Genomic DNA, 72,089 nt, shown 5'->3' on the forward strand with positions numbered 1-72,089 from the left:
CTTTCTGTTGTTGAATAGTTCATCTTTGTTTCAGTGAGCTGCCTACTTGCAAAACTCACTGGGTAGTCTAAGTTATGCTCACCAGGTTGGCACAGCACCGCCCCCACGGCGAACTTAGAAGCGTCGATGTGTACGTGGAATGACATGGTCCAATCTGGGGGTCGTAGGATAGGTGCTGTTGTTAGGGCTTTTTTCAGTTCTTCGTAGGCTCGCTGGCAGGCTTCGGTCCACTCGAAGGCAATTAGCAGCTTGTATAATGGCCTAGCGATCAGCGCGTAGTTTAGTACAAACCGCCGGTAGTATCCTGTGTGACCTAAGAAGCATTGAACCCCCCTATAATTACTTGGGGGTGGGAGGTCTACGATAACCTTGACCTTTGAGAACTCCGTGGCAATGCCGTTCTTGGACACCACGTGTCCCAGGATGCAACCGTGCTTTACCCAAAACTGACATTTCAGGGGGTTGAGAGAGAGGATGATATAAACGGCACTGTTCAAAAACCGCGTGGAGTTTTTCGAGATGCTGGTTCCAAGCCGAATGGACACATAGGTCATCGACGAAGACCTCCAATTCCTTGCGAAACATATCCTTGAATATGGTGCACATGAGGCATTGAAAGGTGGCGGGGGACATTGGTTAGCCCGAATGGCATGACTACATAGGCAAAGACGCCCCACTCAGTGGCGAAAGCGGTCTTGTGCCTATCTGCAGGGTGCACTTGCACCTGATTGTATCTCGAGAAGCCATCCAGGAAACTGTAGGCTTCCTCACCTGCCACCCTCTCAAGCATGTGCTCGGTGTACGGCAAGGAGTAGTTGTCTCTCTTTGTCGCTGCATTTACTTTCTTGTAATTGACGCACACTCGAATCTTGCCGTTTTTCTTCATCACAATGACTATGGGTGATACCCAGTCCGTGTGCTCAATTTCGTAAATGAACCCGGCTCGCATCAACTTGTCAATTTCCTCCTTGACAGCATGGGCGTGCTTGGGATTCATGGGGTATGGTCGCTGCTTGACCGGCATTGCATCCGTCGTCATGGGTATGTTGTGAGTCACAACACTCGGATCTACCCCTCGTAGCTTGTCTAGGGACCAAGAGAGTGATGAGGGTGGATTCTTCCTCCGTGGTCAGGTCCTCGACAATGAACACCAGTCGGGGTGTTTCCCATTCCAGGGCTAGGTCTATCTCCTTGACCTTGGCTGGCCCTTCGATGGGTTCGCGGATTTGCCCTTGGCGTTTGGCACTTAGCAGAACCACCACCCTATCCCCTTTTTTGAATTTTGAAAAGCGCTTGGGGAGGTCTCGCTGCTTTCGTTGTTCTTCCGATCGCACGTCGTCGGGCGCTCTGTTTTATTTTGTCGTAGTCGTCGGCGCCTCAGGTGGATGGGTAGATCTCCCCTGGTGCGTCTGGCCGTGGGTGGCCTAGGCATTTCTGGGTCATCCTCCGAAGTAACTTCAGATTCAGAGTCGAATTCCTCATTTTCACTAGGGGAGGTGGTCTCTCCTGGCGGCCGCAGTTCGGAGGGCGACTCGGTTCTAAGCAGGGCTGCCACTTTTGGTTGGGTCAGGCCGGCTTGCTTAAAATCCACAGCCCCCATTTGTTCCAACCACGCACGATCGCATTTCGCACACATGACCCCTGGGTCCATCCAAAGGGCCGGCCTCGGCTGTGGTTTTGCATCCGCTCGGATTTGCTCAATCTCTCGCCCTTCGGTATCATATTCTACCGTGTCCATCTCACCCTCACTTTCTTCATCGAAGGGTTGGCAATCTTCGTATTCGTCGCCGGAATCCGCCTCGCTGGACTGCTCATCGTTCTCCAAGGCCTGATCTGCCTCATTTTGTTGGTCGGGGACCAATGCCCAGTTGTATCTGAGATTTAGTTCGTGCACTCTGGTCCACTTCCATTCGGGTTGTTCCAAGAGGTCTTGGAGCGGCTTGAGGTTGGCGGCTGCGTTGCGCTCCAGTCGGTCCGTTAGATGCCCCAGTATTCCTTGAAGTTCTCTCCTATTGGTTGGTACTTGAAAAGCGACAGGTTTAGGTCCGTCATGGAGGCTTGCTGCCATCATGTAGACAGGTGTGGGCTGTGTTTCTCTTGGCTTGCCAACTGTTTTGACAGCCTGCTCGTATGCTTCATGATCTGAGAACGGCAAATCAAGCGTAGCGAGAACATGCATCCAATCCCGCTCGTCCTCCGGGCAAGGGATATACTTCGTCAAGGACCCGCAGGGTTCCTTGTTCTGGTCGGTTCCTTTGAGTAGAGTGGAGATGGTATCCAGGTCGACTGGTGAGGTCTTCCAAGTGTCCATCTCTATCCTCACAGTATCAGCTCGGTTGCCCAAGAAGATCAGGTTGTTACCCGAGTCTTCGATAACCCTGGCATTGCGCATCCAGGGTCGACCCAATAAGATGTCATAGTCCACTCCCTTCATGACGATGAAGTCGACAAAGAACTGGATTCCTGCAATCTTCACTGGCCAATTCTTCAAGACCCCAAATGGTCTTACTCGCATGCCATTTGCTAGTGTGACGTTAAACCGGGCGGTTTCGACGGGCGGGTTTCCCCACTTCTGTAGCACTGCATAGTTGAGCACACTAACCCCCGCTCCTGTGTCCACGATCCCCCTTCTCGTTATGTCCCCTAGGGCTAGGACTGGCAGGACTGCGTGCATTTCTGAGCCCTCCTAGAAGGCGTTGATGTGCAAGGACTTGGGGCTTGAGTGTAGCGTCAAACTTGGCAAGTGCGTTTCTGCATCCTGGTCTTGAGCATTTCCTGGGGCTGGCTCGTGTGGTCTGTCGATCCACCGTTTGAGGTCTTGCCACAGGGTGGAGTGTTGCCTGAGCAGCTCTCCCAACGCAACCATTACAAGGGTGGTCACTAGTGTGGTTAGGAGATTGCTAAACACCTGTCCTGCTCTATGTTCAGACTGTCCGGGCCAATGACCAGGGCTGTCCTGTGGTTCTGTTACGTCTAGGCCTGGCCTAGTCCTTGTCGGTACTGTTTGTGGCGTAGGCGCCTCGGCAGACTTAGGGTGGGGTAGCAATGACGGCGCACTCATGCTGGAGAGGTCCTCAAGCTCATCCTCCGTGATGGGCTCGACATCCTTGAGGTGCTGTTGAGCCTTCCTCACCCATTTCTTTACCTTTTCTATGGCTTCCAATTGCCGCCTGGGATGTGGGTATTCCCCCACCTTAGCGCTCTCTAGTTGCGCAGTTCTAGGGGCTGAAGTTTCTGCCTCTGCGTCTGAGACTTTCTTGCCATGGGGCATCATTGTGATGCTGTCGGTTTTTAGTGCGACCTTAGCCTCTGACCTCTTCTTTTTCCGCCTACTGCTTTTCTTTCCTACAGAGGCAGCGTCGAGGTTGCTAGGTCCTGGCAGAGAGACGCCGGCCTGCTTCGTTTGTGCTCGGGTCATCACTCGTAGGGGGATAGGTGTGGCCTCCCCATCGGGGTTTTCAACACCAAACAGTCCCAGCGGGACGGATGGAAAATTAGCCGTACCAGAAGGCGGCTTCCGCTTTGGGCAATCTATGAAAAGATGAGTGATTCCGCACTCTGCACACCTTTGGTCGGCTTTGTCCCTATTTTGCTGCTCTCTTTCTGGGCACCGTGATGAGACATGACCGGGATGTCCACATGTCCAACAAGTGACTGGATCCGGTGGCTGCCCTCCCAGGCCTCTACCCCGTCCTCGTCCTAGTGCCAATACCGGTACTGGTCGATAATCCATGATGATTGCATTGCCCTCATCGTCATGCGAGACGTACGGGTATATGTAGGTTTCTTCGTCACTGGGCTCCTCTACGTAATGCATAGGAGCATCGCTCGGTGGGTGGGTCACATAGGGACTAGGCGGCCTAGGGATACCGGTAGGGTTTATGTCCAGCCTAGGGACCGCTGGCTTCATGTCGTTAGGTGCTGGTAGGGCAAGAGGAGCTCCCCTTCCATAGAATGGCTGGGGCCTGCTAGCCGGGTAGAGTTGGCCGTAGGGCTGCGTGTACGGCAGTCTTCGTGGTAGTCTGCAGTGCGCGACATCATGGCCGAACCTTCCGCAGTTGGTGCAGGGTCTTGACCTAGGGTCCTGACATTCTGCCGGCAGGTGGTTTCCTCCGCAGTACATGCACTGGGTGTGCGGACGCGTAGGTCACCTTAACATGTCCTGTATTTTTGCCAGTTCCGTCTTGACCTCGGCCAAGCCATGGTCTGCCTCGGCGGCCTTCCCCTTATCGTGGGATGACGTGTTGGATCGCTCGCTAGTGGTTGGCGTTCGTTCTAAACTTCGTGGGTTGATTTCTCTCGGGTTCGAGCTCCTGGAGCTTCGCTCCCTCAGCTGGTCATCGACCCTAATGGCCTCCTCAAAAACCCTAGCCACCACGTCCCTTTGCAAGCTCGAGTTGCCCGCTAGTGCTTTGTATAATTCTTCATCCCGAATCCCGCTGATGAACACGGTTGACACTGCCCTGTCGGTCGGTCTTTCGCCCAAGGGGATTCTCTTAAGGAGACTTCTAACGTGGGTCACGTAGTCGCGGATGCCCTCCTTCTCCTTCTGCTTGACGTTCATCAGACGCACTAGCAAGTTGTCAGAGTATCCGGGTTCGGCAAATCTCTTGACGAAGAGGTCCTTGAGGTTATTGAAGTTGGCTCGTTCTACATCATCTAGACTTGTATACCACGTCCTACCCTTATCACTTAAGCAAAGTCCGAATGCTTGCGAACGCTGGGTCTGGTCGTTGAGGCCATTGGCTTTGCAGACCTGCTCGAACTGCTCGACAAAGCTGTACGGGTCGTCTGATGGTTGGTACTTGTCGAGTTGCTTAGCGACAATAGGTATTTTGGCTTGGCTCTTTGAACCCTGGGTTGCCCCTAGTCCTGCAAGTAGCGAGGTTGCTAGTGCTGCGGCATTTTGTTCCGCCGCGGTGTTATCGAGCAGCCGTTTCATGAGGAGCTCGCCCAACGTCAGGTCTCCCTCGAGTGCTCTTTCCTGGTCTATTCGGTTTCGGCCAGCCAAGTTCAACACTCGCTGCACCTCATGCAGCTCCATGCTTTGCCTTAGGCTCCTGGCTTGTTGGTCGCTATTATAGTCTGCTATGCCCTACAACGCCTTGCGGGCTAGCCTCCTCTCCTCCTCTAGGTCTGCAATAATTGCCTCCGCTGTCCTGCCATGGTGTTCGTACCGGGCGTGTGCATCGTAACTGCTTATCATTTGCTGTATGGCTTCCGGAAACGTGCTAACATCTAGCTCCCCCGCAAACCGATGATCTGAAACTCCCTCTGTCATGGTGAAATCCTCACGCCTGGTTGTCAGTCAAATCCTTGTCATTGTTGCTCCTTGCTTGATCCTGCCCTGCGCTCTGTGCGTTTGTCACACTTGGGTTTTCTCCTAGTGGTGGGTTTTTTTTTGGCAATTTATCTGAGTGAGTTCTTTTTAATTTTTGAATGTAGTGCTCAACTTAGGGCCACTCGTAATTGTGTTATCCTCGTGCACTCGTGCTCAAACAGGCTTTCGACTTTCCTAAGTGTTCTTCAAGTGCCGAAATTCAATCAAAGTGTTGTGGGTGCTTTCCCTGCGTCTTGCTCACTCTTGTTCGTTTTGGGCCTGACAGGCTTTGCTACTCTATTCCTGGCCGCCTTATGGGTCACAGGGCCCTATGCTGCTTCCTGTTGCGCACGGGGGGTGGGCCACTGGGGGAGTGCCCCAGTGTGCTCCTAGATGGGTCAGGTTTTGTTTTGGTTTGACTCTGGGAATCGGACGTCCGATTTACCAGTGGTCCGATTTACCAGTGGTCCGATTGTGGGGATCGGACCAGGTATGTTAGGGCAAAGTGGGGGTCTTAGGGTCCGCGTGTCCGATTCTCAAGAATCGGACGGGCGAGTGTGCGAGGAATCGGTCCGATTCTAGGAGGTCCGATTCTAGGAGGTCCGATTGGACATGGTCCGACTGGTGACGTGTATTACTCCGTCCGATCGGACCGGGTGGGTCCGAGTCAGGGCGTCAGAGTGGTCCGAGTAGTTGAGTCGGACGAGTTGGTCCGAGCATCCAATTTTAACAAAAGGGACTGGTCGGTCCGAGTGCCATGTGGCATATCCGATCGGACCAGTTAGTCCGAGTTTAGTGATTGAACGGGTGGTTCCGATCGGAGGATTGTCCGAGTGTCTGATTCTGGGAATCGGACACTGGGCCGACCGTCCAATTCCGCCGGTCCGATGGGTCGCGCACACCGATTTGCTTGATTTTCACTAGGTGTATTATCCTATTGGTCGTGCAATTACCCTGCGACAGAGTTGGAGTGGGGCGGACAAGATCGATTACCTGAAGTGGCCGAATGCGATGTCCTCCTAGCCCTAGTCGATCGGACAGTTGCCCAGCTCGCTCACTCTCTCACTCTCTGTCTCTTTCGCTCTCCGTTGGTTGGAAATGGGATCCTCCTGCCCCCCAGAGTTTTATACTCTGCTAGTTCTGCCCTACACCCTCCAGGTTCCTTCCCTGGTGTTTCTTATGCCGTTACCTTGCATCTACTCCATTTTTTCCCTTTGTTCCTGTGATTTCTCCCTTGTTTCACAGCAGCAGCCCTCTGCCTTTTCGTGTGTGATTTCCTACTGCTAATCTATCCTAAACACATCCTGAATCGAAAACAAAACACTGAACCAATTTCTCTACGTTTTCTAGTCATTAATAACCAGATTGTTCCAAAACACTTACCTGTTTTGAAGATCAAAAACACCAGACTTCCTACCTATCTCAAGCTCCGTTTCAGGGTGAATGCCCTACTTCGATGCTCGATATGGGGTGCGCGAGTGCTCGAGCTTGAATCCGTGGTCCCGACAACGAAACCAAAATGTGGGAGCTTTCGCTCAACCGCCAAGACCCACGGACCGCTTATTGTTCAAGCGTTCCAAGCGAGCTCTCATGGCTATCTCTCACCTAGCCGACGCGCCGTCGATCCTACGAATGTAGTGAACTTACCTTGATGCTTGATCGAGTGCCCTCCTCTCTCTCACACTTCGGTAGCTCCACGATTCTTGATGCTAGCTCAAGCATCCTCAAGCCTCCTCCTTCTCCAAGCCTCATCCTCCATAGCCGCGCGCACAAGAGAAGAGAAGAAAGGAGAAGAGGAGAAGGGGGGAGGAGATGGTGGAGAGCTTCACCCTCTTGATTCCTCACTCTCTCAAATGCTCACTCCCTCACACTCTCCCACTCCCTCTCTCAAGAGCACACACAAGCAAGAAGAAGGAGAGAAGAAGAGAGGAAGAAGAAGACTAGTTTTGCCACACCAAAGAATGAGCTCTTCATTCACTTTTCAGCTTTATATACAAAACCCTACTTCCCTTTTGGGCGGTCATTCCCTTTTTCCCTTTTTTACATGGCCGGTCATAGCCCAGGCCCTGTTTTCATTGTTCTTTTCTCTTCCTTGCTTTCTTTTCACTACCCTTTTCTCTTTACAAATAGCACGGGTGAGAGCCCAACACTCTTTTACAAGATTTTAGGGTGCGCTTTTTATGCGCCTTTCCCTTTTTGTGGTTGCCTTGGTCTTTAACGGTTGTCCTTGCGCTTTTGGGCTTTTCTCCTTCTTTTCCTTCCGTTGGGCTACCTTCTTTTCGCCTTTGCCCGCGTCTTCTCTGCTTTCTTTCGTTCTCGTCGTGTTGGGGTTAACACCAAAGCACTATGTCAAAGTAAGAGATGGGAGGACTAAAAATTTCAAAGAGATCTTCACGACCTCTAAATTTTGTCTTCTCCAAGAAGGCCATGAAGTTCCTTAGTTGGGAGTCCATGCTTACGCACACAATGGATTGGAAGGGATTCAGGGTAGGAAGTGCTTGGATGGGAGGAAGGCAAAAAGTACGCTATGAAAAGTGAGAATCAGATCCCAACAAACTCATATATATAGGGTCATAGATAAGACCATTAAAAATTTAGAATTTTTTTAAAAAATAGGAGAATTAATAATTAAAATCTAGAGAAGAGCAAGATTTACAACTAAAGCAAAATCAATTTAACAAATAAGAATAATATATAGTTATTCATTTTCATTTCCATTATCAACTTATACATGGATCTCAACTCCATTCAAAGTTCTAGATGTAAAAATGACACGGCGCAACGAATAGAATTTGAGAAAGAGATAGAGAGTACACAACAAATAAGAGGAGAATAACAAAATTTCTTTATCTCCAAATAACTAATACAAAGATGGCTCTATCCACCCGTGTGCTTCCACTATGAAGCTTAGATGGCGATCTAGACAGAAGATAGGTGAAGAGCAACTCTGACTGGGTGAAAGATGGATAATTGATGGCTGTGAAGGGGTTTAGCTTTTATAGCTTGTGAAGGGGATCATGATGGATGACCTTCCATATGCACCTGTGTATGTTGACCTTCCATGTGCCCATGTGTTTGTTGACCTTCTATATGCAAATGTGTCTGTTGACCTTCCATGTGCACCTCCACTAGTTGGCCAGGGAATATTCCCTTTACCATTGGCTAGGGCCCCTAATAACTCTCTTACCTCGCAACTCGATGCAATGTGCCTCGAGTTGCTACCAGCTTAACTACTCTATCTAACCCAAATATTAGACCCACAACGGTCACCTTTTTGCCATCCGGTCACATAGACCTCATATGACATACAAGTCAGGACTCAACCAATGTCTGGGCTCACATATGGCTTCTCCTCATAATGGGGTCCTTACAACTTTGAGCACCATGGATCATTGGTGGCACCTTATGAGAGTGGGGCATTGAGCATATCTAACATCCCCCCTCAATGTCCACCCGTAGGTGAACTATATCCTTGGCCCAATGCCAAGTCTCTGAAGATGAACTTGAAGCAGATCCTTCGTAAGTTCTTTGGTGAAGATATCCACTCCATTCTCCTCTGTTGGAGAGTAGACTAGTTCCACTATCCTATCCTCGATCAAATCATGCACATAGTGATATTGGATCTCTATATGTTTGGTGCACGCATGAAACACTTGATTTTTGGCAATGGCGATGCAACTCTGATTGTCACATCTCAGCACAGTTGGTTCTTCATCCTACACTCCCATATGCCATAGGATCCTTCCCAACCATACTGCTTCACATGCAGCAAAATGAGCTGCATTGTACTCTACTTCAGTAGAAGACAATGCCAGTGTTGGATGCTTCTTACTAATCCAAGAGAAAATTCTTGAACCTAAAGAGAAACAATAACCAGAAACAGACTTCCTAGAATCACTATCTCCTACCCAATCTGAGTCACAATTCCCCACAAGAGAAGTTCCGAAACTCTATGTGATACCATAGTCAAGAGTTTCCTTCAAGTATCTGAGCACCCGCATCCCAGGTTTCCAATGACTCTCATGAGGTTTGTTTGAGAACCTGCTCAAAACACCAACAACCAAACTGATATCTGGTCTGGTGTTACACAAGTAAGGGTGCCTCCTTTTGTTTGTGCTTAGGAGGTATTTTATACTAATCTATGTGTAGGGACTCCCTCTAAGGAGTGTGGGGCTTAATCCTTGGATTACAATTCAAAACAAACACAAGATTCATGATAGCAGTTAGGGCAGTGTGTCCCTTATATGCTCCTAGCTGCGAGACCGAGGGGATGTGGGTTCTTGAGTATAGAGAGGCATGGCAACAACTAGTGCTCATAGCTAGTGTCAGGGCCATTTCAGGTCATGACAGATGTGGATACTGATCATTTTAGTGCTCATAGCTAGTGTCGGGGCCATTTTAGGTCATGGCAGATGTGGATACTGATTGTTTTAGCTTTTGAGTTGGATGTAGGAATGTATGTTTGTTCGAGTTTATCTATGATGTTCTATGTTTTGATGCATGCATAACAGTTTTAATTTTTTTGCAAGTGGAAGAAAATAGAAAAATCTTTCATGTTATCTAGTGTTAGATATGCTCAATGACCCACCCTCATAAGGTGCCACCAATGATCCATGGTGCTTAAAGTTGTAAGGCCCCCATTATGAGGAGAAGCCATATGTGAGCCCAGACATTGGTTGAGTCTTGACTTGTATGTCAGATGAGGTCTATGTGACCGGATGGCAAAAAGGTGACCGTTGTGGGTCTAATCTTTGGGTTAGACAGAGTAATTAAGCTAGTAGTAACTCGAGGCACATTGCATCGAGTTGCAGGGTAAGAGAGTTATCAGGGGCCCTAGCCAATGGTAAAGGGAATATTCCCTAGAATATTCCCTGGCCAACTAGTGGAGGTGCACATGGAAGGTCAACAGACACATGGGCACATGGAAGGTCAACAAACACATGTGCATATGGAAGGTCAACAGATAATGTGCATATGGAAGGCCAACATACACATGGGCACATGGAAGGTCAACATACACAGGTGCATATGGAAGGTCATCCATCATGACCCCCTTCACAAGCTATAAAAGCTAAACCCCTTCACAGCCATCAATTATCCATCTTTCACCCAGTCAGAGTTCCTCTTCACCAATCTTCTGTCTAGATCGCCATCTAAGCCTCATAGTGGAAGCGCACGAGTGGACAGAGCCATCTTTGTATCAGTTGTTTGGAGATAAAGAAATTTTGTTGTACTCTCTATCTCTTTCTCAGATTTTGTCCGCTGTGCCGTGTAATTTTTACATGGTATCAGAGTCCAGGGGGCTGTAGGGATTGAAGAGTGTGTAAATGGCAAAGGCTTCAACAGCAAAGAGGAGTGATGCCATCTTCTAGAAGCGATTATGGCACATCAGGAAGTGGTGCAGGAGGTGGTATTGTTGTACCAACTATTCAAATACTGAGGATTCATCCTTGATTCTTATGAGCTTTTGGAGACGGTGTTGGGGACTGACGCAGAACCATAGCCTACCCTCGACCCATCAAATTCTAGTGTGATGATTCCTCCAAATGCAGATCTTCTACGAGCTTGGAAACGAAGGAATGCAGATGCATTGTGTGCCTTAGTTACAAGCTGTTCTGATAGTGTTCTGACTTTGATTCAGCATACAACCAAAGCATTAGAGGCTTGGAATGTACTGAGAAGTCAGTATGAAACACGGAACCAAACAAGGATTCAAAACTTGGAGAATCAACTAACAGCGGAGAAGTTTGCTGAAGGAGAGACGGTTGAAGCATTCATCATTCGGATTAAGAATCTGCACGACCAGATGGCTGGCGCTAGGATACAAAAGACTAGCAAAGAGCTAGCTCAGAGGTGTCGTCGGATTTGTCCACAAAATTTTGATGGACTAGTAATTGCCTTTAATACTCAGGTGAGACCTCAAGCTTTGACTTTTGAGGAGTTTTGTGCATTATTGATGGAGGGGGAGTTGAGGTTGAAATCCCGAGAAGGAAGCAACAATGGAGATCCTGCATTCTCTGCCAATGCAAAAGGCAAAGTTGGTTCCTCCACCAAAAATGATGGGGACACAAAGAAGAAGGACGGTAAGAAGAAGTTTCAAAAGGAGAATGCTTCTACTGCAAAAAGAAAGGACATGCAATCACAGATTGTTGTGTCAAGAAGGCAAATGAAAAGAATGGTACCCTTAAAAGTAAAGGGAAAGAGATAGACAATACGGTTGAAGCAGAGTTGGAGTTATTCATGGCGACCATTGAGGAAGTGTGCTCCGGCGCAAGAAGAATCTACCACTGACTCATGGGTGTTGGATAGTGGGGCCTCCTGTCACATGACCAACAAGAAAGGTCTATATAGTTCTATGCAGCCTCTACAAGAATCCATCACTATGATGGTTGGAAATGATGCAAAATGCCCTGCTACAGGCACATGTACTATTTCTTTTGTTGCTACAAATGGTGAAGTCAAAAAACTTTCAGATGTGTTGTATGTTTCTGAAACTAGGAGAAATCTATTATCAGTTGTGCTGCCATAACTGATCTTGGTCATGAAGTGAGGTTCAAGAAGACAGGTGCAAAAATTCTTGACAGTGCTGGCAAAATTGTTGGCAAAGGAGAAAGAAAGAACAACCTGTATGAGCTAAGTTCTCTTACAGCCACCGCTGGAGTGGGCACAAGTAAGCTTTGGCATGAAAGGTTTGGACACATCAGATTTGCAGTGTTGAAGGAGATGCAAAAGCAAGGTATGGTTGCTCACCTACCTACAGTGACTCAATTGAAGAAACCATGTGAAGCTTGTATGATTGGCAAGCAACAGAGAAAGGAATTTCCACAGGAAAGCAAGAATAGAGCATAGGCTCCTCTCTAGAGTTGGTGCATGCTGACTTGTGCAGTAATATGCCTACACATGCCTTGGGGGGATCTTCTTATTTTATGTTGATTGCCAATGACTACAGTAGGAAGATGTGGGTGTAATTCCTTCGTGATAAGGCTCAAGCTCTTGGTAAGTTTAAATAATTGCTAAAACTTGTTGAGAATGAAATAGGGAAAAGTGTGAAGAAATTTAGAACAGATGGTGGTGGTGAGTTCAACGCAAAGGAGTTTGAAGACTTTTGCAAGAGCAAAGGGATCAAGTGTCAATTGACGATGCCTCATGCACCTCAACAGAATGGTGTTGTGGAATGCAGGAATCGCACCATTGTGGAGATGGCAAGATGCATGCTAAAGGGCAAGGGATTGCCTAACCATTTTTGGGCTGAAGCTGTTAATACTGCAATCTACATTCTAAATCAGAGCTACACAAAGGCTCTCAAGGAGAAAACACCTCATGAGGCTTATACTGGTAAGAAACCATCTGTCTCACATTTCAGAATTTTTGGATGTGAATGTTATGCACATGTTCCAGATGAGAAGAGAAACAAGTTAAAGCCAAAAAACAGAAAATGTATCTTCTTGGGTTAGAGTGATGAGCAAAAGGCTTACAAATTATATGACCAAGAGGCAAAGAAGATCATCGCGAGCATGATGTGGTGTTCAAGGAGGAGCCACATACAGTGGAGGAGAAGAAGGCAAGTTCTTCCACTTTATCATCAAGCAAAGAAGTAGTCCACTATGAACCTGTCTGGAGAGCTATCCCTATCCTTAAGGAGGAGGAAGCATCATCTTCAGATTATGAGGAAAAAGCTCACCAACCTGACATCACCCCATCGAAAAATCCATTGCCGCGTTGGGTGAAGCAGCTCTATGACCACAATAATCCTATGCTTGCATTTGTTGAGAAGAAGGCCAATGAACAAAGGAGGTCTCAGAGAATAGAGGAGAAAAAGAGGGCTTCTGCTCACATAGTCAATATGGCCTTGATGGCTGAGATTATGAGAGAAGTAAAGGAGCCAACTAACTTGGAAGAAGCACTTGTAGATCCATCATCTAAGGCAACTATGCAATCCGAGTATGACAGCATAATGAAGAATGACACTTGGGAGCTAGTGGATCAGCTAGCAAAGTGGAAGGTTATTGGCACCAAGTGGATCTGGAAGGTAAAGTACAAGGTTGATGGTACCTTAGAAAAGTACAAAGCCAAACTGGTTGCCTAGGGATTTTCACAGGTTGAAGGGTTTGATTTTCAAGAGTCATTTGCCCCAACTACCAGAATAACCACTATTCGCATAGTACTTGCAGTGGCTACCCACAAGCAGTGGCCAGTTTACCAAATGGATGTTAAATCAACGTTCTTAAATGGTGACCTCAAGGAGGAGGTGTACATGGCTCAGCCACCAGGGCTTGAGGCCCCCCATTCTGAGAACAAAGTGTGTAAGCTGAAGAAGGCATTGTATGGGCTAAAACAAGCCCCCAGAGCATGGTACTAGCAGATAGATAAGTTCTTTTTAAGCTTAAACTTCAAAAGATGTGCCTCAGATGCTAACTTGTATGTTTAGAGGGATGGTAAAAAGTTGTAGTGATTGTCCTATATGTGGACGACCTTCTTATTACAGGTGACTATGAAGATATGATCAACCAAACTCGAAAGGCTTTGAGTTCTGAGTTTGAAATGACAAACTTAGGCTTGCTGCACTATTGTTTGGGGATTGAAGTCCAAGAAGGATCTTCATCTCTCAGAAGAAGTATGCATGGGAGATCTTGAAGGCATTTGTCATGACCAAGTGCAAGGAGATAGCTACACCTATGGAGGTGAATGCAAAGTTATTCATTGAGGATACATCAGCACTAGTAGACATTGGGAGGTACAGGAGGTTGGTCGGTAGTCTGACAAAATCAACTCTTATTTTAAAACGATCCAGGAGATAAGATATTTCCTCACTTGACAATTCCCCAAGGAACCCAAATGCCTCGACTTACAACTTAGGTGTCTCACAACTCATCGTGGGTCATAAGTATAGGCAACCAATTGCAATGCATCTAGGAGTTACCGTGTGATATGTGTGATGCAACTGTGAATGTCATAGTGCTAAGACAATTTATAATTTATAAATCAACATCGTGAAGTGTAACAAATATTTCTTTTAATGACTTCAGCCTACACGTCATGCTTCGTTGCTAAGGGACATTCCTGATTATCCTCGTGCGACTTAACCCCTTTTAACTTAATTTATAAACGTCTTATATGGCATGCACAAAAAAAATAGATCAGAATTTCATACATTATTAACAACTAATTAGCATCAAATCCCCTCTTTCCCCCTACCATTTAGGTTGTGCATCGTTGGATAGGTGTAAAGAGCGGTTTTTTCATGTGTTTTTCTTGTAAAAAGCGATAAAAATGAACTATAACACGAAGACACAATTGAGATGAGGCTTAACCTCATGCTACAACCATGTCGTACATTCATGTGACAGACATAAAATATATTTTTTCTTAATTTTCTAGTGCAAAAAACTAAATTTTTCCATTTTTAAACTATTATTTTTCATTTATTTAAATAAATTTTGATATTTTTTATTTATGGATTAAGACTGATCACAATTACTGAATATTTATTTTATATTCATTTCTACTCCATATGAACCCCAAATCACAACAAACCCCCAAAATTTAACATTTTCATGAAAATTGCATAATTGCGGGTTTTGCGTGCTTAGATGTAAATTATTAAATGATTAATTTTTTTGGTTTTATTCAATATTTCTAATAAATTTTAGCATTTTCAATGAAAGGAATCCATTTACAAACTGTTTTATCAAACATCTTTCATAAAATGAATAAAACAAGTGCTTACGCATAGAAATCTGATTTTGGAGGTGTATGTAATTAATGGTTGGGAGGCCGTCGATGCTTATTTTTTGCCGTTGACGCTCTTTCCAATTCAGATCTACAATCTACTCTGGCTAGGTACTATTATTTCATCTGCCTCTCGCATCCAACTCCTTCCCTTTCTTGCATAAATCCATGCGTGTGAATAGGCTTCAAGAGGAGAGAGGAGGGAGGAGAGAGAAAGACTAGAATTGTAGCTTTTTGATCAGGTAGCCATTCCAAACTGAAGGTGACAATAAGGAGAAAAAATTTGAAGATTACCATTGCTGATCTCTGTTGCAGGGATTATGTGCAGCCCTCAATCTCCCTCTCTCTAAAAAACGTCACCATCGAGGGGGCAGCACGTCTTGAACAACGCCATTTCGAATAGCGCCCCTTTCGACCCCCCCCTCAAAATCATGATTTTCTGGTTTAATTAGGAGGTCCAATGGTCCCCCCCAAAGGGCCATGCCAAACTTTAAAACTTTTGGGCCTCTAGACCGTCTAGCTCATCCAATGTCCGAATTGAGTTGTGAAAAATCTTGCCTGACTGACTCGACATCCCAAACGGCAAGGAAGCTCTCTCTCTTCAATCCAATAGTCGAAAAAATTACTAAAAATCTACAACCACCGCAACGGTCGAAGTTTTGCATTTCCATCTTCATTGATCTCTAAAATTGTCGAATCTTCATGTTCTGCTTCTGCCGGCTTTAAATTCTTGCCTAAAATTTGCACTAATCTGCTTCCTTTTCACACTTTTATGGTCTTTAAAAATTGCTCTCATTGGTGATCATGGTATAGGGAGACTCAGCCCATCGAATCCCACAAACCGATCTGCACAAACAACAACCAAAGAAAGCATCAAGCTTGTGCCATAAAAAATATATTCAACAAATCACATTAATAACTCTCACCCTACCCCTTGATAGAATCAAGGCATGAGAATCCATAAGGAATAGGCCCATCATAATTTGACAAAAATCCAAAGCGAGTCGCTAACCAATCGCTCTAACATGGAGGACTCGCTAAAAAACCTATCAAAGAGGTCATCCTAGTGGTGGTTTGAACTACTTACCTAACTTAGGACAACTGGACCAGGACCTCCTACTAGGCAAAGACTCCTATAGCAAGCTTGGTCATCATATTTTTCTTGTAACACATTTTCTTTCAAGGTTGCCATACTCGGGCGTGTAAAAAGGAGGGAGCTATAGGCATAGAGTGACCCAAGGAGAACATGGCATTAGCCTCAGGTCCCTGATTTGGTACTCAAGAACCTACCAAGCTCTCACGAGGTGACACTGTTGAGATATCGAGCTCCACTCGTGATATGCCAGGGTGACCGTTGTGCATTTATGTCACCGACTTGTCAGTTGCAGATGCGGTTGGTACACCGCCCATGAATAATAGCTACATGACAGCTATCATTATCTACTCTAGTTCATGGCTCAGTTAGTATGCCACCTTAGTAAGTGTTGAGATATCGAGCTCCACTCGTGATACGCCAGGGTGACCGTTGTGTATTTATGTCACCGACGTGTCAGTTGTTGCAGACGCGGTTGGTACACCGCCCATGAATAATAGCTACATGATAGCTATCCTTATCTACTCTAGTTCGTGGCTCAGTTAGTATGCCACCTTAGTTAGTTGAGTTTGGTTTGAGACCCATATATAGGGTTCTTCTATTTCTTTGTAAGAGAGTTCTTTTTGGCTTACACAACTAAGAAGAGGAAAACTGTTTTCAGCCTCCACCTTTGTGTGTATTCCCCCATTGTGCAAGAAAGAAAGCTACAAGTGAGACTCCTTCCTTCTCTCCCACAATCTTGACAGTAAGTTGAGTTTGGTTTGAGACCCATATATAGGGTTCTTCTATTTCTTTATACTTGACTTCCTTTTGGCTTACACAACTAAGAAGAGGAAAACTGTTTTCAGCCTCCACCTTTGTGTGTATTCCCCCATTGTGCAAGCAAGAAAGCTACAAGTGAGACTCCTTCCTTCTCTCCCACAATCTTGACATGGTATCAGAGCCTTGTTCGTGGTAAGGAGCTCAAGAAAGCAAGCCAAGCTCGCGGTGTTCTGGTAAGAGGAGCAGTGTTGCTTTCATTTTCTGTTTTGGGAGCAGATCTCTGCAGGTAGCACAGCCGGAAAGTGCAGGAGTGCATTGTCTCAGGTTGAGACGCCCTTCGCGGTGAAGCAAGAGGGCAGTATATGCTGCGGGAGATGGCTTTAGCCTTGGCGACCTTGTTTTTTTGATTTGAGGCCATTTCGGGGCCAGTTTTGGAGGCGGAAGTTTTCTGCACGCACTCAGGAAAAGGCCCAGTTTTATGCTGTGCAGCCACTGTTCTACAGGTTGGTGAAAAGTTACTGTAGAAATTGTATCGTATGCTTGTGCGCAGAGACATTGGGAGTTACAGAATCATCCCTGTTGCCTGTTGATGCAAAATCGTCACTAGGAAGTGACTGTGTGGTCAAATACCACTTTCGCCAGTTTTGCAGATTTTCCCTTGTGAGGGTGAAGCTATGTTTTTTTCAGTGACAGAATTTTTTGCAGTGTTCTGTAATGGCATCTGATTCTCTTTCACAGATTGTCACTGAAAAGCTTGACAAGAACAACTTCCAAGCATGGAAGTTTAGAATGACGAATTTCCTTATGGGAAAAGGATATTGGGAATTTGTTGCAAGAAATGAAGAAGAACCAGTTCTTCCTGATGTTCCCAATCAACAGCAAATGCAGGCATTTAAAGCATGGCATGAGAGTGCCAGGAAAGTTATGTACTGGCTGTCTATCAGCATTTCAGACTCTATGATTGTGCATATTCAAGATGCAAGTACGCCAAAGGAGGCATGGGATACTTTTTCAAAAATGTATAGTACAAATACGCAAGCCAAGAAAATGCAGCTCAAGCAAGAGTTGCATAATGTGCAGAGAGAAAATATGAGCATCAATGACTACCACATGAAGGTGAAGAAGATTGTAGATGCACTTGCTTCCATTGGGTTGCCAGTGGAAGATGATGATTTAGTTTCTGTGACCTTGAATGGTCTAGGAAAGGATTATGTGCAGTTTCGGACATCCATTTCCGTCCGTGAAAGATTTCCTAATTTTGAGGAGTTGATTGCTCTTCTAATTTCTGAGGAGCAGAGAAATGGTGGTGCATCTTCTTTAGAAGGAACTTCAAAAGAAGCTGTCTTCTACTCAAATGCTGGAAGAGGTAGAGGCAGAGGTAGAGGAGGCCGATTTGGAGGCCGTGGTAGAAATCAGAATATGCAGCAAACTCAAGAAAACCAGTCCTATGGAGGAGGACGTGGTAACTCTAACACTCATTTTTGTCTTCATTCTGTCGTGAAGACGATGCATAGTTTCCTTGCTGCAATTTACACTAAGAATATCATCCTTCTTTGCATAGCAATGGGCTGCAATATGGCCTATTTTGCCACAGTAATGGCAAAAAATAACAGAATTTCCAGAACATCTATTCTACCATCCACCTCTTTCTCTAGAGCTCCCCCTACCTCTAAAGTTTCCTCTACCTCCAGAAACATGCATTTCGCCAAACTATTGAATGAACCTGTTTTGTTGGTTATCGCCAGCATGTCCCATACCATGGCTTCTCGAAGAGGATCTACCACGTCCCCTTCCTGAACTCGGGTAAAATGCTTGGACCTATTCACCATTTCTTTCAAACAAATCACCCTACATATTGATCTCTTCAGTAATCATGAGAGAGATCAGCTCATCAAAATCTGGAAATGGCTTTGTACATATACTGAAGTAACAAATGATTTCCATGTCTTTCTCATTGTTAAGGCCACTTAAAGTGGATGAAACCAAATCATCATCATCTGGCATTGCATCAATTGCTGCTAAAGCATCTGCAATGCTCCTCACCTTCAACACATACTCATTGACAGACATTTTCCCTTTCTTCAAGGCATTTAACTCTTGCTTGAGTTGAATCTTTCGTGCCTTTGTATTTACTGAAAGCATGTGAAGTTTTTGCATTCCTGATATGCCCCAACATCGTATTATCAATGGTTGTAGATAACCAGTACATCACCTTTTTGTCTTTTGCATTCCACTCTTTCCATGCTTTTAACTCATCTGCAGTCGGAGGGATACCCAGCTCTGGCTCCTTTTCTTCACCTGAAACAAACTCATAAAGGCCCTTTCCAATGAGGAAGTTTGTCACGCGAAACTTCCATGAAGGGTAGTTGTTCTTGTCGAGCTTCTCAATAATGGGATTTCCACTATTCTCTACCATTATCACAAACAAGGATACAACACAACAAGCTAGTCTTCTGCAATCTTTCACAACACGTGCACAACACTACACCAAGCAACCTTTTCCCCTGACTGCTCAGTAGTACATGTAATCTGCAACCTGTTTGCAGATAAACCTTATGTTTTCATCCTACAAACGCCTCAAAAATTATAGATTCGCAATCTGTAACCTTTCAGTCAATACAGCCGAAATCACAGTGTAGCTTGAAACTGCGGTCTGCAACCTTGAGGGTCTAAGACAGGGCCTGAAACGGCCTCAAATGCCCAAAATAACTACGGGAAAGCCCTTAAAGGCTGAACTGGAGAATATACAGTGATTTGCTCGTACACCAAATCTCACAGCAATCTGAGATTTTTTGCTCGACCTTGCTTCTGGTGCCTCCAACAGGCACTATCCAAGAGAGAGAGTGGAAGAATGGGAGAGCTTCTTACCCGTTGCTTGCTTGAACCTTGCTTCTTCTCCTTCAATTCAGCCTTCAAAATCAGCCTCTCTTAGTGGCTAGCTCTGATACCATGTCAAGAATTGCATGGTGGGGGGATTTGCTTGAGCTGCTGCACCAAACACACACTGTATATACAAGAGGAAGCTCACTCAAGAACACAAGAAGAGAGATAGAGGCCAAAACGTTTTCTTGTTGGTTTATTCTTATTCTTTCACACACTATACAATGTACACAAAGTATAGATAAGATACAACATAAATGAAAGTGGCCTATTAAGTCAAACAGTGCATAACCGACTACACTAATCGACTAGCCCTATGTCTTTGCCAGCTATAGGTAGGTGTAACAAACTAAATATAATAAGTGATAAGTCGATGGCTATGTGAGTATCATAATGACCACCAACGTGCTAAGTGTATATGTGTGGACTCATCTAGCCAGGCAGTCCATCATCAATGTTCGCATGTGTTGAGCTTGCCATCTCAACAGTTTTGTATGCCCAGAGGGCCTCTTTAAGTCGATCGTCCCAGTTGCGATGATGTGCACCAATCGTTCTTGTCTGGATCGAGCAAAGGATGAGATTGGTGACTTCAACTTGGCCATTGGCTCTGGGGTAGTAAGGAGTGGACTTGCGATGATGGATCTTATACAGCTCCATCAACTCCTCCATGATTTTGTTAAGAAAATGAGTACCTCTGTTACTTACCAGCTTGAGGGGACTGCCAAAATGGGTGATAATATTTTCATACATGAACAGAGCTACGCTATTACCATCGTCCCACTTCAGGGCTTTAGCTTCACACCACTTTGTGACATAATCCGTACATACTAAGATGTATCTATTCTGCTTCCGTCTGGTGGGTGGATCAATGGGACCCACAAAATCAATCCCCCACTTCTCGAACGGCTTTAGGGGAAGAATAGATTGCAATGGCATGGCACTTGTTTTGGTGGGTTTCCCCATTCACTGACAAGCATCACATCTCTTACAATAGTCATATGCATCCTTGTGGAGGATTGGTCACGAGTATCCTGCTAACAGAGCATTCGTGGCTGTTGCTTCTCCTACGAAGTGTCCACCACATGGTTTGGCATGGCATGCTTTCAATACTATGCCGATTTTATCCCCTGCAACACATCTTCGTAGCACTTCATCTTTGCCTCTCTTGTACAGTGCACTGCCTAGCAAAGTGTAGGGGGGCTGATTCTAACAGAAGCTTCTTCTTCTCACAGCTTGTGGTGCCATGAGGATACTGTTGAGTTGATAGGAGGTTGGCTATGTCTGCGTACCAGGGAGTAATTGTTTCAACTAGAAACAAGAAAGCATCAGGAAGGTCTGGATCATCCTGTTCCTCTTCTGCAGCTTGAGGGATCCGTGGTAGATGATCGGCTCGGACATGAGAATGGCCAAACTGAGTGACCACTTCAAAATTGAACTCCTTGAATAGGAGCAACCATCTTATCAGTCGTCCTTTACATCTGCTTTGTTCATCAGGAAGGACAAGGCTTCATGATCCACATAGAACTTAAAATGTGTTGACAATAGATAGTGTCAAAACTTCTCTAGTGCAAACACCATTGCCAAGCACTCAAGCTCTGTCACTGTGTAGTTCCTATTGAGAAATGTGCAATCACATCCACCATACTCTCTTTGTATGGGATAAACAAGGCAAAGACACAAACTGGAAATAAAGCCTTAGACTAGGTCATGTATGCACGGTTTATTAAAACCATGGCTGTTGAATACCATGGTCCCTTTCCACCTATCTCCACCTACCAATACCACCTATTGTAAGCCTATAAAAGGCACTCATCCCTACACTCATTCAATCAGTCATTATCAATCAGTTGTACTTGCATTATGCTTGGATAATACTAGTTGTTCTTTCTTTTCAATGCTTTTGCATCATTATGATTGTTTATTTGCTCATCAGTGATCCTCCATAGCATGCATTCTCAGTATTTTAACATGGTATCAGAGCGGGTTTTAAGTCAGTGAGTCATCAGCCAACAAATTGAGTCATTCCAGACTGAATTTCTGGCTCCCTTCACTTTTCCATGAATCTCTCACCTACCTCCATAGCTACCCATCTTCAGTGGAGGGCTTGAATCTCTCAAATTGGGCCATTTCAGCTTGTACTTTCTTCTGGATAACTCTTCCTTTGCTCTAGGAGCTCCTCCCTATCACTTCAAAGCCCAACATTACTGCCTCTCTGCTCCAACATTGCGCCTGCAATAGCACGCTGTCCAGATTGCGCCTTCTACTGTTCGTACGTCGAATTTTGCATGTACATGAACGTCGCGATGCTGACAAGCATCATAGGGCTTTGATAGCATACTTCCTAAGCTTCATTTCTATCAAAAAAGTTTTGGAAATGGTCAAAGATTTAGCTCACAGGAGGTGAAAAACCAGGCTGCCCCCTGAAACCCTAATGCAGACTCCATAGCTATCAAGCTTCAAGATCTTGTTTTACTTCCTTCTCTCACTCCTGTGGCTCAAATCAAGTCATTGACTCTCTAATCTACTCCAGCACTCAATCTTCAGCAAGCATTCAAGTTATTTACCAGCAAGGAGAGAAGATCTTAACAAGATTCTCAAGCATTTCAAGAAACAGTGTCCATTGACACTCATCTAATGCTTTTAATGTCAATTAACACAATCAGCTTTGCCTCTAATCAAAATTGATTTTTTTTGCAACTCCAGCATCAAATCAAGGAGGGGAAGACTTGGACTTGCATTAGATCTTGAAGATTTAAACTTCAAGGGCATCATAGTCACTAAATTTCCTAGTATCTTTTTATGCTAATCACCTAGTGATTCTTAGCACTTGTGCTCAACTAAAATTGAAATTGTTTGGAGCTGATTTGTTGCTGATCTTGTAAATCTCAAAATGGGCAAGGATTCACTGACATCCCGATTCAATGGCATTGGATTCCATACATGGCAAACTAGGATCAAATTGATTCTAATGAAGAAAGGCTTGTGGTCAATCAAAAGTGGTCAAGAGAAGAAGCCAAGGGAAGCTGCACTTTTAGTTGTATGGGATAAAAATGATGATAAGGCTCAAGCTATTATCAAGCTCGAACTTGATGATAGCTGCATTCATCATGTTGATGATTGTGAAACCTCTTACGCGACATGGGATCGATTAGAAACCTTATTTGGAGCTCATTCCAAATCCTCAAAATACGGTTTACTAATTGAATTTTTTAGACTCAACATGCAAAGTAATACCTCACTTGCAACTCATTTGAATTATATGGAAAGCTTGTTGACACAACTTGCAGGAATCAACTTGAAGATGGATGAAGACATTTGCATTGGAGTGCTTCTCAAAAGTCTTCCATCTGAATTTGATAATGTGTCTACCACATTAATCAACATGCCAAAGCCGAAGCTTGTGGACATTAAAGCCTCTCTTCTAGAAGAGGAAAAGAAGGTCAAGAACAAAGGAGAAATAAGCATCCCAAGAGGAGACCAACAACTCCTCTATGTGAAAGGGAAGAAGAGCGTAGTCTGTGACTTTTGTAAGAACCTGGGCATATTGAGAAATTCTTCTACACTAAGAAAAAGTCTCAAAGAGCATATCTTGCTACAGTCAAAGAAGATGAAGACAACATTGAAGAAGAAGGAGAAGAAGAAATCCAAGATCAAAAGGATAAGACTCACCAGTCCCTCTTTTGTAGCTCATTTTCTGATGATAGACTATTTTAAAGTTCAACATGTGGACTTGCCTTATGTTCCCACCATAAGCTCCTAAACTCCTCATGTAGCCTCTGCACACTACAGCCTCTACACTGTTAGTGAGGCCTTGTAACAGCCTCTAGCTTTGTATGGTTGTTTTTGTCTCTTCCATGTCTACACTTAGCAAGGTTCTACTCACAACAGCCTCTTTATACTCAGTGTCTTTTACAGTTGTGATTGAGGAGGGGTGTTGAGAAATGTGCAATCACATCCACCATAGCCGTATGGGATAAACAAGGCAAAGAAACAAACTGCAAATAAAGCCTTAGACTAGGTCATGTATGCACGGTTTATTAAAACCATGGTTGTTGAATACCATGGTCCCTTTACACCTATCTCCACCTATCAATACCACTTATTGTAAACCTATAAAAGGCACTCATCACCACACTCATTCAATCAGTCATTATTAATCAGTTATACGTGCATTATGCTTGGATAATATTAGTTGTTCTTCCTTGTCAATGCTTTTGCATCATTATGATAGTCTATTTGCTCATCAGTGATCCTCCATAGCATACATTCTCAGTATTTTAATAGTTTTGTTCCCTATCATTGATCTTTCTTCTTACATAATATATTGGTTGATCTAATTTAGAGGGGCCCTTTTGACATAGGACAGCACCTAGCCCTTCAACTGATGCATCTGTGTGCACATGAAACTCCTTCGTTCAATCAGGAGGCTGTAAGATAGGTGCTTGGATAAGGCACTGTTTTAGGGTATTAAAGGCTTCTTCACAGTCATCAGTCCAAAGAAAATCCACATCTTTCCTTAGGAGCTTGTGTAGAGGGACCGCCTTGGTTTGCAAAATGTGCAATAAATCTTATGTAGTAGCCCACAATGCCAAGAAATCCTCTCAATCGCTTAAGGTTTGTTGGTGCTATCAAGGTGGCAATCTTCTCAATCTTCGCCGGGTATGTTGCAATCCCTTGCGCAGAGACAATATGGCCCAAAAGAACTCCCGAGGAGACACCAAAGAAACATTTGTCAGGGTTGAGAGAAATCCCATACTCTCGGCATCTGTCAAAACATTGCTCTAGGTGTCCCCAATGCTCACGGATCAAACTATAGACACAAAAGTCATCACGATACACCTCAATGAAATCATGCAAATGATTTTGGAAAGCAGCCATCATTACTTGTTGGAAGGTGGTAGGAGCATTACAGAGCCCAAATGGCATCACTCTGTAGGCGTAGGTCCCCCATTCTATGGTGAAGGTTGTTTTGGATTGGTCCTCTTCTACAATTTGGACTTAGTTATATCCGGTGAATCCATCCAAGAGGAAATACAGCTCATGACATGCCATTGTGTCCAACAATTGGTCTATAAAAGGAATAGGGAAATGATCCTTCTTCATCTTCGAATTGAGCTTTCGAAAGTCTACACATATTCTAAGTTTCCTGTTCTTCTTGGGTACTACCACAATGGGCGAAACCCATTCACTGTTAGCCACGGGATAAATGAACTCAGCTTCAAGAAGTTTCAATAATTTAGCCTTTGCTAGAGCAGAATAATTAGGATTCATACGGCTTTGTCTTTGCCTTACAGGTTTGGCATCAGGCTCTAGGTCAATGTGATATTGGCATACTGTGGGATCAATCCCCTTTAGGTCTTTGTATGACCAAGCAAACACATCTAAGTTCTCCTCTAGTAAGTCTCGCAGGACCACTAGTTCTTCTTCTGGAAGATTGAGACCCACTTTCAAGTGACGTTCAGTAGCATTAGTATCCAGGAACATCACTTGTCTTTTACCTTTCACTTCGCGGATGAATGTCCCATGGATTGTTTTTGGATAGAGGTCTGACTCTTTCAAGGGAGTAGTGTCATCATTTGATGTTCCACTAGAACCAGTGTCCTCCTTCTAAACGAATGACTCATTTATCTGTTGAGATTGCTGGAAGGGTATCAGAGCTTTGTTTGTTTCTGTATGAGTGGTGATTTCTTCTGGACTTAGGGATTCATCTTTAGAGGATGTGTCTAGGAATATCACATAGCACGAACCTTCTAGAAGCCGAGGCTTTGATAGCTCTAGCTTCTGTTGGCAGGGGGCATCATCATCATCTTTTCTCTAGACTGAATGGTCAGGGAAACAAGAGCCACTGGTGAACTTAATTTTTATGCCTTTGATCCATTGCTTATGTAAATTCTGCATACTTTGTGATCCATTGGCCAACCCAAATGGAACCATAGTCATTCCATCCAACACCATGAAATCTTCGACCTTTGAGGTCTCTGTAGGGACATCAATAAGATCATCCACTATTAGAGGATCTTCTTCAACTGCACTTTCATAACCTACTTCGTTTTCTTCCTCATCATTTTCATCCTCTTCCTTTGGAGGCTCTGTCTCTGCTTCTGTAAAGGCTCTGTAGTAGAAGAATAGATCTTCTACCTCTATGTTTGCTTCTGCTTCTACTTTTGTCTCTGGCTCTGTCTCTGCTATTCTCTCTACGGACTACGATGTAATAGGGAGAACAATACATCTATGCTTCTATTTCACTATCAGAGGTGATTTCTGAAGTCAATTCTAGTTGAGGCAGGAGGTATTCTCCCATGGACAAGGACTTTGCTTCCCTTGGTAGTTGACTTACAGTGCCCACTATTAGGGACTATGCCTCTGTTTTCTTGGGAAAGATCTATTTAACAGCCTCTTCGTCTCCTAATGTACCATCTGTTACCTCATTGGAGGAGTCAGTTATGACTTCGATGGATGTGGATCCATTGCCTTTTTGCGATCCATATAGCTTCAACACCACTTTGTTGGGTCCTCTGCCTAGGGTTAGGGTTCGTTTGAACCAGTCCATCCTAGCTCTTGCCTCAAAAAGTCAAGGTCTTCCCAACAACATAGGGTATGAGGTCCCATAAGAATTTGGTTTGACCACCAATTAGGTCAGCCACCAATCTTCCTTCAAGGGTTATTTTTACGTATGGGAGAATGCCCAACGGTTTAATTCTGCTTTGGTTTGCCAATCTGATAAGCCACTGTGTAGGTTGAATTCCTTGCAACCCTAAGTCCTTCATTGTCACATCCGTCATTATGTTTATTGATGAACCTCCATTAATCAATGCATCTAAAATAAAACATCCTTCTATCCATACACTCATCTCTAGGGTTCCAAGATCTAGGAAGGCGTTAGCCACATCTACTTCCTTTACAAGCTTCGGGGCCTTATTGGTCTTGGTCGTTGTTGAAGGAGCAATCCTTAGTCCATGTCTTCTTGTCAAGTTGCTTTTGAATTTCTTTCGATAGCTAGAGATAGCATCAGCAAACTGTCGGAAGGTTAGATTTGGTTTAAAGGTGTCTAGGTCTTTGACCAAGTCATAATCTTTGATAGGATCCACAGGCTTCTCCAGTCGGCTGGGGAATGGGGCTACACCCATTTTCATCTTTGTTTTTTCTTCTAGCAATGGCAACATTGACACTTCTTCTGTTTCTAGAGGTGCTTCTGTATCGTCTATCTCCTGGACCTCTGGTCCTGTTTCTACTGGGACTGTCTCTGTGACTCTTTGTGGCACTATAGTGCTCTGTACTGCATTGTTCTGTCTTGTACTACTCTGTCCCTCTGTTGACAGGTTGAACTTCACAGTCCTAGTAGGAGAATTATTTTTATTCTAAACAACTGGTTCCTTCTTCTTCGCACGCATGATAGCGGAAACTTCCAATTCTACCAAATTGGAGGGAGGCTCTTGTACCTTCTGTTGGCTATCAGTGCCATTGGCCTTTACAAGGGCTGGACTTGAACAGTCCTTTGCAGTGTGGCCTTCTCCTTTGCATCGGTTGCATAAGGGCTTGTAATCCACAGATCGTCTAGGGTTTGGACAATTCAAGAGATATGACCCTTTTCTCCACACCTGTAACATTCCACTTCTGATCTCTGACCACCACCAGACTGTTGTCCTCTGTAACTTTGAGAGGGAAACCTCCCTGGACCAAAATTAGGACCAAACTCCCTAGGCTTTGGTCCAATATCCTGTGTTGTCATTTTGGATTCTAGCAAGTTGAATCTTGTATTTTCATCTTCTGTATTCGTTCGTGAATCTCTTTCATGTTGAGATTGAGAGAGGTAGAGACAGAGTGAGGAGCAAGCATGCTCTCTTCTTCTTTTTTTCCATTCATTCTCACTTAGCCACACACATAGAGTAAGTGTATACAATAGTACTAAGGTCCATAGGACCATTCACACTGGGTCTAAGACCACTGAATTATTTAATGTCCCACACTTGTGCTGATACAGCTCCAAGTAGTTGTCTAAAACTACTAAACTTATCTTTACCCAAAGACTTGGTAAAGATATTTGCAACCTGTTCATCAGCCTTCACATGCATAAGATCTACTCTCCCTGCAAGAACCATCTCTCTGATAAAATGGTAGTGTACCTCATGTATTTTGTCCTGGCATGGTATACTGGATTCGTTGCCAGGAGTACACTACTGAGATTTTCACATAATAAGGTCACTGGAGCATCCACCTGAATATCCAAATCAGCCATAAGCTTGAGCAGCCATGAAATCTCACACGCTGCCAATGTAGCACCCATGTACTCTACCTTAGAGCTAGACAATGCAATCGTTGGTTGCTTCTTGCTGCTCTAGCTGATCATGCCACTTCCAAAGCCAAAAGCATAACCACTCGTAGATCTACGATCATATGAGCATCCTGCCCAATCCGCATCTATGTATCCAACTAGTTTCAAGGGCTTATCTCTCATGTAGAACAATCCATAATCTACAGTGGACTTAACATATCTCATAATCCGCCTAACATCATCCAAATGTAGCTTCCTGGGCTTCTGCATAAACTGACTTATGAGCCCAACTCCATAACTCAAATTCAGCCTAGTGATGGTCAAGTAGATCAAACTTCCAACCATCTGCCTGTACATAGTCACATCTTAAATTTAAGCTCTAGTGCTAATGTCTAACTTGACATTCTGATCAAGGGGTGTATCCAATGGTTTGCATTCAGCCATGCCATACTTCAGCATTTCCATGGCATAATGTTTCTGCATCAGCCATAAACCATTTTCAGCCTTGATTACCTCAATACCCAAAAAGTACTTCAACTCACTGAGATCTTTCATGTCAAATTCAGATTTCAACATCTTCATTACATGCTGTATGCCCAAGTCATCATTACCAGTGATTATCAAATCATCAACATATATGACCAGCACTACCAAGCCACTGTCAGACTTCTTTGTATATAGGATGTGATCAGCCCTACCAACAGTAAATCCCAACCTCTACAAGTAGTTATTGATCCTAGAATGCCAAGCTCTTGGAGCCTGTTTCAGCCCATACAGTGCCTTTTTCAGCTTGCATACATAATGCTGAAAATAAGGGTGAACATACCCTTCTGGCTGAACAATATAGACATCCTCTGCTAAGTCACTATTAAGAAATGCATTCTTAACGTCCATCTGCTGTAATTTCCAGCCTCTAGTAGCAGCCAAGGTAATCACAATGCGTATGGTTGCCATCTTGGCAACAGGGCTGAATGTATCCTCATAATTAAGTCCATACTGTTGGCATACCCCCTAGCAACCAGCCTGGATTTGTACCTTTCCAAACTGCCATCCAACTTGCATTTGATTTTGTAGACCCATTTGCAGCCAATGGTCTTTTTTCCTTCAGGCAGTGGCACAAGATCCCATGTCTTATTTTCAGCCAAGACATTCATTTCTTCATCCATGGCTGCACACCAATTCTCATTTTCCACTGCTTCAGCATATGTACCTGGTTCTTTGATCTCCATCACTTTTGTCATGTAAGCATAATGCTTTGCAGTGTAGCCACTATATGTCAACCTGTCAACTGGGTATCTGACCCTCTGTGATGAGTGTCTAAGCTGTGGTGCACTGCTCGATTCCCCTCTCTCATGAGGCAGAATGTACCTGCTCTGCCTTGCGCCAGGCGTATAGACAGTCGGAATACCAAGTTCACTGTCTAAAGTGTCAGTAGACTCATATCTAGAAGTCATTCTACCAGGTGTCATCATCCTAGATACATCCTCAATAACTTTCTCTTTCCTTTGTCCGCGACATCATATCTCCTCCTCATTGACATACTGGTGTCAGTGGATGGCGAGCTCCTCAATCTCCCTGTCCATGGGGATGTTGTCTGACTACTAGGTCCTGTCATAGCAGTGCTCTATTGCATATCAACTATGGATACATGAGTAGAAGGCATATCTGATGACACTGTAGCTGGTGATACATATCAAGAACCCATCTCATCAAAAATAACATTCTTGCCCACCAAGGTCTCCCTGGTAGAGGGATCATAGCATTTGTATTTGGATTCAACTTCTTCCTTTTTTCATCTAGAATATGAACATAAGTAAGACAGCCAAAGACTTTCATGTGACTTACATTTGGCTTGTAGCCATATAGCTTCTCAAACGGTGTCATCTCATGAATACCTGCAGTGGGAGTCCGATTCAAGATATACATGGCTGTCATAACAGCCTCACCCCAATAATAGAGCGGTATCTTCTTCTCATTCATCATGGCATGAGCAACTTCCATCAAGACCCTGTTCTTTCTTTCAGCTACCCCATTCTGCTAAGGAGTGTAGCTGCAAGTAAGCTACCTACGTATGCCATTTTCAGCCAGCTCATTTGACACATACTCCCCACCGCTATCTGATCTCAAGCAAGAGATATAGCAGTCAAATTCCTTTTCAACCTGCTTTTTAAACTACTAAAAAATAGCAAACACCTCATCCTTTGTCTTCAAAATGTAAACCCAAGTATAGCGATTGTAATCATCAATGAATGTCACATAATATTTCAAGCCTCCCATGGATGCATTATGGGCTAGCCCCAAACATCAAAGTGCACTAACTGCAACGGACGTGTACTCTACCTTACATGCCTGACAAATGGCAACCTTGACTGCTTACCAAACTGGCAAGCATCACATACATGACCAATATCTAAATATTGGAACTTGGGTAAACCTGTAACAAGCTGTTTTTTCTGCATAATTTGCAGCCTTTGAAAATTTACATGCCCCACTCTCTTGTGCCAAATTTCCAAGTCTCTGAGAGTGCCAAAACCATGGGCAAACATAGCTGAATTCAGCTCTAGCAAGGTAGCATCAAGAGTAAACATTCTGCCATTCCTGTGACCATGAGCTATCAACTTGCATCCATTTCCAAACTCTTCAATAAAGCAACCATGCTTGTTGAATCTAACCTGCAAGTTTTGCTCCGTCATCTGACTAACAGATAGTAGGTTCTTCGTAATCGAAGGAACATGCAACACATCATGCAAATTTTTCTTTTTGCCATCATGAACCACAAGAGGTACTTTTCCTTTATGCTCAATGCTATGCTGCGTGTCATCACCTGTATAGACATAGCCATTTTTTTCAGCGACCATATCAGTGAAACAATCACCGTGAGGAGTCATGTGGTTCAATGCCCCTGAATCAATGTACCAAACTGCATCATCGGTGCATTTTTTAGCAACTCTGTCTTTTACATACTGCATGGCAAACAATCTATCTCCTGAAGTATCATCTGTCTGACTAGATGTAGCAAAATGTCCATGTTTTCTGCCTTTCTGATTGCCCTGCTTCTTCCAGCAGTCCTTGGCAATATGCCCATACTTCCCGCAGTAATGATAGTCCTTATCCTTGTTCGGATTGTCAGATGGATGCTGCTGTTGCCAGGAGCCTCTACCTTTAGGGCTAGATCTCGCCCTACCTCTAAAGTTTCCACCACCTCTTGCATTCGATACATGCTGGTTGTTATTGCCATAGGATGCATTTTGCTGGCCTCCCCTGCCAGATCCATAGCCTCTACCACGGTTTCCATGGCCGCATTGATTAGAATAGAAAACTGCATCCTTGTTTTTAGAACTGCTAGATCCTATAGCCAAGCCAAGCTTAACCTCTTCATGGATAAGCAATCCAACCAACTCATTGAAATCGGGCATTTCAGCCCGCACAGACACAGAGGTGTCAAAAGACTTATACTCAGGCCCCAAGCCATTCAAAGTCACAGCAACCATGTCTTCATCTTCAACCTCTGAACCAACAGATGCCAACTGATCTGCAATGGTCTTTACCTCCATGAAATAATCATGTATAGATCTGCTCTTCCTCTCCATGTTGTTGAACTTCTGCTTCAACTGTATCTTCCTAGCACTTGTGGTTGTGCCATAATACTTGACCAAAATGTCCCACGCATCCTTAGGGGAGCTGCAGTTCATTATCTGCATTACCATGGCATCTGAGATACATAAAGAGAGCCAGTGCAAGACTCTACGAGCTCTTTCTGTCCAAGCTCGGTGTAATCATCTCTGATCAGCCGTAGGTCGATCCGGGAGCCCAGGTTCAGCTTCCACTCCAGTCATCAACTCCCAATAGCCTTTCCCTATTAAGAAGTTCTCCATGCGGAACTTCCATATGGCATAATTGTTACTGTCAATCTTTTCCCCCACTATCTGGGTTATGTTTTCAGTCCTCTCTACATTAGCCATGTTGTACCAGACACTATTTAGTCGCTGCCTGACTTCCTGCAAACCAACAAGTATGACTCAATCCTCAAATGTTTATGACAGTTTTTTGCAATTAATTGCAGTAAAAAACCAAGGCATTTCAGCCTAATGATAGCTCAAAATAGTCCACAAACCAGTGGTCTAACTCATAAGTATAATAGTCAATACATATGCTATGGAGTTTCTTCAGCTTAATCTCATGCAACCTCAATGCCAGGGTAAATACATACAGTTTGAAACTGTAAACTGTGAGTAACCAGCAGCAATTTCAAGGCCAAAATCAATGTGTATACATGTCATACATGTTCCAAACCCTCCAGAATATCTACTGGTACATGTGGCAGTCCAGTCATAAGCATACAGGTACAAAACAGTGCATATCCATCAAGTATAAGTGACATAAATGTACTCACAGATTGTATACAGCCAATAAACTGTCAAACCAAGATGTATTTCAGCCCAAGGGATCCTCAAACCACTTCATACATATGCCACTGTGTGTACAGGTCAATACATGACCAAACAAGCATCCGCAAATACTCTATTTGTGCCATCAACAAGCATCAGAAGAGGCTGAAAATGAAGGAAATGGCATTGCTAAGAAAAGAAGAATTCAATGGATGCTTGTAAAGTTCCTTCTTCCATTGAAGAGATGGAGATTCTCATTGCCAAAGCCACTTTCCACAAGAAGTTCATCCCACAATGGCGGAAACATATTACCATCATGATGCAAACTCTATGCGGTGGACTGTTTCCTCTTCCTATTGAGGTAGCAGAAACTTGCATCTTGGTGGAAAATTGTTTGGGAACAAAATGAAGAGCAGAAGCAGAGAGAATGACTATCCATGGAAGATTTGGTATTCATTGAGAAGTTTCGAGACATCATCAAGTGGGAGATTGTGAAGAAGCTTCAAGGTCTGCTGCGCACCAAAAACATGGAGCCCCAAGAGGAACACTAAGGAAAAGGGGATTCTACTGCAAGAAAATATATCTTGTAACATCAACAAGATTTTATCTCATTCTTTTGATGACCAAAACAAAGGAAACAACAATTCTTCACGTAGCATCATCTCCTCACTACAATACTCAATAATAACTCTCAATAATCCTTCTTAGCTCATGGATACACCTCCCAAGAGGTATGTCTAATACGAAGAGGCACCAGAGCCACTACAATGTCTCTTCATAGCTCACTACTGTCACCGTCACTCCAGTCTTCTCTTCAGTCTTCAACAGCTACTTCTTCCATTTGTTTTAGCTCTTTTGAACTTAGATTCATCCTTTCCAAAAGTTAGAAAACTTTTTCAAAGTCACACATACATTCTACAGAACACTTACAGAAGATCCACAAAACAGAACGGAATAGGAATAGAGCAGATACAAATTAGAGATAGAGCAGATACAGAACAGAGATAGAGGCTCTATAGAAGGTTTATAGAGGATCATCAGAGAAAATCAAATCCTCATAACTCATACTAAAACCATTCCAAACTATCAAAAACTATTCAATAAGCTTCCAAAAGATTTTAACATTCATCAATCATCAATACAAGCTTCATACCAAAGAAAATCTAAACAAAATAGAAGGTATCAGAACCAATCAGAACCTTAACATAACCTATCAGAACATCACAGAGCTTCATATTTCTACTAAGAATCATCATGAGCTTCCAAAACATAATCAATATCATCCAAAACACTCTCAAACACTTCCAAACATGGAGCCCCAAGAGGAACACCAAGGAAAAGGGGATTCTGTTGCAAGAAAATCTATCTTGTAACATCAACGCTTTTATTTCATTCTTTTGATGACCAAAACAAAGGAAACAGCAATTCTTCATGTAGCATCATAGTAGATATTGTCAAGATTGTGGGAGAGAAGGAAGAAGTCTCACTTGTAGCTTTCTTGCTTGCACAATGGGGGAATACACACAGAGGTGGAGGCTGAAAACAGTTTTCCTCTTCTTAGTTGTGTAAGCCAAAAAGAACTCTAGTACAAAGAAATAGAAGAACCCTATATATGGGTCTAGAACCAAACTCAACTAACTAAGGTGGCATACTAACTGAGCCACGAACTAGAGTAGATAAGGATAGCTATCATGTAGCTATTATTCATGGACGGTGTACCAACCGCATCTGCAACTGACAAGTCGGTGACATAAATACACAACGGTCACCCTGGCGTATCACGAGTGGAGCTCGATATCTCAACACTCCCCCTCGAGCTCAATCCCAATTCCTGCACACCAAGCAGGTCTCTGAACTTGCGCAGCTTCTCTGCGCCCAATGCCTTCGTGAATATGTCAGCTACCTGATCCTCTGTGCTAACATAAACTAGATCAATAAGATCTAGTAAAACCCTCTCCCGCACATAGTGATAATGCACCTCAATGTGCTTTGTTCTAGCATGATAGACTGGGTTATTTGCCAAGTGTATACTACTCATGTTGTCACAATAAATGACAACTGGCCCATCTGTAGGCTGATGCATATCATAAAGTAGCTTATGCAACCAAGCTACCTCACATGCAGCCATTGCTGCACCCCTGTACTCAGCCTCTGTGCTCGACAAGGCAACTGTAGGCTGTTTCTTGCTGCTCCAAGTGACTGCAGCACTCCCAAAAGAGAACACATATCCACTGGTAGATCGTCTATCAGAAATGCTACCAGCCCAATCAGCATCAGTGTATCCATGCAACTGTATCTGAACCCCAGTCTCATAAAATAGTCCATACTGTAATGTGGACTTCACATACCTGAGTATACGTCTAGCCGCATCCAAATGCGATTTCCTTGGAGCCTGCATAAACTGACTTACCAATCCAACAGCATAGCTCAAATCTGGCCTGGTAATAGTCATATAAATCAAACTTCCTACTATGCGTCTGTACATAGTAGGGTCTTCCAGAAGCTCACCTGCATTTGCGCTCAGCTTCACATTCTGCTCCAAAGGAACTGAAATAGGCTTACAGCCTGTCATCCCATATTTGGACAGCATGTCCAATCCATAGTGCCTCTGCAAGAGCTGTATCCCACTTGGTGATCTAATCACCTCAATGCCCAAGAAATAACGCAGCTCTCCCAAATCCTTCATCTCAAACTTCTGCTTCAATAGCATTTTCACATGAAGGATATCCTCATCACTGTCACCTGTCATAATCAAATCATCAATATAAATGACAAGTAGCATAATACCTTTCTCTGTTTTTCTCACATAAAGTGAGAAATCTGCCTTGGAAATCTGAAAGCCAATAGTGACAAGATACTGTCCTATCTTGTCAGACCATGCTCTAGGTGCTTGCTTCAAGCCATACAAGGCTTTCTTCAACCTGCAAACAAACTCAGGATGAACAGCATGCACATAACCTAGTGGCTGCTCCATATAGACCTCTTCTTGCAAATCACCATGCAAGAAGGCATTCTTTACATCCATCTGATGTAAAGACCATCCCTTTGATGCAGCCATAGCAATGACTGCTCTTACGGTTGCCATCCTTGCAACCGGACTGAATGTTTCTTCATAGTCAATGCCATATGTTTGTGCATACCCCTTGACTACTAATCTTGCCTTGTATCTATTCACAGAACCATCTGCATTGTGCTTCACCTTATAAACCCAATTACAACCAATTGCATTCTTACCTTTAGGCAAAGGTACCAATTCCCATGTAGCATTTTCTTCCAAGGCATCCATTTCTTCATCCATGGCTTTCTCCCATTTTTCTTTTCCCATGGCTTGCTCAAAAGAAGTGGGTTTTGGTTCCTGTATCACTTTGACCATATATGCATAGTGAATGGCTGTAAATCCATCATATTTCAGCCTATCCACAGGATACCTAACTCTGGTTGACCTGCGTAAAGTAGGTTCACTCCCAGGTGCTCTCAAAACATCCCTGGTCTTTCTTACTCCAGGTGTAACAATAGAAGGAATACCCAACTCATCATCAATGCTCTGTTCTGAGCCACTGGATTCACCATCCATATAAGAGTGACCTGCATTCACATCAAACATGGGCTGATCTACCTTCTCTTTTCCTTTTCGTGACACCTGCATACCACTATTTGCACTGCCTTGAGAAGATTCTCCTGATCTCAATCTGCCTGTCCATGGCGAAGAATGTGAACCACTGCTAGAGGACGCTCCCGGTCCACTAATATTTTGTGACTGCTGCTGTGAATTCTGTGCAGCATTACCATTTTGTGCATCTACATCATCTATCACATTTACTGGTTTATACCAGCTACTCATCTCATCAAAAACAACATCTCTGCTCACTGTAAACTTACGAGTAGAAGGGTTATAGCATCTATACCCTTTTTGCTGCAGAGAGTAACCAATAAAGATGCACTTCTCAGCTTTTGGATCCAACTTGGATCTCAACTCATCTGGGACATGTACATAGGCAATGCAACCAAAAATTTTCAAATGAGAAATATCTGGTTTCCTACCAGTATACCTCTCCTCTGGAGTCATCCCATGTATTGCTGCAGTGGGAGTCCTGTTCATTATGTAGACTGCTGTAGCAACTGCTTCAGCCCAGTAAAAATCTAGCAAGTCTTTTTCGTTGAGCATGGCACGAGATACCTCTTCAATATGCCTGTTTTTCCTTTTTGCAATTCCATTTTGTTGTGGGGTATGGCTACATGAATATTGCTGCTTTATGCCATGCTCCTGCAAGAACCTTGCAAACTCATTTGAGAGGTACTCTCCCCCTCCATCTGACCTTAGGCATTTTATTTGCAGACCTATTTCTTTTTCAACCATAGCTTTAAGAGTTTTGAAATGCCCAAACACTTCACTTTTCTTCTTCATAAAATACACCCAAACTTTTCTGCTATAGTCATTAATAAAAGTGACAAAATAATGACAGCCTCCAAGAGACGCAGCTTTAGTAGTCCACACATCAGAGTGGATTAATTCCAATGGCTTCTTACTCTCTTGAACATGTCTAGGAAATGGTTTCCTTGCCTGTTTTCCAAACTGGCAGGCTTCGCATACCTTATGCATTTCTGCAACCTTGAATTTAGGCAATCCTGCAACAATATTTTGGGCCTGCATTGATTTAAGTCGCTGTACATTAACATGACCAATGCGTTTATGCCAGATATCAATATCTGCAACTACACCGGTCCCATGTGCAAACATTGCTGCACTCAATTCAGACATGTCTGCATCCAACGTAAACATTCTGCCCTTCTTCTTTCCTTTTGCTATAAAGCGACCTTTATTTTTCATAACCTCAACAAAGCATCCATGAGGATTAAATCTGACTTGCAAGCCCTGTTCAACCATTTGACCAACAGAAACTAGATTCTTGGTGATATTCGGGACATGAAATACATCGGACAGGTATTTCTTTTTCCCATCCTGCATAGACAAATGAATTTTTCCAATCTGCACAATAGGATGTGTAGTATCATCACCAGTCTCCACAAATCATGGTTTTTCCATTTTCATTGCATCCTCCATCCATTCTGCATGACCTGTCATGTGGTTTGATGCACCTGAGTCAATATACCACACATCGTTGCTTTCTTCTGCACTTGTCACAGAATTGTTCATGTGCTGCACCATGAACAAATGCTCATTTCTATCATCACCCTGTCTACTAGAAGATGCATAATTCCCTTGTTGCAGTTTTCCATTCATGATGTCATTCTGCTTTTTATAGCAGTCTTTAGCCATATGACCCATTTTACCACAGTAGTAGCATTTAACATTACTGTTTGCATTTTGGCCTCTTTGCCATCCACCACGACCTCTTTGGCTCCCCCTGCCTCTAGAGTTACCACGTCCTCCTCCATAGGACTGGTTTTCTTGAGTTTGCTGCATATTCTGATTTCTACCACGGCCTCCAGATCGGCCTCCTCTACCTCTGCCTCTACCTCTTCTAGCATTTGAGTAGAAGACAGCTTCTTTTCAAGTTCCTCCTGAAGAAGATGCACCACCATTTCTCTGCTCCTCAGAAATTAGAAGAGCAATCAACTCCTCAAAATCAGGAAATCTTTCACGGACGGAAATGGATGTCCGAAACTGCACATAATTCTTTCCTAGACCATTCAAGGTCACAGAAACTAAATCATCATCTTCCACTGGCGACCCAATGGAAGCAAGTGCATCTGCAATCTTCTTCACCTTCATGTGGTAGTCATTGATGCTCATATTTTCTCTTTGCACATTATGCAACTCTTGCTTGAGCTGCATTTTTCTGGCTTGCGTATTTGTGCTATACATTTTTGACAAAGTATCCCATGCCTCCTTTGGCGTACTTGCATCTTGAATATGCACAATCATAGAGTCTGAAATGCTGATAGACAGCCAGTACATAACTTTCCTAGCTCTCTCATGCCATGCTTTAAATGCCTGCATTTGCGGTTGATTGGGAACATCAGGAAGAACTGGTTCTTCTTCATTTCCTGCAACAAATTCCCAATATCCTTTTTCCATAAGGAAATTCGTCATTCTAAACTTCCATGCTTGGAAGTTGTTCTTGTCAAGCTTTTCAATGACAATCTGTGAGAGAGAATCAGATGCCTTACAGAACACTGCAAAAAAAATTCTGTCACTGCAAACAACACAGCTTCAACCTCACAAAGGCAAATCTGCAAAACTGACGAAAGTGGTATTTGACCACACAGTCACTTCCTAGTGACGATTTTGCATCAACAGGCAACAGGGATAATTCTGTAACTCCCAATGTCTCTGCGCACAAGCATACGATGCAATTTCTACAGAAACTTTTCACCGACCTGTAGAACAGTGGCTGCACAGCATAAAACTGGGCCTTTTCCTGAGTGCGTGCAGAAAACTTTCGCCTCCAAAACAGGCCCCGAAATGGCCTCAAATAAAAAAAACAAGGTCACCTAGGGCTAAAGCCCTTTCCCGCAGCATATACTGCCCTCTTGCTTCATCGCGAAGGGCGTCTCAACGTGAGACAATGCACTCCTGCACTTTCCGGCTGTGCTACCTGCAGAGATCTGCTCCCAAAACAGAAAATGAAAGCAACACTGCTCCTCTTACCAGAACACCGCGAGCTTGGCTTGCTTTCTTGAGCTCCTTACCACGAACAAGGCTCTGATACCATGTCAAGATTGTGGGAGAGAAGGAAGAAGTCTCACTTGTAGCTTTCTTGCTTGCACAATGGGGGAATACACACAGAGGTGGAGGCTGAAAACAGTTTTCCTCTTCTTAGTTGTGTAAGCCAAAAAGAACTCTAGTACAAAGAAATAGAAGAACCCTATATATGGGTCTAGAACCAAACTCAACTAACTAAGGTGGCATACTAACTGAGCCACAAACTAGAGTAGATAAGGATAGCTATCATGTAGCTATTATTCATGGACGGTGTACCAACCGCATCTGCAACTGACAAGTCGGTGACATAAATACACAACGGTCACCCTGGCGTATCACGAGTGGAGCTCGATATCTCAACAGATATCTCCCACGAATTTGATAGAATCAACCATAATCTTCAACATCTTCATAAAATCCATGAATAGAACAAGAAACATAAAGGAATACATCATTTTTTAATGAAAATCATTCACATAGTATTCATCTTCAATGTCTTCATAATTTTCGCTCTTAATCTCTCATATACAGATACACTGTTTTGATAGAATTGACTATCTCTAGCTCTCTCTCTCTCTCTTTCTCTCTCTCTCTATCAATAGTACATCATCTCCTCACTACAATACTCAATAATAACTCTCAATAATCCTTCTTAGGTCGTGGATACACCTCCCAAGAGGTATGTCTGATACAAAGAGGCACCAAAGCCACTACAGTGTCTCTTCATAGCTCAGTACTGTCACTGTCACTCTAGTCTTCTCTTCAGTCTTCAGCAGTTGCTTCTTCCATTTGTTTTAGCTCTTTTGAAATTAGATTCATCCTTTCCAAAAGTTAGAAAACTTTTCCAAAGTCACACATACATTCTACAAAACACTTACAGAAGATCTACGGAACAAAACAGAATAGGAACAGAGTAGACATAGAACAAAGACAGAGCAGATACAAAACAGAGACAGAGGCTCTACAGAAGGTTTACAAAGGATCATCAGAGAACATCAAATCCTCATAACTCATACTAAAACCATTCCAAACTATCAAAAACTATTCATAAGCTTCATCAATCATCGATCGAGGCTTTATATAGAAGAAAATCAGAACAAAATAAAAGCTATACAAAATGTATCAGAACCAACCAAAAAATTTAACAGAACCTATCAAAACATCACAGAGCTTCATATTTCTACTAAGAATCATCATTAGCTTCCAAAACATAATCAATATCATCCAAAACACTCTCAAACACTTCCGTTATCAACCATACATCACTTTAAATCCATCAAAATCAACCATTCAGACCTCAAAAACAACAAAAATCAGTAAAAAATTCAATCTTTTTCCACTCTCAACATATCCCCACACTTAGAAAGGAAGCGTTCTCGTGACCTAAGGAAAAGAAGAATATAAGTTTACTAAAGAGCTCAATTTTGATCTTCTTCAGTATCTTCAACAATCACTCCAAACCACAATCCCAACTTATCACCTGTATCTCTAGAAAAGAATACTACTAAAGGAAAACTTCGTTATTCATTAACATATCTGATATAAAATAAAAAATCATAATAAATTTGTAAAGGATATAAGAGATTCTTCAGCTTTCCATCGTAGGCTTTCCATCCACCATCACCATCAATAATTGAAAAGAGAGCTCTCGAACAAATTATTCAACGAGCACGAACTCATCACATACAAATTATTAAAACACAAACACAAACACAACCATCTGAATGGCACCTCCAAAATATGTCTCATTAAGAAGCACAAAAAATACATCCAAGGGTATCAATGAAGATGATCCCTCTTAAAATCTTGACGATTACGAAAGCGATCCAGGGATAAAGACTCATCTACAAAGGATTTTGGAGGATTATGAAAGAATTGAAGGCAGCACATCCTTTCTAGCAAAACAAGGTATCTGCTAGGTAGACAAAGGGCATGAAAATATAGGACATCCAACTATGGGGAATCAATGTTCACATTGATATTCATACAAAGCTTTGGAATGGCCTTTTGATCATTATGGGAATGCCTATGCATATATGCTAGGTACCAAGCAAAATGGGCTGTCAATCTCACTAAAGGATCTAGAGATTGTGAATATTGGTGAGAAAAATGGAGGTAATTTTGGTATGCTTGACTAGCAGTTGTCCAGTCCCCTGGAATTAATGGCCAATTCATATGTGGTCTCGTGAGAGAATCAGTTGAGCTCCATCCTCTTCTTCTCTGCTGATCAAATCCTTCGTACCCACTAATCAACTGAGGGGGTTGAGAAATAGAAGTGGCAAGAGATGGAAGTGGAATAAGTAAAAGAGGATGAAGAGATGGGTAGGCAAAATCATAAAATGAGGAATAAGCTAAAGAAGTAGTGGCTGAAAATTTAAGAGAATCAGTTAGGAAAGGTGTCAATTGATAAGCAGAAAAAGTAGAAGGTATATGGATAGATGGAGAAGGGCATGGCGGAGAAGGGGAAATGACTCGATCTTCAATGAAAGAACAATAGGTAAAGATTGGAATTTGAGGAAAACCCTGAGCTTGGAAAAGGAGAGGTAAGATAGCTGCTAAGTTGGATTTATAAAGGAAAAAATAAGCATCATAACGGTGGGCCATTTGTTGATAATACAATAAGCTAGGAATAGAGGGACCTAGAACAGATCGTCGATGGTTCCATCAAAGAAGTGACGAAGGAAATTCGGTATGGCAGCCTCTATACTATGCCGAACTCCCTTCTACCCACAAAGTGAATGAGGTAAGGGCACCACCTAGTCATGGAAGAGTGGACTAGGACACTATGCAAGAGGGAGAGGAGCTTGTGAGGGAGAAGAGATGAAAACTAAGAGAGGGAGAGAGAGAGAGAGAGAGAGAACTACAAAAAATAGATAAATCAATAAAACTTAAAAGGGCACAAGAGATAGAGAACCCTCAAGACATAACCAATATACACAATATGGACACCAATAGCATGGGCTTATTACACTGTAGAGCATGCATGAGCTATAGTAAGGGAATGAACTACATAAGCTCATGAGATAGAATGGGGAAGGCTCAATAGGGCTGAAGAAGGCCTCTTGGCTCTCTCTTGCCAATTACAAAGGAGAAGGCCTCTTTATATAGACCTTGAGGGTGTTTAGGGAGGAGGTTAAGATAGAATAGGAATTAACACCACCAAAGTTGCATTAAGGCGGTTCCACCAATGTGGAAGCTCCATCTAGATGTTTTGTTGATCAATTTTGTACTTAATCAAGTTCCATCATAGGTGATTTGTCTCCGTTCTCCCCCCCATAGCTTGAGTCCAAGAGCTCTCCTATAAAAAAATATAGAGAATCTTCTTTAAATAAGATCATATCTAGCAATAATGGAGAGAGAGTAGTGAGAATTCATACATTACTACTACAATTAAGGATGATTTGAGGGTGATTTAGGAGGGGAATTCTAATGGCTTATTAGCTTGAGAGAGAGGAGAAGAGAGGGGAAAGGGTTGGGAGTCTAATGAATGATGTTTTATGGAAGTGTTAAGTGTGGGGAAGAAAGTGTGGGTGTGTATAAAATTGGGAGGTGGTCTCCACCATAGTTGGAAAAAGTTGGTGTCCACCATTTTGGCCATATCTCCCGACTCGTAGCTCCAAAAATTATAAAAAACTACCAGCCAAAACTTCAGCTCATATGCTACAACTTTTATGTTGAAAAGTTTTTTGGATCTGAGTGGAAGTATTTTTAAAAAATCTTACAAAATCATGTACCTGATTTTTCTTCCACTAATGCTTCCAAGAAGGGTCTCATTTGTTTGAATTATCATAAGGCTCCAAAGCCATGACATTATGAGCCTCACATGCCCTTTAGATGGCTCCAAATCTATTTCATGTCTTTTCTTTTCACATTATACATTTTCCCTTCACCTTCCTCCATTGATCTTTACTCTTCACCCTCCCTTGGTAAACCAGTCCATGAAATATTTCCATCCAGTGATTTCTTGGATTTCCCAAGAGGTTGTTCCCACCATCTTCTTTATTTCAAACCTCCAAATGTACAAAAAATCAACAAAGTGTTAGACAAATATTTTTTTGTGATTTTCTCATATCATAAGGATTATTCAAATGGATGGTTCTTGGAAAGATAAGCTAGGAGATCCACCCTGAGTTGGTTAGTGCTCTGCACATAAGTAGAAGTTGTATTCTTGCGTTGGTACAAGACTACAGAATCAATCATTGAATGCCATGAAATGTCAAGGCAAGTAGCTACTTTAGAAGAATAGCACTCGAACATGTCATCTATCCTCAACTGCAAATAGTTGACATATAAGGCAGCTTATAAGACCACATCCCCCACATACCAAGCCAGATCTACATCATCTGAAATTAATAGATCACCTCATAGATACATATAAGACAGCAACATGGTATCCGTCGTCACAGAATCTTCAAAGACCATACGGACAACTTCTGTCACAGCAAATCAGAAGACCAAGCCCCACTCCAACCATCCTCTAGAAGAGGGAGATCCATCGTTGAGAGATTAATATAGAAGAAAAGGGGGATGACTGCCCATGGAAATTAGGGCATGTATATAAAGTTGAAAAGTGAATGAGAAGATTATTCTTTGGTATGTGGCAAAAAGAGTCTTCTTTTTCCTCTCTTCTTCTCTCCTCCTTGCTTGTGTGTACTCTTGAGAGAGGGAGTGTGAGAGTGTGAGGGAGTGAGTGTGTGTGAGAGTGAGGGATCAAGAGAGTGAAGCTCTTCACCATCTCCTCTCCTCTTCTTCTCTTCTCTTCTCTCTTTTTCTCTTGCGTGCGCGGCTATGGAGGATGGAGCTTGGAGATGGAGGAGGCTTGAGGATGCTTGAGCTAGTATCAAGAGTCGTGGAGCTACCGGAGTGCAAGAGAGAGGAGGGCACTCAATCGGGCATCAAGGTAAACTCACAACACTTGTAGGATCAACGGCATGTTGGCTAGGTGAGAGATAGCCATTAAAGCTCGCTTGGAACGCTTGAAACAATAAGCGGTCCGTGAATCTTGGCGGTTGAGCAAAAGCTCCCACATTTTGATTCCGTTGTCGGGACCAACAGATTCAAGCTTGAGCACTTGCGCGCCTCATATCGAGCATCGAAGTAGGGTATTCATCCCCGAAACAAAGCTTGAGATAGGTAGGAAGTTGGGTGTTTTCGATCTTCAGAACAGGTAAGTATTTTGGGATATTCTAGTTGTTTGATGATTGGAAAACATGGAGAAATTAGTTCAGTGTTTTGCTTTCGATTTATATTGTGTTTAGGGTAGGTTATTAGTAGGAAATCACACCCGAGAGGTAGAGGGTTGCTATTGTGAAACAGGGAGAAAATAAGGGAAAACAGGGGGAAAATGGAGAAAATGTGCATGTAAATGTGTAGGAAATGCTAGGAGAGTGATCTATAGTGTTCAGGGAAGGACCAGCAGGGTATAAGTTCTAAAGGGCAAGAGAATCCTCATTTGCAACCAGCTGAGAGAGAGAGAGAGAGAGAGCTTAGCGACCGTTCGATCGACCAGGGCACGGAGTGACATTACATTCGGCGATCCCCAGGTACACTGATCTCTCCCTCACCACTCCAACTCCATCGTTGGTGAATTTCGTGGTAATAGTAATAGATATCTGGAGATCTTTGGGCGAATCCGTGCTTGCAAGTTCGTCGAGCCGGCGGAATCAAACGTCCGACCCAATGTCCGATTCCCAGAATCGGACACTCAGACAACCGTCCGATCGAACCACCCTGTCCGATTCGAACACTCGGACAACCCGTTCGATTCGGACACTCGGAAGCCCGTCCGATCAGACCACTCTGTCCAATTCGGATGGTCGGAGACTCAGGCATTCGGACTCGGACCCACCCTGTCCGATCGGACGAATTAGGACACGTCAGCAACCAGACCACCTGCCCCAGAATCGGACCCGCCCATAATGAGATCACCAGAATCGGACACTCAGACCAGCCAGTCTGATTTTAGAAATCGGACCACCCTGTCCGATCGGACCATTCGGACGAATCGGACCACCCAAAATCGGACTAGCCCAGAATTGGACCCACCCTTGTCCGATTCATTGAATACTTGCCCATCCGATTTTGGAGAATCGGACACTCGGACTCTGAGACTGCCACTCAACCCTGACACACCTGGTCCGATTCCCAGAATCAGACCACTGGTAAATCGGACCATTGGTAAATCAGACATCCGATTCCCAGAGTCGAACAAAAAAAAGAAAAAGGGGGAGACATCAGAAATTGACCCCCACGAGCGACTGGAAGCGCAACCCACTCCAAGACGGCATGGCTAACGCCTTGTAGGCAGTCTCCGACGTAGGAGTCAAGACCAAGGGACACACTGGAGTGTTCCCCAGCGACCTACCCCCTAGTGAACAACGAGAAGCAGCGCAAACCCTAGAACCCATTAGAACGGCCAGGACTTGAGTAACAAAGCCTATCAAGCCTGAAACGAGCGAGAGTGAGTAAGACGTTGGGAAATTGCTTGCAGCACTCATGTTAAATTTCCACACTTAAAGTACACTTAGGAAAGCTGAAAGCCTAATTGAGCACAAGTGCATGAGGAACAACACACTCACGAGTGACCATAAGTTGAGAATTGTATTCAGCAATTAAAGGAACTCACTTAGATAAATCACTCAAAAAACCCACCAATAGGAGAGGACCCAAGACATAGACAAACGCGCGAAGCGCAGGATAGAACCAAGCAAGGAGCATCAACGACAAGGATCTGTCTCACGACTAGTTAACCTGATCGAGAGCGCAGCAAGGCGCAAGAATTGGACCATGACGGAAGAAAGCTCAGACCATCTGTCTTCCGAGGAGCTCGATGTGAGTGTATTCCCAGACGCTATATAGCAAATGGTGAGTAGTTACGATGCACACGCCCGGTACGAGCACCATGGGTGGCAGGATGACAGATGCAATCATTGCAGGCCTAGAGGAGGAGAGAAGGCTAGCCCGTAGGGCATTGCAAGGCATGGCTAAGTATAATAGGGATCAACAAGCTAGGAGCCTAAGGCAAAGCATGGAGCTACATGAGGTGCAGCGAGTGCTGAACTTGGCTGGCCATAACCGAACAAACCATGAGAGAGCACTAGAGGGAGACCTGACGCTGAGCGAGCTCCTCATGAAATGGCTGCTCGATAACACCGTAGTAGAGCAGAGTGCCATTGCACTAGCGACGTCTCTGCTTGCAGGATTAGGGGCAAACCAGGGCTCAAAGAGCCAGGCCAAAATACCAATTGTTGCCAAGCAACTCGACAAGTACCAACCGCATGACGATCCATACAGCTTCATTGAGCAGTTTGAGCAAGTCTGCAAAGCCAACGGCCTCAATGACCAGACTCAACGTTCACAAGCATTCGGACTTTGCTTAAACGATAAGGGTAGGACGTGGTATACAAGCATGGATGCCGTGGAATGAGCCAACTTCAATAATCTCAAGGATCTCTTCGTCAAGAGGTTCACCGAGCCCAGATACTCTGACAACCTGCTAGTACGCTTGATGAATGTCAAACAGAAGGAGAAGGAGGACATCCACGACTATGTGACCCATGTGAGAAGTCTCTTTAAGAGAATCCCCTTAGGCGAGCAACCGATTGACAGAGCAGTTTCAACTGTATTCATCAGCGGAATTAGAGATGAGGAGTTATATAAGGCATTGGCAGGCAATTCAAGCTTGCAGCGAGACGTGGTGGCTAGAGTTTTTGAGGAAGCCATCAGAGTCGATGACCAACTGAAAGAGCGAAGCTCTAGGAGCTCAACTCTGGAAGAGACTAACCCGCGAAGCTTAGATTGAACATCAACCTCTAGTGAGAGGTCAAACCCATCATCCCAAGATAAGGGGAAGACCATTGAGACAGACCAAGGCTTTGGCTGAGGTCAAGATGGAATTAGCCAAAATACAAGACATGTTGAGACGACCGACGCGCTCGCACATCCAGTGCGTGTACTGTGGCGGAAACCACTTGCCAGCAGAGTGTCAAGACCCTAGGTCAAGACCTTGCATTAACTACGGTAGGTTCAGCCACGATGCCGCACTGTCAAGAATCGCGTGGTGGAGGGGATTGCTCAAGATGCTGCGCCGAACACACACAGAATGCACAAGGAGAAGCTCACTCAAGAGACAAGAAAAGAGATGGAGGCCCAAAACGTTTTCTTGCTGATTTCTTCTTCTTCTTTCACACACTTCACAATGTACACAAAGTATAGATAAGATACAAGATAAAAGGAAAGTGGCCTACTAAGTCAAACAATGCATAACCGACTACACTAGTCCACTGGCGCTATAACTATGCCAGCTGTAAATAGGTGTAACAACCTGAATATAATAAGTAATGAGTCAGTGGCCATGTGAGAGTCATAATGACCACCGACGTGCTAAGTGTAGACGTGTGGACTCATCTAACCAGGCGGTCCATCATCAATGTCCACATGTGTTGAGCTTGTCATCTCAACACTCCCCCTCAAGCTCAACTGCATCTCTGCAACTCCAAGTAAGCTTCGAAACTTTTGAAGCTTCTCTGTACCCAATGCCTTCGTGAAGATGTCAGCTATCTGATCTTGTGTGCTGACATACACCAAGTCAATCTCACCTGCTAGTACCTTCTCTCTCACAAAGTGGTAGTGTATCTCAATATGTTTTGTCCTGGCATGGAACACAGGGTTCCTAGCCAACTGTATACTGCTCATGTTGTCACAATAAATGACAACTGGACCTTCCACCTGCACATCCAAATCAGCCAATAACTTTTGCAGCCATACTACCTCACATGCTGCAATAGTAGCACCTCTATACTCAGCCTCAGTACTCGACAAAGCAATTGTAGATTGCTTTTTGCTGCTCCATGCAACTGCTGCACTACCAAGAGAGAACATGTATCCGCTGGTAGACCTTCTATCAGACATACTACCAGCCCAATCTGCATCTGTGTATCCAAACACCTGTACCTCTGTACCTGCCTCATAGAAAAGTCCATAATGTAATGTGGACTTCACATATCTCAATATGCGTCTGACTGCATCCAAATGTGGCTTTCTAGGTACTTGCATAAATTGAGTCACAAGACCAACAGGTAGCTCAAGTCTGGCCTTGTAATGGTCATGTAGATCAAACTCCCCACTATCCTCCTAAACATAGTAGGGTCTTCTATCTCATCCCCAACATCAGCACTCAACTTTACATTCTGCTCCAACGGGACTGAAAGTGGTTTGCATGCAGTCATACCATACTTGGACAGCATATCCAAGCCATACTGTCTTTGGGACAGCCATATACCATCATCACATCTGATCACCTCAATGCCAAGGAAGTACCTTAGCTCACCTAAATCCTTCATCTCAAACTTCATTTTCAAACAGCCCTTGACTTCAACAATCCCACTATCACTATCACCTGTAATAATCAAGTCATCCACATAGATGACTATGATGACCAAACCTGTATCTCCCTTTCTCACATAAAGTGAGTGATCAGCATCAGAAACATAAAAGCCAATATTGACAAGATACTCTCTGATCTTGTCAGACCATGCTCTTGGTGCTTGCTTGAGCCCATAGAGTGCCTTCTTCAACCTGCACACATACGTGGGATGCTCTAAATCTTCATAACCTGCTGGCTGATCCATATACACTTCTTCCTGCAAATCACCATGCAAGAAGGAATTCTTTACATCCATTTGCTGCAACCTCCAACCTTTGGCTGCTGCCAAAGCAATCACACATCTGACAGTTGCCATCCTAGCAACTGGACTGAAGGTTTCATCATAATCTATGCCATATGTTTGGGCATAGCCTTTTGCAACCAGCCTAGCTTTGTACCTGCTAATAGAACCATTTGCATTGTGCTTAATCTTATAAACCCACTTACATCCAATAGCTTTCTTTCCCTTTGGCAATGATACTAGATCCCAAGTCTTATTAGCCTCTAATGCAGCCATCTCCTCATCCATTGCTGCATCCCAATGAGCATGACCAACAGCCTCCTCAAAACATGTAGGCTCAACATCCTCAACTAGTTTCACCATATAAGCATAATGGTGAGCTGCATAACCCTCAAAACCAAATCTTTTAACAGGGTATCTCACCCTGCTAGACCTGCGTACCACTGGATCACTCAATGGAGTCTTTGCATTAACACGTGCTCTCTGCACACCTGGAGTCCTCACTGAAGGAATGCCAAGCTCATCATCCAAGCTCTCTGAGCCACTGGAGTCTCCATCAAGAACCGCATCAATGCCTTCTGACACTTTATTCTTTCCTTTGTCTTTACCTGTAGTGCTACTAGATGCACCCGAAGATGTAGAGGTACTCCTTAGTCTCCCAGACCAAGGACTACCAGATGATGTCTCTGGTCCACTAAGAGTCCGTGATTCTTGCCTTTCAGCCTGCACATGAGTGTCATGATCATCATCAACATCCAATGCATCACCACTAGATGCATACCAACTGCTCATTTCATCAAAGATGACATCCCTGCTCACTCTGAACTTACATGTGACAGGGTTGTAACAGCGATACCCTTTCTGCTCTAAAGAGTATCCAATAAAGACACACTTTTCAGCCTTTGGATCCAGTTTCTTCCACAACTCATCTGGCACATGAACATATGCAATGCAGCCAAATACTTTCAAGTGTGAAACATCAGGCTTCTTACCTGTAAAACATTCTTCGGGGGTCATACCATGAACTGCAGCTGTGGGAGTTCTGTTCATAATATAAACAGCAGTATGAACAGCCTCAGACCAAAAATGCTTAGGCATATTCTTTTCAGCCATCAAGGCGTGTGCAACTTCTGCAATATGCCTGTTTTTCCTTTTTGCAACCCCATTTTGCTGTGGGGTATACCTGCATGTGAATTGTCTCTTTATCCCATGAGACTTCAGAAAATCATTGAACTCATTTGAGAGGTACTCTCCCCCTCCATCTGACCTCAGGCACTTTACTTTCAAGCCTGTTTCTCTTTCAACTGTAGCCTTGAAAGTTCTAAAGTGCTCAAACGCTTCACTCTTTTCCTTCATAAAATATACCCACAGCTTTCTAGAACAATCATCAATGAATGTGACAAAGTATGAACTGCCTCCAAGAGATACATTTTGTGTAGGCCCCCAAATGTCTGTATGTACAACATCAAGAATATTTCTGCTTACATCTCTATCATGTGAAAAAGGTTGTCTTGCCTGCTTACCAAACTGACATGCTTCACATACCTTCTGAAATTCTGCAACTCTAAATGTAGGCAAACCTGTAACCAACCCTTTGGACTGCATTAGTTTCAGCCTTTGTACATTTGCATGTCCAATGCGTTTGTGCCAAATTTCAATGTCTGCAACAACACCTTTTCCTTTGGCATACATAGCAGCATTCATAGTAGGAATTCCGGCATCTAGAGTGAACATACGTCCAACTCTACTTCCCTTTGCTACCAACCTGCACTTGTCATTGAAGTCTTCTACAAAACAGCCCTTTGCATTAAATCTCATTTGCAGCCCTTGCTCTACCATTTGACCGACTGACACCAAATTCTTTGTAATAGATGGCACATGTAATACATCTGAAAGACTCTTTGTCTTACCATCATGCAAGGACAAGGGAACTTTTCCAATGTGTGAAATTGGGTGGCATGAGTCATCACCCGTCTGCATATAACCTGCATTCTGCAAATCCTGCATCTCTCCAAACCATTCTACATGGCTGGTCATATGATTGGATGCACCTGAATCGACATACCAAACATCTTCATGTGTTCCCTTTCCTGTAACAGCATTCAGCATATGCTGCATAACAAACAAACGTTCATTTTTGTCTTCATTCTGTCGTGAAGACGATGCATAGTTTCCTTGCTGCAACTTACCACTGCGGATATCATCTCTCTTAGCATAACATTGGGCTGCAATATGACCTATTTTGCCACAGTAGTGGCACACAATACCAGAGTTGTTAGAACCTCTGTTCTGCCATCCACCTCTTCCTCTAAAGCTCCCCCTGCCTCTAAAGTTACCACGACCTCCTGAAACCTGCATATCGCCAAATTGCTGATTCAATCTGTTTTGCTGGTTGTCACTACCACGTCCTGTACCACGGCCTCTTGAAGAGAACCTGCCACGTCCCCTTCCTGAACTGGAGTAGAAAGCCTGGACCTGCTCACCACTTCTTTCAGATGTCTCACTCTGCATGTTGATTTCTTCAGTGATCATAAGAGAGACCAATTCATCGAAATCTGGAAATGGCTTTCTGACATATACGGAAGTTACAAAAGACTTCCAAGCCTTTTCATTGTTAAGTCCACCCAAGGTAGACGACACCAAATCATCATCATCGGGCATTACATCAATCGCTGCCAATGCATCTGCAATGCTTCTTACCTTCAGTGCATACTCATTGATAGACATCTTCCCTTTCTTTAATGTATTCAACTCTTGCTTGAGTTGAATCTTTCGTGCCTTTGTATTTACAGAAAACATACTTTCAAGTATGGTCCAAGCTGCATATGCATTCTCTGCATTTCTAATGTGTCCCAGCATGTTATTGTCAATTACTGCAGACAACCAATACATGACCTTCTTGTCTTTTGCATTCCATTCCTTTCGTGCCTTTGTCTCTTCTGCAGTTGGAGGATCACTCACCTCCGGCTCCTTTTCTTCACCTGAAACGAACTCGTAGAGGCCTTTTCCAATAAGAAAGTTCGTGACACGGAACTTCCATGAAGGGTAGTTGTTCTTGTCGAGCTTCTCAATGATGGGGCTTCCACTATTCTCTGCCATTATCACAATAATAATACCAAACAACAAGCAAATCTTCTGCAACCCTCGACCTGTAGTACACAGCAATTCACCAGACAGCCTTTTCCACTGTCTGCTCAACAATACATGCAATCTGCAACCAGTTTGCAGATAAACCTTGTGTTTACTCACTGGTAAACACCTTTGAACTTACAGATCTGAAATCTGTAACCTGCGCACCCACGTTCGGTCAATACAGTCGAAGTCACAGCATACCTTGAAACTGCTGTCTGCAACTTGCGGCTCTAAAACGGGCCTTGAAACGGCCTCAAATGCCCAAAATAACTGCGGGAAAGCCCTATAGGGCTATCTGCAGAATATACAGTGCTCTTCGCGCACACCAAATCTCACTGCAATCTGAGATTTTTGCTCTGCCCTGCTTCCGGTGCCTCCACAGGCACTATCCAAGAGAAAGAGTGGAAGGATGGGAGAGCTTCTTACCTGTGGCTTGCTTGCTCGAACCTTGCTTCTTCTCCTTCACTTCAACCTTCGAAATCAGCCTCTCTCAATGGCGCGGCTCTGATACCATGTCAAGAATCGCGTGGTGGAGGGGATTGCTCAAGATGCTGCGCCGAACACACACAGAATGCACAAGGAGAAGCTCACTCAAGAGACAAGAAAAGAGATGGAGGCCCAATACGTTTTCTTGCTGATTTCTTCTTCTTCTTTCACACACTTCACAATGTACACAAAGTATAGATAAGATACAAGATAAAAGGAAAGTGGCCTACTAAGTCAAACAATGCATAACCGACTACACTAGTCCACTGGCGCTATAACTATGCCAGCTGTAAATAGGTGTAACAACCTGAATATAATAAGTAATGAGTCAGTGGCCATGTGAGAGTCATAATGACCACCGACGTGCTAAGTGTAGACGTGTGGACCCATCTAACCAGGCGGTCCATCATCAATGTCCACATGTGTTGAGCTTGTCATCTCAACACGCACATTGCAGATTACCACGAAGACTACCATATGCGCAACCCTACGGCCAGCCTTATCTAGCTAACAGGCTGCATCCATTCTTCGGAAGGGGAGCCCCGTTAACCCTACCTACGCCTAACGATATGAAACCAACGTCCCTAGAATGGACATAAATCCTACCGGCATTCCTAGACTGCCTGGTCCTTATGTGACCCACCCACCGAGCGACGCTCCCGTACACTACGTGGAGGAGCCCATTGACAAAGAGACCTACATATACCCTTACGTCTCGCATGATGACGAGGGCAACGCGGTCCTCATGGATTATCAACCCGTGCCGGTGATGGCGTTAGGATGAGGACGGGGTAGAGGCCTAGGAGGGCAGCCACAGGATCCGGTCACTTGTTGGACTTGCGGACATCCCGATCATGTCTCATCACGCTGCCCTAAAATAGAGCAACAAAACAGGGACAAGGCTGACCAAAGGTGCGCAGAATGCAGAATCACCCATCTTTTCATAGACTACCCAAAGCGGAAGTCGTCCTCTGGTTCAGCTAATTTGCCATCCGTCCCATTGGGGCTGTTTGGTGTTGAAAACCCCGATGGGGAGGCCACACCTATTCCCTTGCAAGTTATGACCCGAGCCCAAACGAAGCACGCCGGCATCTCTCTGCCAGGACCTAGCAATCTTGACGGGATCTCAGTAGGAAAGAAAAGCCGTAGGCAAAGAAAGAAGAGATCGGAAGCTAAGGTCGCACTAAAGACTGACAGTGCTACGACCTTACCTAATGGGAAGAAAGTCTCAAACGCGGAGGCAGAGACTTCAGCCCCTAAAACAGCCCAAAAGGAAAGTGCTAAGATAGGGGAATACCCGCACCCGAAGCGGCAATTAGAGGCCATAGAAAAGGTGAAGGAATGGGTGAGGGAGGCTCAGCAGCATCTCAAGGATGCTAAACCCATCATAGACGACGAGATCAATGATCTCTCCAGCATGAGCACGCCAATGTCGCCACCTCAACCTAAGTCAGCCGAAGCCACTGTGCCACCAGCAGTGCCGCTGAGACCATGTCTAGACGCAACAAAACTGCAAAACAGCCGTGGCCAGTGGCCAGGACAGTCTAGACTAAGAGAAGGACGAGTGTCTGACAACCTCTTGACCACGTTAGTAACCATGCCTATAACACTTAGCCTAGGGGACCTGCTTAAGCAGCACCCTGCCCTATGGCAAGACCTTAAGCAGTGGGTCGAGGGATCGCAAGAGCAAGCCATGGCAGACCCTCAAGACCAGGATGCGGAAACACAATTGCCAAGTTTGACTCTATACTCCGTACCTAAATCCTTGCACGTCAACGCCTTTTGGGAGGGCTCTGAGATGCAGGCAGTCCTGCCGGTCCTAGCCCTGGGTGACACAACAAGGAAGGGAATTGTAGACACGGGAGCCGGGGTTAGTGTGCTTAGCCATGCAGTGCTGCAGACTTGGGGAAACCCGCCTGTCGAAGCTGCTCGGTTTAATGTCACGCTAGCAAACAGTATGAGAGTGAAGCCATTCAGGGTCTTGAAGAATTGGCCAGTAAAGATCACAGGTGTCCGGTTCTCTGTCGACTTTATAGTCATGAAGGGAGTGGACTATGATATCCTATTGGGCCGACCCTGGATGCGCAATGCTAGAGTCATCGAAGATTGGGGTAAAAGCTTGATCTTCCTTGGCAATAGAACTGATGCTGTAAGAATAGAGATGGACACTTGGAAGACCTCACCAGTCGACCTAGACGCCATCTCTGCTATGCTCAAAGGGAACACTCAGGTCAGGGAACCCTATGGGTCCTTGACTAAGTATATCCCATGCCCAGAGGATGAGCGGGATTGAATGCACATTCTCGCTACACTTGACCTACCAGACCATGAGGCGTATGAGCAGGCCATCAAAACAATTGGCAAGACAAACAAAGCACTCTCTACACCCGTCTACATGATGGTAGCAAGCCTCCATGGAAAGCCTAATCCTGTTACCTTCCAGGTACCATCCAACAAAAGGGAACTCCAGGGGGTACTGGAATACCTAGCAGACCAACTAGCGGGTAACCCGGCTGCCAACTTCAAACTGCTCCAGGATCTCTTAGAGGATCCTAGGTGGCAATGGACCAGAGTGCACGAGCTGAACCTCATGTATAACTGGGCCCTAATTCCAGACCAACGAGACGGGGCATTCCAAGCCCCAGGAGATGATGGGCAGTTGAACGACAAAGATTCCTGCGATGAATACGAAAACTGCCAATCTTTCAGTGGTGAGAGTGAGGATGAAGTGGATACCATAGAGTACGACATGAATGGACGAGAAATTGAGCAGATACGAAACCACAGAAAAGGTAGGCCCTTAGACTAGAGCAAGGAGTCATGCGCATGGAATGTGATCGTGCGTGGTTGGAATGTATGGGGGCCATAGACCTGGAGCAAGTAGGCCTAGCCCAATCAGGAACGACATCAATATTTAGAACCGAATCGCCATCCGAATTGCTGCCACTAAGGGAGACCGCCTCTTCTAGCGAAGATGGAGGGTTTGACTCTGAATCGGAAGTTACTTCGGATAGCGACCCAGAGATCCCTAGGCCACCCATGACTAGAATCACCAAGGAGGACTTACACGTCCACCTGAGATGCAGACCCGATCACACCAGGATAGGGCAAATCACCCCAAAGATACACAATTAGAAGGGCAGCGAAAGCCGCAGAACCTCCCTAAGCGATTCACTAAATTCAAAAAAGGGGATAGGGTAGTGGTTCTGCTAGGTGCCAAGCGTCAAGGACAGACAAGCAAACCGATCGAAGGATCCAGTCAAGGTCAAGGAGGTTAACCTAGCCCTGGAAGGGGAGATACCCCGACCAGTGTTCATTGCCGATGACTTAACTGGTAAGGAAGAGTTGAGTCTTGTCGCTCTCTTGCGGGAGTACATGCACGTATTTGCCTGGTCCTTAGAAGAGCTACGAGGGGTTAGATCTGAGTGTTGTGACTCACAACATACCCATGACATCGGATGCAATGTCGGTCAAGCAGTGACCGTACCCCATGAATCCAAAACACACCCATGCTGTCAAGGAGAAAATTGACAAGCTAATGAGAGCTGGATTCATTTACGAAATTGAGCACATAGACTGGGTATCATCCATAGTCATTGTGATGAAGAAGAATGGCAAAATCCGAGTGTGTGTCAATTACAAAAAGGTGAATGCTGCTACAAAGAGAGACAACTATCCCTTGCCGTACACCAAGCACATGCTTGAGAGAGTGGCAGGTAAGGAAGCCTACAATTTTCTGGATGGCTTCTGAGGGTACAACCAGGTGCAAGTGCATCCTACAGATAGGCACAAGACCGCCTTTGCCACTAAGTGGGGCATCTTTGCGTACATAGTCATGCCCTTTGGTTTGACCAATGCCCTCGCCACCTTTCAACGCCTCATGTGCACCATCTTCAAGGACATGCTTCGCAAGGAGTTAGGGGTCTTTGTCGATGACCTGTGTGTCCATTCGACCTAGATTGAACACCTAGACAAACTTCGTGCAGTCTTTGAACGGTGTCGCTTATATCGTCTCTCCCTAAACTCCTTGAAATGTCAGTTTTGGGTGGAGCACGGATGCATCTTAGGACATGTAGTGTCGAAGAATGGCATTGCCATGGACTTCTCGAAGGTCAGGGTTATCGTCGACCTTCCACCCCCAAGTAATTACAAGGGAGTTCAATGTTTCTCAGGTCACACAGGATACTATCGACGGTTTGTGCTGAACTACGCACTGATCGCTAGGCCATTGTACAAGCTGCTAATTGTCTTCGAGCGGACTGAGGCATGCCAACGGGCGTACGAAGAATTGAAAAAGGCTCTAACAACGACACCGATTCTACGAGCCCCAGACTGGACCATTACCTTCCGGTACACATTGATGCTTCTAAGTTTGCCATGGGGGCAGTGTTGTGCCAACATGGTGAGCATAACCTAGATTACCCAGTGAGTTTTGCTAGCAGGCAACTCACTAAAACGGAGATGAATTATTTGACAACGGAAAGGGAGGGATTAGCCATGGTGTTCACCGTGAAGAATTTCCGGCATTACTTGTTGGCCACCCCTTTCACCTTCTTCGTGGACCATCAAGCCTTGCTCTATTTAGTGAACAAACCTTGTGCTACAGGACATATAGCTGGATGGCTCCTCCTGCTCCTAGAGTTCGATTTCTCCGTGGTGGTACGAAAGGGAAAACAGCATTACATGGCTGATCATATGTCTCGTATACCCACAGGAGAACCCGCTGGACAAGGCATCATGGACGAGTTACCTGACGCCCACTTATTCCACCTGTCCAGTGAAGGAGACCTATTTAGGGCTGATCTGACACCATACTGGGCAGACGACATAGTCCAAGTGCTCGAGCACGGACTACCCGAGTGACCAATAGAACGGGCACGGCTTAGGTGCTCAATCCTGAGAATCCAGCCCTACCAGCTGATTGCATGACAACTCTATAGACTGGGGCAAGAAGGATTGTTGCGTAGGTGCGTGTGTGAGCATGAGATGCATGATGTGCTCTCAAAGGCGCACATTAGCATTGCATGAGGACACTTTAGCGGAGACACGACAACATGGAAGGTGCTACAGTCCCAGCTATGGTGGCCCACACTTTTCCACGATGCTAAGCAATTCGTCAAGCATCGTGATGAGTGCCAATGGACAAAAGTCCCGATTTGTAAGGATCAAATGGAGTTAACCCCTGTTATTGCTCGCCAACCCTTCAAAAAATGGGGGATCGACTTCATAGGACCCATTAGCCCCGCGGTGCAATACTCACAAGCCAAGTACATCATGGTGGCCACAGATTACCTCACGAAATGGGCAAAGGCGAGAGCCACACGAAAAAACGATGCTAGGACGACTGTCAAGTTCTTATGGGAGCAAGTAATCTCGCGCTTCTGTTGCCCCATCAAACTGGTTAGCGACCAAGGAACACACTTCATCAACGAAGTGATAGCCCATCTCCTATCCGCCTTTCTTATCATCCATCGCAAATCCTCACCATACTACCCTCAGGCTAATGGCCAGGCAGAATCAACCAACAAAATTCTCATCAATGTCCTGACTAAATTAGTCTCAGCCTCACGAAGTGACTGGGATAACAAGTTGATGGCAGCCTTGTGGGCCTACCGAATAGCTTATAAAACGGCCATCGGTCAAACACCTTTTAGGCTGACCTATGGGACTGAAGCCATTCTCCTATTAGAATTCTTTGTCCCTAGCCTGAGAATAGCACTCTAAGAACGATGGGAAGGGAAGGAAGCATGGACGCAATGCTTGGTCGAGCTGGAACGCCTATTAGAGACTCGTCTTCTAGCCACCCACGCACTTATCTGCGAGAAAGCCCGACGCAAGAGCTAGTTTGACAAACATGTCAAGCAATGGGAGTTTGAGCAGGGTGACCTAGTTCTCCTCTACTCAGTTAAAGGACATAAGCAAAAGATGAAATTCAGAGGTCTCGGACCCTTCAAGGTTCGGGCAATCAGCCGAACTGGTAATGTTGAGCTTGAGACACTGGATGGTGAAGGAATAGGCTTCTTCAATGGCAGCCGTGTCAAGAAGTACTACCCTCCCACTCATCCTTTGCATGAGCCACCAATGGTAGAACCGCTTGTCAAAATACGAGTAGCCACAATTACTGAAATCTACGAGAATGAGGAGGAGCCTGTAGAACCCGCCTACCTCCGTGTCACAGTCACTGCCAAGAAAACGTGCTCCTTCAACGCCTTGATTGATGAGGGGGCAGATTTCAATGTCTTAACGCACAAGCATTGGATCCAACTCGGCAAACCACTACTTCATCCCACAACGGCTAAATTAAGCCTATACGAGGCTCAATCCTAAGCGCTTCTCGGCAAAATGCAAAGTCGCCGTTTCTATCGAGTCTGAAACTGTCCCCATGCTGTTTTACATATTGCCGAGTACCACGGACGCAGGCATGGAGTCATTGCTCAGGCGAACCTTTAAGAAGCAGACTCACTACAATGTTGATTATGAGTCACAGCACATCCACTTAGCAATCGGCAACATGCGCATTGTCACAGCTTTCAGCAAGGGCCTCGTAACACCATCACCGTTCACAGGGCCGCCGATAGAAACAGCCATAGGCAAGACTTGTTGAGATTCAGCAATCACACTCACTAAACAGCCTCTTTGTATGGAGCTTCAGGGCTAAGGACATGCAAGCTTACCTATCCCATATGCACAGTGGTGCCTACTGCAGTTTCCTACTTTCCTATAAAGCATTGTACTTGCTTCCTTTTCTTAATGCAATGATAGTACTCTTTTCTTTTCAGTGAAGTGCCAATGTCATTGTCCACATACACAAGATTGTGTTTATGAGTCCAAGTCTCAATCTTGGAAGCTAATTCACTTGTGTAACAAACAGTTTCTTTGTCTTCTCCATCATGAGTCCACACTTCTCTCTCCTTCCATCCACCATAACTCACTGCCATGCTCTAGATCCCGCATGTTTCTCAACATGGTATCAGAGCCCAGTCGGGCATGGCTCAACTCGGCTTAGCTCTCCTCTGCCCTCTCTCAGCTCATGTTAATCTCTGGTCAGCTTAGTTCCATCCCATGACTTCATCTCCCAATTCTACTCTCATTACTTTGATAGACTGTTTTAAAAGCCTTGTACTTCCTTGCCCTAATGCTTCCTGCCATAAGCTTTGTAAACTCCTCATGTAACTTGGCATTACAGTCCCTGTACACTTTATGAGGCCCTTGTTACAGCCTCTGGATGTCCATCATGTTTTGGTGCCCACACTTAGCCTTTTCTGCGACAGCCTCTGGTGTCTACCATGTTTGTGGTGTGCCCACACTTTGCAGGTGGTTCTCATTACAACCTCTACACACTTTGTGCCTTTCTAGTTGTGATTGAGGAGGGGTGTTGAGATTCAACAATCACACTCACTAAACAGCCTCTTTGTATGGAGCTTCAGGGCTAAGGACATGCAGGCTTACCTATCCCATATGCACAGTGGTGCCTATTGCAGTTTCCTACTTTCCTATAAAGCATTGTACTTGCTTCCTTTTCTTAATGCAATGATAGTACTCTTTTCTTTTCAGTGAAGTGTCAATGTCATTGTCCACATACACAAGATTGTGTTTATGAGTCCAAGTCTCAATCTTGGAACCTAATTCACTTGTGTAACAAACAGTGTCTTTGTCTTCTCCATCATGAGTCCACACTTCTCCTTCCATCCACCATAACTCACTGCCATGCTCTAGATCCCACATGTTTCTCAACAAGACTAAGGAGGGCAGTAATGCATGTCTGCCGCTCCCAGATTCCCTTAAACTGCAGGCCACAATAACCAAAGCAAAACCCCAATGGCCTTGGTTGCAATGGGTGCCTAAACAACCTCGAGAACCGCCTAGGACTAGATGCGCATGTTTGCATAAGACCTACAACTCTAAATCTAGGAAACCAAGATGCCATCACTCGAAGCGCCACGTGATTAAGCAAATATGGGTCCCTAAAATCCTCTTGCATGCGCAAGGCTACTATGAGAGGAATGCCTCGTTGTGGATCCCTAAGGCCCCTACTACCAAGGGCACTAGTCCTACGCCGATGATCAGCCCATGTCCCCCGATGCCTCAATACCATGGGCCGCAGTGCTCTCAAGAACCCCAGCCATCCGGCTCCTCTACGCGTCAGCCCAAGAGAGTCGCACACACCTATCGGCCCAAACAACGGCCACCACCACAAGTGGCATCATCCGACTAGGTCAACCCACCTCTCTGCAGCCTAGCTGACTGCAGCAACCTAGCTGCTGTGACCAAACCTAACCCACCCATCTTGCCAATAGCCAGGTTGTTGACTCAAAGGGACTCCCAGCCGCAACTCTGTACAGCCAGAACCTCTAGTTCTATCAAACCTCAACCACCCGTCGGCCTTACGCCCTCCTATGAACGAAAAGCATTTCTAACGCTGGCCGCTGACCTTGCAGAAGACACCGGAGATGATGTGGTGGACTGCATCAAACAGCTCAATGCCACCTTTGTAGCTCTGGCTCTCAGCTATGACTGCTTGGACTTGGGTCTATTAGCAAAACCCTTTGCAATAGACGTGCGCAATATGCCTTGCTCTTGGGAGACTTTTGAATTCGCCTTTGCACAGGCTTCTCACTCTACCGCCGCTGAGTTGCTCGCTAGCGAGGTCTCCAAAGAGCAAGCCATTAAGCAACGCCTCATCACATCATTTGACCCACAGACAACGTCTGCCATCACCGACCAAGAGATCACAAGGTTATCCCACCTGACTGATACGGGATCACCCTTCTTCAGGTAGTGGTATGCTCTTATGTTGCAATGGAAAGTCGACGGATGTCACATAATGACCAACGACGAACAACGTCGAGCCATCAAAACGGCCGAGTATGATCCCACCTACATCGCGCCTACCTCGTATAGAGTGTTAACCACTCTTCGGGGTCAATCCATGGACGAACATATCACAAGGCACCCCTATCTTGACCGCCTCTTAATAGAGGAAGAGCTCCACATCGCAAGTCGGGTCGACTTCGGTGATTTCCTCACAGATATCCTCACGTACATCACACATGTAGGAATTGGACCCTTTGATCTAGACTGCCCTGCTCAACTGGAATATAACCCCAACTTCTACGCTTAGCTCCTACACAAATAAAGATGAACGCCTTGGCCCCACAACCTCCAATCCTGGGATGGATTCTTCTGGATTCTTCTTTTTCAAAGGGGGGAAGGGGTAATAAGGGGATAAACAAAATAAAATCTAAAAAGTAAACCAAGTGTGAAACGCTTAAAATTGAAATGCAAAAGTAAAAAGGTGGTGATAGAAGTCTGAAAGGCAAAGTTAAGGCTATGTTCAATAAAATCTGCTATGCTTTTGTTCTTCCAGCAAACTAGTTGCCAAAAAGTACTAAAAATGGAAATGGCTAAATGTGCAGGTGGCGACCATGGCAAGCCAGGACAAAGCAGGCAAGCTTCCCTTCTCGGAGGAGGAACAAGTAAAGTACGGCCTCACGGTGGAAACAAGAGCTTTCAACCAGTTAAAGTTCCGCCACATCTTCAACCTGGAAGACATAGTCATCGAAGAACCGGCGGTACATCAAATCATAGAGTAGTGCCACCTACAGAAGTACCTGGACGCAGTGGGCCGGAGGATAGATTACACCATGTGCATTGATTTCTTGCGTACCTTCAACAGAAACAGGGGCATTGTCATAGTGCGTGACAAGGAAGCTACCAGACAGGTGCAGATCGAGCTAACCCTCGAGTTGGTGGAAAGGGCACTAGGGCTGCCAAATAAGGTGGAAAGGAAGCCAAAAAGAGACATCTATGCCATGTTGGGGATGGATAAAGTGAAGGTTCACACCAATGACAGAATTAGCCTGGCGAACATCCCCAACCAAGAAATTTAGTTTTGCAGGCAAAGATGGTGCACGCCCTGTTCTCAAGCCAGAGGTACAATAGCATTATGACCCGAATCAATGTACCTCTGCTCGACAGCATGAGGTGAACCTTAATGGGTTCATGAGAAAGAGAATTGAGGCTTCGGCGAAGGCCCTGGCGACAGGAGGAAGAGCCGTGGTAGAAGAGTTCCCGTCGTCCCGATCGACCCGCAAGGCATCATCCTCCAAGGCCTCCACCATAGGGTTTGGAGGTGTCCTTACGGCAATCATCCAAGAAGCGATAGGGCAGGGACAAGCAGGAGAAGAAAAAGAGGGAGGTGACGAGGAAAGTGGCGAGTCACCATCACAGTCCCCACCTCACACGGAAGAGCAACAGAGGTCGTCTGATGAGACGAAAACAGATGCCAACGAGGAGGGAGAATCCCAGGCTACACCACACAGGCATGCGGAACAATGAACCAAGGCCCTACATGGAAAAAGAGAGGAGGAGAGAAAGAAGAAAGAGAAGGAAGATCTGGAAAGGGCTAGAAGGGAGTCAGTGAGGGATGAGGAGAAAAGAAAAAAGAAGGCCGAGGAGGAGCTGAGAAGGAAGGAAGAGGAAGAATTGGAGCTGGAAACCCGTCGCTCCATCGAGGAACAGCACATAAGAGACGAGGAAGGAGCAGAGGGTCCGCACCAACCTGAGGCACCCGGTCCCAGTACCAGTGTGCCGGAAATCGCGCCCCTGTCCCCTGCAGAAGGAAAAGAAAAGGACCTGATCAGGCCAACTTCCCCCCTCCTCATACCTGATCAGGCCCACTCCAAAAGTCGACAAGAGCAATGTGTTCACTTGGCTACAATTTTTGGTGGAAAGGGAGCTGGCAAGGGAAGCGGTCGTGGCCACCCCAGCTTCAGGAGCCAAAAGGGCAACCATGGCTGAAGTGGCCGGAACTGAAAAGGCAAAAAATAGAAGATGTTGCCACCACTACGACCATGCCCCACCCCCCACCTCCAGCAGGCCAATACGACGAGTATGTGAAGGAGCTGCTCTCGCAGTTGCAAAGGGCCAGGGAAGAAAGGAGGATAGCCGTGGAGGAGTTGGCAGCGGAACGAGAATCACAAGCCGCCCTCCAGCTGGAGAGAATAAAACAGATAACAGAATATCAAAGGAAAATCACCGTGCTCAGGGAGAAAGCCAGCATTAAGGAGGTGAAAGAATTTAAAGCCCTGAAGGAACGTGACACTGCCTGGGAGCGAAGGAGAAAAATCTTGATGGAGCGTCTCAACGGGGAGAGGGAAACGAATGCCCACCTTCGGCGCAAAAATGATCAGTTATCTGTAGTCAACCTGGAAGCGCAAAGCCAGCTTGACAAGATCAGACAGGAGGCTACAGAGCTGGACCAATTAAGGGCAGAACAGATGCGAAGGATGCAGGTGAAGCTGGACCAGGTCAATGCGCAGATCGCAGATGAACGCCAGGAGCAATCCTGCCTGCACCGTAAGCTCGAGGCCCAGCAGAAACAGCTCATGGCAATGACCCTCCATCAGGAGGAGAGCCTAGAAGATATGGAAAGAAGGGCAAAAGAATGGGCCGATCATAATGAGCAGAGAGTACGGGACTTAGCATGCCAGCTAGCCAAGGCCGAAGGAGACAGGGTGCTGGCAGAGAATCAGGCAGAGGCGGCCCAACTCTCCATGATAGCCCAGCAGCACACCTTTCTCAATACGCTACTCCACTCCACCAGAGCGGAAGGAGATGAAGCCAATGATCAGCTACAAAGGAAACTAACCATTGCACGCAGAGCTCTCACAGCAGGCTTGCACGTGCCGCTGTAGCTAGGAGGCCCGCCGCAGAGCCTAGAGGAGCAGAGGAGATATCTTGCACAGGTAGGCCTGACGGCGCAGGAGATAGATGACCTCGGTTTCACAGAGGCAAAAGCACAAGAAGATGAGCAAGCAGAAGGGGGTGAACCGGAGTTCGATCTAGGACCTCAGGAGGAGGAATACGTCCCACCACCCCCTCAGCTACAACAAGCCGAAGTGTAGCCCCTTGATACATCTGTCGAGAGAAGAGCGGCCCAAACCAACTGCAGGAAAGAGATGGTGGAGAAGGCAAGAAGAAAGTTGAATACGAGACCCATTTCACGATAGCCTACCCCTCTCCTACTGCGCACCCAAGATTTCCCTGTTGAATTCCGTGCCGAATTGATTATCTGGGAACAACAGGAGTATAACCACGACCCCTTTGACTTGTGCTTTGAGTTTCCCACCACCTTGAATAGGGTACTACCCATTCAGCTGGTAGAGGATGTCATTGCTATGGGGGCAAGGCTCAAAGCCAAGTGGTTAGCAGAGCGTGAGGCTCACCCAACTGCTTGGGGAGCCGAGGACCGCGAGTTTTGGCAAGATAAAGTCCTCTAGGTGCCTAGATCAGTGAAAGGCTATAATTGCCAACCCACCTGGAGGAGACACATTTTTTATGTCAACCTGGACGTGTGGATGGCAATTTGCAACACCCTCCCTTCAGAGAGAAACGACCCCACTTTTATGCCATATCCTCGAAGGGTAGGGGTAGACTTCAATCCATCCATCCACTGCAGGTTTGATTTTCCCATTATTTATAATACCAATAGCACCTCCCATAGGGATGCCCTTCTCTTAACCTTCCCTGACTTGTATAGCTCTATAGATAGATTTCTTAGCGAGTTCACCTCTTGTCCCGACCCCGCATTCATCACCACTTGTAATTATCTTAGGTTAATTAGGATCCTAGTCCACCAAGAGCCCGCACCCCAAGAATGCCACCTCCCACCCCTCTATTTTGACCCCAACGCCATAGACAGCAACACCATGACTCGCCTCAAGAAAGCGTGCTTCTCTTTTTCCATCTTTCTGTGTTGCACTACTCGAAGGCATGAACGACAGCAAATTCACCCAGTGCAACCACCCCTTCCTTTCTACCACCACCCTCAAAACCCGCCTCCACATCAAAGGCTACTTGTTGAGTCAAAAATTCCTTAACAAGGCCCCCCGCCCCCCGCCCTCTGCCAACCCCTACCCACCATTCACCACTGCTATTATATTTTTTTTTTAAGAAAGAAAAAAAAAGAAAAAAAGAAGAAGAAGACAGAAAGACGCACCACAATCACCGCACCTAGGATCCTCCCTACCCCCCCCCCCCCACTTCACACTTAGGGCACATCAAGGGCAAGACGTTCAGGCCTATCACCCTAAGACTTACACTGCACCGCCAACAAAGCACGAACTGGGTCCTCAAGTGTGGGAGTTACCAAGGGCTTACCCAAGGTCAGACCCATCTCCCAGTTCCACTGCCACACGCACCACACACTGCACAGAAAGACAGACACACCCCTTAGGGAGTGCACAACTTTTCTTGCAGGTTATGTTCACACTTCAAGAGAGGGCTACCCGCGGAGGAGGATCGCCCATGGCTTTCCTTAATGATCAACACTTCTTTTCCTGTACCGGCATCAGGCCACCTGCTTGCTGATGGCCACCCTGAGTGAATCAAGTCAAGGCAGAGCTGCCATTGGCATAGATCTTGGAACCGCCTCGTCCAATGATCCATGCCCAATGCCTCAAGATCCACGGATCGCTTATTGATTCCACAAGCCTGAAGACCTTCAACTCAAAACTGAAGACCTTCAACTCAAAGACAAGGATCTTCAATCGAAGCCACGGATTTGCAAGCCAAACCATGTTTGAGGGATTTCTCCAGAATAAATCCCTCCAATACCATCATCCTAAGGGATTGCTTATTGCTTCAAGCATTTCTCATTCTCAAAAGACGACCGGCTACGTAACCAGTGCCACAACCGTGTGACATATGCCGAGTATCTTCATGGAGCCTAAAGCACGCTGGAATCTCTCCTGGTCATCATCCCCAACCTCCATCACCTATCAATCCCCAACCCCCACCTACCTATTCCACCTAAAGGCCGACGTAACTAGCCACTATGTCCCATCGCAGTGCCATGGGACTGGCACTCATCTAGGAGGGGGGTAATGTTAACCCCAACACGAAGAAAGCAAAAGAAAGTGGGAAAGACGAAGGGCAAAGGCGGAAAAAAGGTAGCCCAACTGAAGAAAGAAGAGGAAAGAAGACCAAAAGTGCAAGGGTAACCTTAAAAGTCCAAGGCAAATGCAAATGGGAAAAATGCGCATTTTAAAATAAAAAGGCGCACCCTGAAATCTTGTAAAAGAGTGCCGGGCTCTCACCCGTGCAATTTGTAAATGTAGACATGCGATGGAAAGGAAGCTAGGAAGATAGAAGGACAATGAGAAAAGGGGCCTAAGGCTAATGGCCGGCCATGTAAAAAAGGGGGATGACCGCCCATGGAAATTAGGGCATGTATATAAAGTTGAAAAGTGAATGAGAAGATTATTCTTTGGTGTGTGGCAAAAAGAGTTTTCTTCTTCCTCTCTTCTTCTCTCCTCCTTGCTTACGTGTGCTCTTGAGAGAGGGAGTGTGAGAGTGTAAGGGAGTGAGTGTGTGTGAGAGTGAGGGATCAAGAGGGTGAAGCTCTTCACCATCTCCTCTCCTCTTCTTCTCTTCTCTTCTCTCTTTTTCTCTTGCGCGCACGGCTATGGAGGATGGAGCTTGGAGATGGAGGAGGCTTGAGGATGCTTGAGCTAGCATCAAGAGTCGTGGAGATACCGGAGTGCAAGAGAGAGGAGGGCACTTGATCGGGCATCTGTTGAGATATCGAGCTCCACTCGTGATATGCCAGGGTGACCGTTGTGCATTTATGTCACCGACTTGTCAGTTGCAGATGCGGTTGGTACACCGCCCATGAATAATAGCTAGATGACAGCTATCCTTATCAACTCTAGTTCGTGGCTCAGTTAGTATGCCACCTTAGTTATTTGAGTTTGGTTTGAGACCCATATATAGGGTTCTTCTATTTCTTTGTAAGAGAGTTCTTTTGGCTTACACAACTAAGAAGAGGAAAACTGTTTTCAGCCTCCACCTCTGTGTGTATTCCCCCATTGTGCAAGCAAGAAAGCTACAAGTGAGACTCCTTCCTTCTCTCCCACAATCTTGACATGGTATCACAGCCTTGTTCATGGTAAGGAGCTCAAGAAAGCAAGCCAAGCTCGCGGTGTTCTGGTAAGAGGAGCAGTGTTGCTTTCATTTTCTGTTTTGGGAGCAGATCTCTACAGGTAGCATAGCCGAAAATTGCAAGAGTGCATTGTCTCAGATTGAGACGCCCTTTGCGGTGAAGCAAGAGGGCAGTATATGCTGCGGGCAAGGGCTTTAGCCCTTGGTGACCCTTTTTTAAATTTGAGGCCATTTCGGGGCCTGTTTTGGAGGCGGAAGTTTTCTGCAAAAAGCACTCAGGAAAAAGCCCTGTTTTATGTTGTGCGACCACTGTTCTATAGGTCGGTGAAAAGTTACCACAGAAATTGCATCGTATGCTTGTGTGTAGAGACATTGGGAGTTACAAAATCATCCTTGGTTCTTGTATATGCAAAATCGTCACTAGGAAGTGACTGTGTGGTCAAATACCACTTTCGCCAGTTTGTGTTTTTTGCAGTGACAGATTTTTTTGCAGTGGTCTGTAATGGCGTCTGATTCTCTTTCACAGATTGTAACTGAAAAGCTTGACAAGAAAAATTTCCAAGCATGGAAGTTTAGAATGACGAATTTCCTTATGGGAAAAGGATATTGGGAATTTGTTGCAGGAAATGAAGAAGAACTAGTTCTTCCTGATGTTCCCAATCAACAGCAAATGCAGGCATTTAAAGCATGGCATGAAAGAGCTAGGAAAGTTATGTATTAGCTGTCTATCAGCATTTCAGACTCTATGATTGTGCATATTTAGGATGCAAGTACGCCAAAGGAGGCATGGGATACTTTGTCAAAAATGTATAGCACAAATACGCAAGCTAGGTAAATGCAACTCAAGCAAGAGTTGCATAATGTGCAAAGAGAAAATATGAGCATCAATGACTACCACATGAAGGTGAAGAAGATTGCAGATACACTTGCTTCCATTGGGTCGCCAGTGGAAGATGATGATTTAATTTCTGTGACCTTGAATGGTCTAGGAAAGGATTATGCACAGTTTTGGATATCCATTTCAATTCGTGAAAGAATTCTTGATTTTGAGGAGTTGATTGCTCTTCTAATTTCTGAGGAGCAGAGAAATGGTGGTGCATCTTCTTCAGGAGGAACTTCAAAGGAAGCTGTCTTCTACTCAAATGCTGGAAGAGGTAGAGGCAGAGGTAGAGGAGGCCGATCAGGAGGCCGTGGTAGAAATCAGAATATGCAGCAAACTCAAGAAAACTAGTCCTTTGGAGGAGGAGGTGGTAACTCTAGAGGCAGGGGGAGCCAAAGAGGTCGTGGTGGATGGCAAAGAGGCCAAAATGCAAACAATAATGTTGAATGCTACTATTGTGGTAAAATGGGTCATATGGCTAAAGACTGCTATAAAAAGCAAAATGACATCATGAATGGAAAACTGCAACAAGGAAATTATGCATCTTCTAGTAGACAGGGTGATGAAATAAATGAGCATTTGTTTATGGTGCAACACATGAACAATTCTGTGACAAGTGCAGAAGAAAGCAACGAAGTGTGGTATGTTGACTCAGGTGCATCAAACCACATGATAGGTCATGCAGAATGGATGGAGGATGCAAGGAAAATGGAAAAACCAGGATTTGTGGAGAGTAGTGATGATACTGCACATCCTATTGTGCAGATTGGAAAATTTCCTTTGTCTATGTAGGATGGGAAAAAGAAATACATGTCCGATGTATTTCATGTCCCAAATATCACCAAGAATCTGGTTTCTGTTGGTCAAATGGTTGAGCAGGGCTTGCAGGTCAGATTTAATCCTCATGGATGCTTTGTTGAGGATATGAAAAATAAAGGTCGCTTGATAGCAAAAGGAAAGAAGAAGGGCAGAATGTTTACATTGGATGCAGACATGCCTGAATTGAGTGCAGCAATGTTTGCACATGGGACCGGTGTAGTTGCAAATATTGATATCTGGCATAAACGCATTGGTCATGTTAATGTACAATGACTTAAATCAATGCAGGCCCAAAATATTGTTGTAGGATTGCCTAAATTCAAGGTTGCAGAAATGCATAAGGTATGTGAAGCCTGTCAGTTTGGAAAACAGGCAAGGAAACCATTTCCTAGACATGTTCAAGAGAGTAAGAAGCCATTGGAATTAATCCACTCTGATGTGTGGACTACTAAAGCTGCATCTCTTGGAGGCTGTCATTATTTTGTCACTTTTATTGATGACTATAGCAAAAAAGTTTGGGTGTATTTTATGAAAAAGAAAAGTGAAGTTTTTGGGCATTTCAAAACTCTTAAAGCTATGGTTGAAAAAGACACAGGCCTGCAAATAAAATGCCTAAGGTCAGATGGAGGGGGAGAGTACCTCTCAAACGAGTTTGCAAGGTTCCTGCAGGAGCATGGCATAAAGCAGCAGTATTCATGCAATCATACCCCACAACAAAATGGAATTGCAAAAAGGAAAAACAGGCATATTGGAGAGGTATCTCGTGCCATGCTCAATGAAAAAGACTTCCCAGATTTTTACTGGGCTGAAGCAGTTGCTACAGCAGTCTACATAATGAATAGGACTCCCACTGCAGCAATACATGGGATGACTCCAGAGGAGAGGTATACTGGTAGGAAACTAGATATTTCTCATTTGAAAATTTTTGGTTGCATTGCCTATGTTCATGTGCCAGATGAGTTCAGATCCAAGTTCGATCCAAAAGCTAAGAATTGCATCTTTATTGGTTACTCTTTGCAGCAGAAAGGGTATAGATGCTATAACCCTTCTACTCGTAAGTTTACAGTGAGCAGAGATGTTGTTTTTGATGAGATGAGTAGCTGGTATAAACCAGTAAATGTGATTGATGATGTAGATGCACAAAATGGTAATGCTACACAGAATTCACAGCAGCAGTCACAAAATATTAGTGGACCTGGAGCGTCCTCTAGCAGTGGTTCACATTCTTCGCCATGGACAGGCAGCTTGAGATCAGGAGAATCTTCTCAAAGCAATGCAGATAGTGGTATGCAGGTATCACGAAAAGGAAAAGAGAAGGTAGATCAGTCCATGTTTGATGTGAATGCAGGTCACTCTTATGTGGATGGTGAATCCAGTGGCTCAGAACAGAGCATTGATGATGAGTTGGGTATTCCTTCTATTGTTACACCTGGAGTAAGAAAGACTAGGGATGTTTTGAGAGCATCTGGGAGTGAACCTACTTTGCGCAGGTCTACCAGAGTTAGGTATCCTGTGGATAGGCTGAAATATGATGGATTTACAACCATTCACTATGCATATATGGTCGAAGTGATACAGAAACCAGAACCCACTTCTTTTGAGCAAGCCATGGGAAAATAAAAATGGGAGAAAGCCATGGATGAAGAAATGGATGCCTTGGAAGCAAATGCTACATGGAAATTGGTACCTTTGCCTAAAGGTAAGAATGCAATTGGCTGTAAGTGGGTTTATAAGGTGAAGCACAATGCAGATAGTTCTGTGAACAGATACAAGGCAAGATTAGTAGTCAAGGGATATGCACAAACATATGGCATTGATTATGAAGAAACATTCAGTCCGATTGCAAGGATGGAAACCGTAAGAGCAGTCATTGCTATGGATGCATCAAAGGAATGGTCTTTACATCAGATGGATGTAAAGAATGCCTTCTTACATGGTGATTTGCAAGAAGAGGTCTATATGGAGTAGCCACCAGGTTATGTGCATGTTGTTCATCCTGAGTTTGTTTGCAGGTTGAAGAAAGCATTGTATGGCTTGAAGCAAGCACCTAGAGCATGGTCTGACAAGATAGGACAATATCTTGTCACTATTGGCTTTCAGATTTCCAAGGCAGACTTCTCACTTTATGTGAGAAAAACAGAGAAAGGTATTATGCTACTTGTCATTTATGTTGATGATTTGATTATGACAAGTGACAGTGATGAAGATATCATTCATGTGAAAATGCTATTGAAGAAGAAGTTTGAGAGGAAGGATTTGGGAGAGCTGCGTTATTTCTTGGGCATTGAGGTGATTAGATCACCAAGTGGGATACAGCTCTTGCAGAGGCAATATGGATTGGACATGCTATCCAAATATGGGATGACAGGCTGTAAGCCTATTTCAGTTCCTTTGGAGCAGAATGTGAAGCTGAGCGCAGATGCAGGTGAGATTCTGGAAGACCCTACTATGTATAGACGCATAGTAGGAAGCTTGATTTTCTACATAAAAGAGCAATCAATTATCTTATTTGAAGACATTTTTGTTGTCTAAAAAATGATGATACATTTGCTTGAGGGGGACATGGACATGAAGACCAATGCAAGCAAAGACCATAAAGAAGGAGAACAAGAAAGAGAAGACCAAGAGGACCATGAAGAAGAGGACCAAATGATCAATACAGGAAATTTGGTGGAGAATGAAGACCAAAAGATCTATGCTAAAAGAAAATCCAAAAATGAAGAAAACCACAAGGACCTATTAGTCCTTGACCCAAATTTTTACCAGACTTTTTATTGTATGTACTTTCCATTGATGCTCTTGACATATACCTTGTAAAACTCCTCATGTAACCTATACATAACAACCCCTACACACTTAGTGAGGCCTTGTAACAGCCTCTGATGTTTACCATGTTTGTTATATACCTAGAGCCCCAAGAAAGACACCAATGAAAAGGGTTTTCTATTGCAAGAAAATATATCTTGTAACATCAACAAGCTTTTATTTCATCCTTTAGAGAACCATAACAGGGAAAAGAACAAATCTTCACGCAGCATCATAGTAGATATCTC

This window comes from Lygodium microphyllum, chromosome 21 (genome assembly GCF_053477565.2).
Source record: "Lygodium microphyllum isolate KBCC chromosome 21, Lygodium_microphyllum_v1.1.10, whole genome shotgun sequence".
NCBI lineage: Eukaryota > Viridiplantae > Streptophyta > Polypodiopsida > Schizaeales > Lygodiaceae > Lygodium > Lygodium microphyllum.